General features: G+C 43.1%; 1 protein-coding gene across 4 annotated transcripts; it reads right to left on the reverse strand.

Annotated features, from left to right (window-relative positions):
* Positions 1-705: 705 nt before the first annotated feature.
* C4H12orf75 (chromosome 4 C12orf75 homolog) lies at positions 706-46,366 on the reverse strand. 4 transcript variants are annotated; one of them, XM_056574492.1, is made up of 6 exons: positions 46,239-46,366; positions 12,672-12,696; positions 10,500-10,535; positions 7,445-7,515; positions 4,212-4,314; positions 706-1,969 (listed from the first exon to the last, which is right to left on the reverse strand). In XM_056574492.1, exons 1-5 carry the CDS (start codon positions 46,264-46,266, stop codon positions 4,244-4,246), a joined length of 231 nt encoding a protein of 76 aa, XP_056430467.1. In that variant the 5' UTR covers positions 46,267-46,366; the 3' UTR covers positions 706-1,969; positions 4,212-4,243. The 4 variants fall into 4 exon arrangements, 3 of the variants coding, with proteins under 3 accessions (XP_056430467.1, XP_056430466.1, XP_056430464.1); XR_008892728.1 differs by having other exon boundaries at positions 712-1,969; positions 4,212-4,349; positions 46,239-46,358; XM_056574491.1 differs by lacking the exon at positions 706-1,969 and adding an exon at positions 3,410-3,499.
* Between the last annotated feature and the right edge of the window lie 25,723 nt (positions 46,367-72,089).

A 72,089-nucleotide genomic window follows, 5' to 3' on the forward strand; every position in this document is an offset into this window, starting at 1 on the left:
GCTGGGAGTTGTAGTTTTGCAACAACTGGAGGAACCCTGGTTGGGGAAACACTGCCTTCTTGGTGATACAAATAACGTGATTATTTTTTTTTCCTGTAAAACGGCTAACAAATTCCTTTTATTCTGTGATATCTGGCATAAAGTTGTTAGCAGCAGATCCTTTTAAGTCCTGTAAGTTGCAAGGTAAGACTTTCAGCACATCCCACTGGTACCTGGGCATTTTTTGCAGTGGGCAGGATCATTGTCCTGCTATAATTATAGTTTTTTATTTTAAGGTAAAGCGGGTATAATACAGATGTCATCATTTAAGGTGAAAAGAAATCCATGAAAAAGTCATAAATTCCTTATAGCTAATAAGTGGATTTGGTCTCCTCTTTAAAGGGGTACTCCGTCCCTAGCTTCTTATCCCCTATGCAAATGAGATGGGATAAGATGTCAGATTGGGGGGGGGGTCCCCCGGGATCTCGGCTGCAGCACCCCCCTATAATTACTGCACAGAGTAAATACAGAGGCCGTAGCATAGTGAGGTTATGGCTCCGCCCTCTCGTGATGTCACGGCCCGCCCCGCAATGCAAGTCTATGGGAAAGGGTGTGACTGCCACCACGCCCCCTCCCATAGACTTGTATTGAGGGGCAGGCTGTGACATCACGAGGGGGCGGAGCAATGACGTCACGATGCTCCGGCCTCTGGAGTGAGTTTGCTCTGTGCAGTAATGATAGCGGGGTGCTGAAGCGGAGATCCCGGGGGTCCCCAGCGGTGGGACCCCCTCGATCTGACATCGAGAATAGGGGATAAGATGCTAGGGGCAGAGTACCCCTTTAATGGAGAGTGGCCAGACCCTTCCTGATCTTTTATAACATGGCCGACTGACACAAAATAGAAGTCTTGTGAGGAGAGAAATCATATTCCAAGGGAGTTGAAGGCCTGTTGGTTCATACACCATAAGAGGGATTTATCAAAACCTGTACAGAGAAAAAGTGGAGCGGATGCCCCTAGCAACCTTTCAGAGGATTTTTTCTTTGCTTCTTTCATTTATAAAAAAATTAAAAAAATCTGGTTGGTTGCTATGGGCAACTGCCTCGTATTTCCTCTGCAGAGGTTTTGATACCTCCCCTATGTTTTAAGCATTGTTTTTCCGGCAGAGAGCCAGTTAGCTCACACAAATGACAAAAATACAGAAAAATCTTTTTATTAATTCAGAATGTATAAAATTCACAGTTTTGCTATTAGTGTAAAATCTACATAGAGCATGGCTGCATTCATATCATCCAACCATATTAGTTACAGCAAGCCTTTCCTTAGAAACAGCTCCTTATCGTCATGTTCAATGCAATTGGGTCACACGTTAGAACCGAGATGTGAAATCCTATACCAGCGGTCTCCAAACTGTGGCCCTCCAGATGTGGCAAAACTACAATTCCCAGCATGCCCGGACAGAAACAGGTCCTTATCGTCATGTTCAATGCAATTGGGTCACACGTTAGAGCCGAGATGTGAAATCCTATACCAGCGGTCTTCAAACTGTGGCCCTCCAGATGTGGCAAAACTACAATTCCCAGCATGCCTGGACAGCCGAACAGAAACAGGTCCTTATCGTCATGTTTAATGCAATTGGGTTACATGTTAGAACCGAGATGTGAAATCCTATACCAGTGGTCTTCAAACTGACCCTCCAGATGTGGCAAAACTACAATTCCCAGCATGCCCGGACAGGCGTTGGCTGTCCGGGCATGCTGGGAGTTGTAGTTTTGCCACATCTGGAGGGCCACAGTTTGAAGACCGCTATCCTATACTATGTTTTGTCTTCCTAAGGCAGCTGTAATGTTTGTTACAATATATAAGTGCAGTAGAAGTTATGTAGGTCACAGCCTGAATGTATCTGTAACCTCGGCGAAAACCATCATCTGCATGGATTGTTTTTATGCTCTGGATGTAAACAAGATCTTCTTTCAAGGACAGGAACCAGACCTTGAAAATTGGAAGAAATTGAAATAAAAGGTATGTAAGACGTTTGCCAAACTTTCACCATACTGAGATTATTTGTATGAAACTGGATAAGGTTGAGTTCACATCTCGTTTTTGCCATGCAGTGACATATATATGTCAACGTTAAAGGGGTATTCCGGTGTGAGGTGGTTTTTTGCATCCCCGTAGATCCATGCGTCCGCTCCTCCCCCAGCTCTCTGAACATTCCCGAAGCTAGAACTGGGGGAGGGCAGAGCAAGGGAAGGGAGGAGGTTCACGCCCCCTCCCTCATCTCCCTGAGCTCGGCTGGACGCAGATCTCTACGACACGCCCCCTCCCTGAGGACATAGATCTCCACGGCAGGTCCCCTCCCTCATCTCCCCTCCCTGAGGACGTAAATCTCCACGGCAGGTCCCCTCCCTCATCTCCCCTCCCTGAGGACGTAAATCTCCACAGCAGGTCCCCTCCCTCATCTCCCCTCCCTGAGGACGTAAATCTCCACAGCAGGTCCCCTCCCTCATCTCCCCTCCCTGAGGACGTAAATCTCCACGGCAGGTCCCTCCCTAATCTCCACGGCAGGTCCCTCCCTCATCTCCCCGAGCTGAGGACGTAGAGCAGTGTTCCCAATGAGCTCTATGTGTAAAGGGGGACATACTGCACGGGCTAAAGGGGGACATACTGTATGGGCTAAAGGGGGACATTTAGCCTGTACAGTATGTCCCCCTTTAGCCCGTACAGTATGTCCCCCTTTAACCTGTACAGGATGTCCCCCTTTACACATAGAGCTCATTGGGAGCACTGCTCTATGTCCTCAGCTCGGGGAGATGAGGGAGGGGACCTGCCGTGGCGATCTATATCCTCAGGGAGGGGGCGTGCCGTAGAGATCTGCGTCCTCCGAGCTCAGGGAGGGGACCTGCCGTGGCGATCTATATCCTATGGGAGGGGGCATGCCGTAGAGATCTGCGTCCTCCGAGCTCAGGGAGGGGAGATAAGGGAGGGGGCGTGAACCTCTATTCTGTGCCAGGCACTGCCTCGGAGACTGGGACGTGGCGTCACTGCCACGCCCCCAGTGACGTCACGCCATGCCCCCTCCATTCATGTCACGACCCTTCCCCTAGACATGAATGGAGGGGCGTGACGTCACATCCCCGTCTCGTAGGCAGCGCCCGGAACAGAATGCCAGGGCCTACACCGAGATCGCAGGGGTCCCTAGCGGCAGGACACCTACCATCATACAATTTATCCCCTATCCTTTCCCTATCCTTTGGATAGGGGATAAGATGTATAAAGCCGAAATACCCCTTTAACTGCTAAAAATAGAAAGAAATGTATGTTAGTTTTTAGCAGACGCCTATGATTTTCAATGTATATACATCACATTCATCTAATCCATTTTATTTATTTTTTTAAGAAAAAAATATGGATCATTTTTGTTGTCACACAGCTTTCAATAAAGTTGTTGAAGGAAGTTGGGCAGTGTTCAAAGTTCCTCCCCTTGATTTTTAGCATTTTCTGAAACTTGTTGGGAGCTCCCTGTCAATGAAGGAAGTGGCTACATGATCAGAGAAATTTTCTATATATAGTCATAAAAACGTATATTCATGTATGCATTATTCATAGACTTTCATGTAACAAAAAAAAGGATGTGTTGACTTTATGTTGAGAAAAAGTACCCAAAAGTGTGGTAGATCATGCTTTTGTATCTTTTGAAAAACGTTCGACAAGTTAACACCCCCCCCCCCCCTCCTTTTTTGTTTTGTAAAAAAAAAAAAAAACTTAGCCTTACTCTCTAAGAGACACAGTATATTCCTTAGTTACAGGCACCTATCATCACTACAGTATTTTCACAAGCCTACCGTTTTTACATAGCCCAATTCATTTATAAATCTAAAGTGGAACTATTACCTAGCTTAGTCTGTATTCACATGTTAAAGCTAATTAGCAGTGCCTCAACTAATTATTGCAAGCGTTTTTGCCGGAAAAGAACAAAATTGCAGTAAAGGTGATCACATGCGGTAAAAGAGAAAAAAACTATGCAGCAATTAGATTCAGTACCACTAATTAACTGTTACGTGTGAACACAGCCTACAAAACACATAAATCCTCATAATTCCACTATTGCATTCTTCCAGACTACCTTAGTACAATAAAATTACATAATACATCAGTGGACCAGCAGCTGAGATGTGACCAACAGTGTCCACGAGAGGTCACATCAGAACTCTGGACTCACAGTTACCCGTACTTAGTGTTAAGAGTTCTTAGGAAAGCAATGTGCTAGCAGACATTCTCCGGTAGAGGTAGAGGTGATCCAGGCCTTGCATTCAGTGCTTTCGATTGGCTTGGAGCTGCAATCATTTAGAGACATTTGTTACATACGTTCCTGTGTGTATGAACGAGAGAGAAAATGAATTCATTGATGTCACATTTGTTTTATAACCATGCTTATCCTTTCATAATATTGACCCTACAGGAGGTCTGGATCATTTGAACTTCCCAGCAATAAGAGTAAATTATAAGGGGAGGGGGGGGGGGAAACATAGAAAGTGCTCTAAAATATAACTTTTAATAGTTTACTTATAAAATGCACCAAATTTTGTGACCCATAAAATAGGATTAAATGTGAATTGCATCAATATATGTATAGTCCTAAGCCCAACGCGTTTCCACTGCATTCAGCAGTTACCTCAGGGGACAACTAATATAGGCACAATGGCTCAAATGGTTAGAGTTTACACCAAATGAGTAAAATTTTTACACAAAATGATCAGCCATAGATGCAGCTGTTAATACACATTTGTTGCTATGGCAACCATCATAATGCTCAATTTTATGTTTTAGATAATCTTAATAAACAAATGTTGCTGTGGCAACAATCTTCCTATCACCGGACCAAGAAATCTCTCATGGACACCTCAAGGTCCATGGGATACGTTTATGTTGTCCGGTCTCCAGATGGAGTCGAGCGCACACCCACAATGGTGGGGAGCCTATTCTGCGGCTACGAGCGTTCTGCCAGAGTGCTCGAAGCCTGAGAATAGGCTCCCCACCATTGTGGGTGTGCGCTCGACTCCATCTGGATACCGGACAACGTAAACGTATCCCATGGACCTTGAGGTGTCCATGAGAGATTTCTTGGTCCGGTGATAGGAAGATGGTTGCCACAGCAACATTTGTTAAGATTTTATAACCATGCCTAAAGATTTAGTTAAACAGATCAGTGTTAAATACCATCCGGATGTAATGGCATCTTTCAAGGGTTTAAAAAAAAGAAAAAAAGAAAAGAACTAATAAAATGAGGATTTTCTATTACACTAATGTTAGGGCTTCAACTGCTGAAATTAACCTGGAACAGTAGCCTAAATTAAATTTTCATCAAAAATAAAATATTGTTTGTCCAATATATTGATTCTGCTGAGCCGGCCTGCTCTACTTTCTCTGATACCGGCTGTAATACTAAAATAAATCTTTCCCTTAGATATAGGAAAAACAGACGGCTTGAAGAGGGAAGGGTGGGCTTTTAAAGTAATTACTCTACAGGGTTTGATGAAATATATCGGGCCGGCCTGGACTTATGGTGGTTTAACTGTAATTATATTTGGCATGAGCTTGACCCCTGACAGACATGCAGTGTCATAATATTCTCTCTAGACGCACTTATAAAAATAGCCAAAATTTTACATAGAGTGACTCCTAAAGCTGGCCATAAACTGAACTATGCTTAAAATGTACTTATTATCTTTGTATATGCAATCCTACAGGTGTATATTTTTTTCTTTTTTATTCAACTGGTTTTTTAAGAATTTTTTTTTGAAACAGATATTTGACAGTAAAGAAAATATAAGGTGTACAATTTTCAATAGTCACCTAAGCATATATATTGTGAATGTAAAGAAACTATAATTATTTAATTATACGATGTCCTGTCACTGTATAACGCCCGTAATGAATTAAGGGCATATACGGGTGCTAACGGGCAGTTACAAAACCCCATAGGCTGCAATGCAATTTAGTCACAGCCGTCAGGAGTTTTGCAACTGCCGGGTTTTGCAGCTGTAGTGACGGAACATGCGACGGAAGTTTGTAAACGGAGAAATTCATAGTGTGAAAGGAGCCTGAGCAGCACAATTTACAACCAACAAACAAAAAAAAGTGAAATGTAACATTGAATGTGATTTAATTTTTGGAAAAATAAATCCACAGTTGCTCTTTAACGTTTATAATTTACAAGGATTAAGGGAATAAATGTGAGATGGGGGAAATCCAACTGCTAGAACCTCCCACGATCTAAAGAATGAGAACACAAGTTTTTGTTATAAATGGAGCTGCAAGTTGCACAAAATGCGTTGCTGCTCCATTCATTCTCAATGGAAGCTGCTGAAGAGAGCCAAGCACTGTACTTTGGCAGCTCCATAGACAATGGGTAGAGAGATGGTGCACATGCTTGATACACCACTCCATTCATAACAAAGACCAGCGGCTCCTTTCTGAAGATCAAGGGGGGGTCCACGTGGGTCCTGTGAATAGGGGATAAGTATTTTAAACTCAAGATATCCTATTGAGTAGAAACAGTACTCACTGAAACCCCTTAACTGCTGTTCCACTGGTGCCAAGATCCCCACTTCCTGGTCCCAGTCTTAAAATGCCCGCTAGGCCATCACTGGCGAAAACAATGACCCACCTCTGGCATTGAGTAACTGAGCAGGCGCTTCTTGTGCATTGTTCAGGAGACCAGTGGGTAACTTGGCACTGTAGGAATGCCAGTACCACTTTTTCTTTTTCTTATTTTGGGCCACCAGACAACTCCTTTAACTGTGATTGTATGTAGGGATGCAATGAGGATTAAGAGTAGATACAACCCCTGAAAAGATGGGGAAATATATCAAAACTTGTGCAAAGGAACTATAGTAACTATCCAGATTTCAGCTTCTATTTAAAAAGGAAAAAAAAAAAACTAAAAAATGAAACTGAAATATCACTGGTTGGTAATGGATAACAGCTCCACTAAACCTCATCTATCTTTTATATGGGTTAGATCTACCATACACTATATTATGAGATTAATCAGCATTTCATAAAAAAAATAAAACAAGAAATACTCAAAAATTACACTTCACTTATATAGTTTAATATATTCAACTATTGCGAAGACCGAAGCAAATGTTTGGTCATCATCTACTGAATACCATACGGTAGCAATATTCCAGCTAAAGGTCACTTATTTCATTACACGAGTGCGTCTTGTAATACTCTATAGTTACATTTCATTGACAGTTGTTCCTGTACAGAATTACTTGAAGGAAGCTTGACAGGATAATCTATACGCTGATATACAGATTACAGCCCCTCGACAATTGTGGTGTTATCATGCATGGGACAATAACATTAAAAGGAGAATTCAATAGGGCACGGGAAGGGGTTTAACATTTGAGTGGTTATAATTTTTTTTTGTATTTAGTTAAAAAAATTAATAAATACCTTCTGCTTCTCTTGAATCTCTACATGTAGATGTGTCTGTTGGGAGACCAACATATACTCCTCCATAATTCCTCAAAGAAAATACATTAAAAACACTGAATAAATAGAACAAACATTATATATTTATTTTAAGAAAGGGGCAGAGTGGGTAAAAAAATGGATAGAAATGAGGTGGGTTACGGCTATGGCCAATGTTTGGCTGAGTGGGCATTTCCTGTGTTTCAAGATGAAAGAAGGTAGTGAAGATCAGGGTAGAACAGCAATTATACATCCCAATGTTTTCAATTGTTCACACTATGTTTTTACAGTAGGCATTTTAAATCCAAGTGGAAAGGCCTAACTGTATAACATGAATTCTGTGTGGAAAACATGTCAGGAAGGCAAAACATGGTACAGCCACACTGTCTTTCCTTGCGTTTGAGGTAGTGTTGAGTGGCATAGGCCATATTCGAATTCGTGAATATATGGACGAATATTCGTCATATTCGCGAATATTCGCATATTCGTAATTTTCTCGTTTTATTTTCGCATATGCGAATATTCGCGTGTGCGAAAATTAGTATATGCGAAAATTCGCATACAAAAAAATTAGCATAAGCGAAAATTCACATATGCGAAAATTAGCATATGCAAATTTTGCATATGCGAAAATTCGCACACCGGTCTCACACAGTAGTATTAGAGCCTTCTTACACCACATAAGCTGGAAGCAGAAAGGGATGATCACTGTGATGTGTACTGTGAAAAAAATAAAAATAAAAAAAAAATAAAAAAAACGAATATTCGTAATTACGAATATATAGCGCTATATTCGCGAATATTCGCGAATTCGCGAATATGCGATATTCGCGAATAAAATTCGAATTGCGAATATTCGCAAGCAACACTAGTTTGAGGTAAATGAGTTGCATACAGTTGCACTACAGTTGCACTATAGGAATAAATATTAGGGGAATGTATACAATCTTATAGGGGGACATTTATCATTGTTGCTTAGGTAAGCGAGTTCTGTAGTCTTTTTTTTTTTTTTTTGGTTTTGCTTATGTGTGACATTTATCAAACTATCACATAAGCAAAAAAAACTATAAATCGCTTTTGAATACCATTTTTTTAGCACACATAAACAAAAACCAATAAATGACTTCAGAACATCACTTTGTAGGTTTGAAAAAAAATGTAAGATTGTAAGATATATATATATGTGTGTATATATATATATATATATATATATATATATATATATGTTTAATTTTTTTCCCCACTTTTTTCCCCCTAAATGTACTAACCCATTTTTTTGTTATTTTTTTTTTACTTCTCATTTCAGATCCAAGCATCCTGTGGACTACTTTAGATTCGGAGAAATATGACCAGTGTTATTTTGGTTTAATGTTAATAAAATGGTTAACGAGGGCTTGTGTGTGGGAGTGTTTTTTTTTTTGAATAATTTTTTTTTTAAACGTGTTTTTATTTTTTTATTTACTTTACAAGCTTAGTAGTGGAAGCCATCTTATAGATGGAATTAATTACTAAGAGGGGGCTTAGCCACAAAAACAGCTAGCACTAACCCCCAATTATTACCCCGGTACCCACCACCACAGGGGTGCCGGGAAGAGCCGGTACCAACAAGCCCGGAGCATCAAAAATGGCGCTCCTAGACAGCAACAGGCTGGCGTTATTTAGGTTGGGAGGGCCAGTAACAATTGTCCTCGCCCACCCTGGTAATGTCAGACTGTTGCTGCTTGGTTGGTATCTGGCTGAGAATTAAAATATAGGGAACCCCACATTTTTTTGCATAAATAATTAAATATTAAAAAAAACGCATAGGGTTCCCCCTATTTTCATTCTCAGCCAGATACCAACCAAGCAGCAACAGCCTGACATTACCAGGGTGGGCAAGGACTATTGTTACTGGCCCTCCCTAGCCTAAATAATGCCAGCTTGTTAGCGCCTAGGCCAAGGAGCTGCCCCACAAGCCCTCGATAACCATTTTATTAACATTAAATAAAAAATAAAAACGCTGGTCAGCGACGTAGTCCACAGGATACACTGATCTGAAATGAGAAAAAAAAAAAGAAAAATAGGTTAATACATTCATTGTCACCCACCCGCACATCTACCGTGCAGCACGACTACAACTCCCAGCCTGCCCTTACAGTAAGGACATGCTGGGAGTTGTAGTCATGGGGTGCAGGAGATGTGTGGGCGAGTGAAAAGCTTGTCACCTACTCCCCCACACTGCACGACTACAAAACTCTCAGCATGCCCTTAGAGTAAGGACATTCTGGGAGTTGTAGTTGTGCGGTGCAGGCGAGTGATAAGCTTGTCTCCTGCCCCCGCCTACAACTCCCAGAATGCCCTTACAGTAAGGACATGCTTGGAGTTGTATTTGTGCGGCAGGGGCAGGTGACAAGCTTGTCACATCCCCCTCCCCTCCCCCCGCCTACAACTCCCAGCATGCCCTTACAGTAAGGACATGCTGGGAGTTGTAGTTGTGTGGAAGGGGCAGGTGACTGCTTTACATTTACCCCCCCCCCCCCCCCCCACCCCACCCAGCCGCACATCTACCGCCTATGTACAAGACCAACTCCCAGCATCCCCTCACTGTATGGGCATGCTGGGTGTTGTAGTCTTGCAACAGGTAGCAGAGAGATGGGAGATGTGCAGTGTGGGCGAGTGGGAGTCAAGGCGGGAGGGATGTAAAGCAGTTTTCCCATCATTGTAAGGGTAGCGGGGATAATATAGGACGGAGACATTATAGGGGTGTAATATCATATTTCCCACTGGAGCCATGATCACGGCTGCCAGCGGGAAATATAAAAAATTGCTCAAGGATAAATCCCTGACCACTGCAAAGTGAAAAATTAAATTCATTTTCGTAAGCTCTTTTGTAGCTTTTTGCTTACAGCCAAAAATCGCACAAAAATTAGCTTAGGCGCTTATGTGACTTTTTGTGCCACTTTTGTAAGCAAAAAAAAAGAGCTCTAAATCCCTTAAATGTCCCCCATAATGAACAAAACTAGAACTGGAAATCGAGATGAAATTCTAGACTAAATACCTGTGTTTGTCATCTTGTGACGTGGAATCATCTGACCTGTAAATCAGAAGGAGACAGTAAGGCTGTATTCACACTGGGATTCTGTCACACAATCTTTAGGAAAATGGATCTGGTAAAATGATGTCATAAGTACATGTGAAGATTGCACTGGTAAAATCTCATCTCTGACCATCTCTGGTTTTATAAGAGGAAAGATCACTGAAACATCTTTGGTGCAGCACATAGAAAATAATTGTTGGAAGAACTTCCAGTCAGCGGGTCTACAGGTTTCTGAGGAAAAGGATTATCTCGAACCCATCAAACCTGTCAGTCTTGGCTCCCTGTTTGAAAAATGATTCAATACTGTTTGTAGGACCGAATGTAGAGATGAGCGAACTTACTGTAAATTCGATTCGTCACGAACTTCTCGGCTCGGCAGTTGATGGCTTATCCTGCATAAATGAGTTCAGCTTTCAGGTGCTCCCGTGGGCTGGAAAAGGTGGATACAGTCCTAGGAGACTCTTTCCTAGGAATGTATCCACCTTTTCCAGCCCACCGGAGCACCTGAAGGCTGAACTAATCTACGCAGGATAAGTCATCAACTGCCGAGCCGAGAAGTTCGTGACGAATCGAATTTACTGCAAGTTCGCTCATCTCTAGCCAGGATGACACCAGTGTTAGCTTTTCTGATGTTCTGCTCACTGAAGTAGAGTAAAAAAGAATCTCATATCTGTTTCATGCCAGACACCAATAGTATCAATAGATCCGTTGACTTTAATGGAGTCCGTTGTGTTTCTGTTATGGTGTCCAGCGTTTTACTGGAAGTATAGCAGCATGCTGTGCTATTTTGTCTGGTATCTTTAACACAAACGGCAACAGAGGCATCAACATTTGTGTAAACCTAGTTGTTTGCATAAAGGTGTCTAAAAGGCATAAACAATGTCACCCAAGGCATTTTTGGCAGAATTTTGTAGCAAACTAAGCCAGAATTTTGGTGTATCTGGAATAGTCAATCTGCTCTCATACACATTTAACTTAGTATGAAATACAGTGGTCCCTCAAGTTACAATATTAATTGGTTCCAGGACGACCATTGTATGTTGAAACTATTGTATGTTGAGACCAGAACTCTATGGAAACCTGGTAATTGGTTCTAAAGCCCCAAAATGTCATCCAAAAATAGGAAAAAGTGAGAATTAAACAAAAATAAGTAGATAACTAATATTGATAAAGCAAGTCCTTACATATAAAAGTAAGAAAGATCTGCTGGGAGCTGTAAATCACTGTCTATGTCAGTGTTTTCCAAGCAGGGAGCCTCCAGCTGTTGCAAAACTACAACTCCCAGCATGCCCGGACAGCCAAAGGCTGTCCGGGCATGCTGGGAGTTGTAGTTTTGCAACAGCTGGGGGCACCCTGCTTGGGAAACACTGGTCTATGTAGAGGACAGGAGCTTCTTCGGGGACCTGTACAGTACATGCAATGTCCTAAAAAAGTAACATGGAGCCGCCCTCACCTGGTGTCCAAAGAAGCAGGTAACCCTCGTACAGGTAAAGAGTACAGAACATGTAATACCTCCCTGTACTGTAGGGGGCACTACCAGACATCAGTCAGTGCATACACTTCAGTAATACAGGTGCTTTACCTGTAAATTGCCCATTCTGATTGATCAGTTCTTTCGGCCATTGACAAGTTTCACAGATCTGGACTGTCTTTGTCCAGATTGTCATTGTATGTTGAGTCTGGTTTAACTTACAATGGTCCAGAAAAGACCATTGTATGTTGAAACTATTGTATGTTGAGGCCATTGTAAGTTGAGGGATCACTGTAGTCTTGATTAAAGCTCTGATCCCAACATATCAGAGACTTTTTAGCCAACACAAAATGTGTTGGTTTTTGGGCCATAATGGGGCCATATTTGGGCTGTTTCACTTCTCAATAATCTGCGTGTGCACATAGCCATATAGTTAGTTAGTGTTTTTTTTCCTATAGATGTTTATGAAAAGTCTTATCCAATTAAACATCAGTATAGATTGTTCAAAATGTATGTACAGCAACACGCTGGGTAAAATCCTCCTTCTAATGAAAGGTATATAGAAAGCATACATAATGCATATAGAAGTAATGAATCCATCCAGTGTAGTACAGTAAGACATATGAAGCCCAACCAGTGCCCTTTGTACATAAGATACTCACGTGTCTTTTTCAGGACCTTTGCAACCTAGAACGTAAAAAGAATACAGGTTAGTTTAGTAACTTAGTCATTTAGTGTAATTAAATAGTAATAATAGTTTAACGTTGAAGAAAAAAAAGAAAGATAGCACTCACCCAGTAAAATGAAAAGATCCTCTTTATTGAAACTTCATTAAAACGTGCCGGGGCTCTGGTAGGGAGATGCGGTCAGCATCCGCAGACTGACCGGCTGAAGCAACGTTCCTTTTGCGGTTCTGAACGCTGAGGCTTGAAAAAGCAGGCAGAACCATGAAAGGAACAGTGCCTCGCATAATCCGGTCCGTCAGCGGATGCTGACCGCATCTCCCTACCAGAGCCCCGGCACGTTTTAATGAAGTTTCAATAAGGAGGACCTTTTAATTTTTCTGGGTGCTATATGAGTGCTATCTTTCTTTTTTCTTCAAAGTTATGCTGTTGACGTCAGTCTGGTTTATAGATACGCACCCCCAGTGGTCACAAATAAAAACGGATCTGCGCTTCTAACCTCAGTTTGTAACCCCGTAGTTTTTGCAATGGTGCCTGCCATATCTTTTTCAGCCTAAGCTTTGTAATAATAGAGTTGTTTATGCTGCGGTTTGTACTTTACAAGCAACACAACTATTGAAAATCCATAAAAGACATTCCTGAGTTATGAGGATCTTTGCTCCCAAATACAATAGGTACAGAAAGGTCACACAGCAATACACACAATATGTAAAAACTATTTCCATGAAGCTAAACACATGCAATTGTCCAAAATGTCTTCCCTTTTCTAGAACTAAAGACCTTGGGCCATCCCCTGACAAAGGCCCACACAAGTACCGTATTTTTCGCCGTATAAGACGCACTTTTTCTTCCCCAAAACTGTGGGGGAAAAGTTGGTGCGTCTTATAAGGCGAATACACACCTATCGCGGCGGTCCCTGCGGCCATCAACGGCCGGGACCCGCAGCTAATACAAGACATCACCGATTGCGGTGATGCCCTGTATTAACTCTTCAGACGGGGCAATCAAAGCTGACAGCCGCGTCTGAAGCGAAAATAACACTAACCCGGCTGTTCAGTTGGGCTGTTCGGGACCACCGCGGTGAAATCGCGGCGTCCCGAACAGCTTACAGGACACCGGGAGGGACCTTACCTGCCTCCTCGGTGTCTGCTCCATGCCGGGTTCCCCTGCATGGCCGGCGCTCTCCTTCGTCATCATCACGCACGCCGTCCCGTCATCCAATAGGAGAGGTGTGCGTAGCGGCGTCATGGCTGCGACGGAGAGCGAGGATACCGGGCAGCAGAGACGTTCCGGAGCGACGGGGACACCCCGGGGATGCGGCGACATCCAGGGCAGCAGTGAAGAGCTACCTCCTATACCAGTGGTCTTCAACCTGCGGACCTCCAGATGTTGCAAAACTACAACTCCCAGCATGCCCGGACAGCCAACGGCATGCTGGGAGTTGTAGTTTTGCAACATCTGAAGGTCCGCAGGTTGAAGATCACTGTCCTATATTTTACATTGTATTTGGTTTGGAATCTTTATTTTCTAGATTTTTATCCTATAAAATGAGGTGCGTCTTATATGCCGGAGCGTCTTATATGACGAAAAATACGGTATCCCTCTTCCATAAAATGTTAAACAGTCAGTGGAGTTTTACAGGTATTCACCAAATACAGATTCCTCCATCAGATATCAGATCATCTGTCTTGGTATAGAGAATGGAGGCTACTGAAATAACAGATGCTAGTCATGTCCACGACCACCAGTGAATCTGATGACACCAGAGAATCTAATATATATCACAATTTTAGGGACAAGCCCCTCAGGACTGCCCTAAACTACAGTCTACTGCCTACAGTCTTGTTAAAACTTAGCTTTTATTTATTCTTTGTATAAACGAGGAACTTAAAGTGCTTGTGGTATGTAAAGTGAAGAAATAAGGGGGGGTTTGGATTAAAAATCCGGCCAGCCCAAGTGCGTGCACTTAAGTGCAGATTTGCTTGTCATTTAGACCAAATAAGCAGTTTATCAATGTACCGCTACCGACAGCGCCACCGCGCCTCTCAATCGCAGCGGAACACTGGAACACTGCTGAAAAGTACCGATATTTATAGTGCCGCTGGGAATACCGATATTAAAATAATGCCTCCTAAACTAACGTTTCGCCCGTGGACCGGGCTTTCTCAAAGTAGTGAGGTCCGGCGTACCATGCCTGTCCAGCATATTTATACACTTACCAATTAAGTCCTACAGGTGTCACTTCCTCCGCGCGTTCTCCCGTCTCTTGCCGCATCACTTCCGATGCGACATAGTGCGTCCTAATGTTTACATTTTTTGAATCTAAGACTTCTGATGTAAGAAATGTATTGCAACAAGAAACGTTTTAAAGATGCATATACTTGGCCAAATACATTATTACCGGCAAGGTCAATCACTAGACAATAATGTTTCCCTTTGCAATAGATAACATGAGATACTGTATAATGTATCAACAAATCATTAACCGAGCAGAGGTGCAAGGCGGATACTGAAAAACAATAGCCCGGTAAGAACAAGCCAAAATCAATGGAAGAGTTCAATGTTACTCAGGTAGTCAATCGTGCATTTTCCTAGATCCATACTGCAAACCAGTAACAGAAAAACCTCTTCCGGTAGAAGATGGAAATGATTTTCCGTCACACAAATTTCAACAGTGAATCTGCCATGTGTATATTTATGATCAGGTCAAGTGAGGTTGAAGAGGATGTAGAATACTGGAACAATTATGATAAAGATGTCATCCGCATGTGTGTGGTAGTTTTATAGTTCCTTCATAATTCTTAGGAACTTGTATCAAGCTGTTCTGAACCACTTGACTTGAAGGGTCCATAATAGTTCACAAACACTTTTAGTAACTCAATAGCATTTGTAACTCAATAGCAAGTTAATATAAAATAAGGTACAAACTTGCTAAACTTACTATTTTGGTATTTTGCCATCTTCATTTTCTCCCTCCAACAAGTGCCGAATGGGAGCAATTATGGACGGGTTTCAGAGAAGACCCATGTTATGGCACTATAGAGGCTGTGGAAAACTTTAATTTTTTAATCAACTGGTGCCAGAAAGTTAAACAGATTTGTAAATTACTTCTATTAAAAAAATCTTAATCCTTCCAGTACTTTTTAGGGGCTGTATACTACAGATGAAATGCTTTACTTTTTAGATTTCTCTGATGTCATGACCACAGTGCTCTCTGCTGACCTCTGCTGTCCATTTTAGGAACTGTCCAGAGCAGGAGAAAATACCCATAGCAAACATATGCTGCTCTGGACAGTTCCTAAAATGGACAGCAGAGAGCACCATGGTCATGACATCAGAGAAATCCAAAAAGATAAACATTTCCTCTGTAGTATAAAGCCCCTACAGGGGAATCTGTTTAACTTTCTGGCACCAGTTGATTTAAAAAAAAAAAAAAAAAAGTTTTCCATGGGAGTTCCCCTTTAATCTTACCCAAATGCCCATCACTGCTCCTGCTTCTGGTGTTATGCCACAGCTAGATGGAAAATGTCACATAAGAGCCAGTAGATTATTATCCATGGCCTATTTTTCACTTAATGGTCACTGTCACCAATAAAGTCCAGACACCTCAAAAATTTTGATTGCATCTGGTCTCAGTCCTGAGACCTGCAGAGATCATGAGTTATATACCAGTGAAGTGAATGGCATTGTGCTCCACATCTGATAAGTCACTTACTTCTACAAGGGGAGTATTGCTCCAACTCCCCCCAATCCATGTTGTCTTTACAATTGGCAGAAATCTCCAGCATTTGATGACAAGGTGAACCCTCGATTTCGTTCACTAAACGCTGGTGATATCTGGCAATTGTAAAGCTAACATGGGGACTTGGAGACTTACTCCCCTTGTAAAAGTGACTTCTGAGATAAGTTCTGCTACATTGCTATACTGCATAGGAATATTGGAGGGAATTTACAACTGGATTTGGACATCTTTTTGTATTGTGAGAAGATGCATATTTTTATATTTTTTTTGCTTTTTAACATCCATCCTTTCACAGTTTGTGTCTATACTGTGTTGGCATTCTCCAGTTTTTGTAATGTAGATGTGTAATGTAATTAAAGTAGTTCTTAACCCCTTAAGGCTCAGGGTTTTTGCCATTTCATTTGTTCCTCTTCACCTTTTAAAAATCATAACCCTTTCAATTTTGCACCTACAGACTCATATGACGCCTTTTTTTTTTTGCGCCACCAATTCTACTTTGTAATGACATAAGTCATTCTACACAAAAATCTACGGCGAAACAAGAAAAAAACATTGTGCGACAAAATTGAAAAAAAAAATACGCCATTTTGTAAATTTTGGGGGCTTCTGTTTTCAAACAGTGCATTTTTTTGTAAAAATGAAACCTTAGCTTTATTCTGTAGGTCCAGACGGTTAAAATGATACCCTACTTATGTAGGTTTGATTTTGTCGCACTTCTGGAAAAAATCATAGCAACATGCACGAAAATGAATACATTTAAAAATGTCCTCTTCTGACCCCTATAACTTTCTTATTTTTCCGCATACAGGGATGTATTATTTTTTGTGCCGTGATCTGAAGTTTTTATCGGTACCATTTTTGTTTTGATCGCTTTTTATAAAAATGTTTATAGTATAAAAGTGACCAAAAATACGCTATTTTGGACTTTGGAATTTTTTATTTACATGTACACCATTAACCGCGCAGTTTAATTAACTATATATTTTTATAGTTCGGACATTTACACATGCGGAAATACCACATATGTTTATATTTATTCTTATTTACATAGGTTTTTTTTATGGGAAAAGGGGGGTGATTCAAACTTTTATTAGGGAAGGAGTTAAATCATATTTATTAACAATTTTTTTACACTTTTTTTTTTTGCAATGTTGTAGCCCCCACTGATTCAATACACTGATCAATGCTATGCCATAGCACTGCATTGATCAGTGTTATTGGCGCTCCATTGCTCCTGCACGGAGCAGTGAATCAACGATCGGACAACGAGGAGGCAGGTAGGAATCCTCCATTTTACTTTCACTTTAGACACGGCGATCAACTTTGATTGCTGCGTCTGAAGGGTTAATACCTGGCATCACTGCGATTGGTGATGTCTGGTATTAGCCGCGGGTCCAGGCCATTGTTAGCCGCCGGGACCGACCCGATATGAAGCGCATTATATTGTGGCATCCGACGCAGGACGTAAATATATATGTCCTGCGTCGTTAAGGGGTTAAAAGAGACTTTGAATTTTCCTAATCTTTAAGGGTGCGTTCACAGGCTTTTTGTTTTTGCGGGTTTTCCGCTGCATATTTGAAAGGGGGCAGCCTCTGCTCGGCTGTCCGCAGCAGATTTTCCACGGAGGAATTTACGCTGCGGAAAATCCGCCGCAAGCCCCGTTGAAGTCAGTAGGGACTGCGGCGGATTTTCCACAGCGTAAATTCTGATGCGGAAAATCGGTTTCGGACAGCCGAGAAGAGCCTGTCCACTTTCAAATATGCAGCGGAAAACCCGCAAAAACTAAAAGCGTGTGAACGCACCCTTAAGGGGTATTCCAGGAAAAAACTTTTTTTTTTATATCAACTGGCTCCAGAAAGTTAAACAGATTTGTAAATTACTTCTGTTAAAAAAAATCAGTTATCAGCTGCTAAAGTTGAGTTGTTCTTTTTTGTCTAACAGTGCTCTTGGCTGACATCTCTGCTTGTCTCAGGTACTGTCCAGAGTAGAAGCAAATCCCCATAGCAAACCTCTAATGCTTTGATCAGTTCCTGAGAAAAGCAGAGGTGTCAGCAGAGAGCACTGTTGTCAAACAGAAAAGAACAACCCAACTTCAGCAGCTGATAACTACTGGAAGGATTAAGATTTTTTTAACAGAAGTAATTTACAAATATGTTTAACTTTCTCGAGCCAGTTGATATAAAAAATTATAGGCAGTTAAGGGGTTTGCCATGCACTTTACTGGCTTATAACTCAATCGCAGTGGATCTGAGGACAGAGACTTGATGCGATCTAGGTACACTTTAAACTGGAGACACACATTAAAGGGGTATTCCAGGATTTTTGACGGTTTTCTCACAATTCTTATGTGATTTTCACCCCAATATTTATTTTTAACAGCATACAAAATGACTGCTGTCTCGGATTTTTCCCAGCTTGCAATGCGGTCGAGACCTGACTCACCAGCCAGCTAATGACAGGGAGCCTCTCTGCTTCAATGGGTGGAGAGATCAATCTGCAGCTAATGTAACAGCTGTAGGCACCCTGATTGAAAACCACAGGTCTGCAGCTCATATGTTTCAATGGGTGGGGTGGCTGATGTGTGGGAGGGAGGAAAATGGTATCATGGAATTTGTAGGCAAACAAGAAAACTGAAAACAGGAAATACAAGTTCACAGAAAGCGAGCCACATTGTTATGGTAATCTCACAGCATAGCCATTTAGCCCAAGACAAGCGCAGATCCTTCCTAAGCATGTCCATTACTGTCTGCCAGGTACGTACTACAATCACCTTATGGTAGATAACCCCTTTAAATATCCATCTAGTTTGGCAATGCAGAGCCACCAGTTGATGGGGTGCTCTGGTGGAATACAAATTCCAAATTTTAAAACAACTGGTGCCAAAAAGTTATACAGATTTGTAAATGACTTCTATTTAAAAATCTTAATCCTTCCAGTACTTATCAGCTTCTGTATACTACAGAGGAAGTTGTATTTCTTTCTGGAGTTCTATTCAGTCTGACCACTATGCTCTTTGCTGACACCTCTGTCCATGTCAGGAACTGTTCAGAGTACAAGCAAATCCCTTATAGCAAACCTCTCCAGCTCTGGACAGTTCCTGAAACTGACACAGATAATTAAATGTGTACCTCTTTAATGTGTATGGTGGCCTCTCAATTATTTACAGTGGCAGATGTCAGGGCAGAGAAGGACTGGCCATGTTTAATTTTAACAGCCGATCCTTTTCTTCTCAAGGAGATAAGCTGTTGTCAGTAGAGTCTGGGGGAATCCTTCTTTCCATTCCCAGTGAAAATAAACGAAGGTCTGGCTGAGCCAAATTTTCAGGTGTATAGTTGGGGGTAGACAGAAATGTCAAGAAAACAAAAAATAAAGGAGAACTCTGGCAAAAATTAACTTATCCACAGGATAGAAGATAAGTAGCCGATCGCAGGGGGTCCGACAACTAGGACCCCCTGTGATCTCTGGGAGGGGACCCCGGCTCTCTCACTGAGGATCGCGTGTCATGTACCGGTAGACGGCATGCGCTCCATTCATTTCTGTGGGAGCGCCTATGATGCCAAGTGCTGGACTCGTGTCTATTCTGCACTCCCATAAGAATGAATGGAGCATGTGCTGCAGCTCACACTCCTCACTGAGCGCCTGGTCCTATTCGGGTGATCCCATCTTAAAGGAGATCTCTGAGGGCTGGGACCCCCGCCGTCAGCTACTTAATTTTTGCCGGAGATCTCCTTTAAGCCAACAGCTCTCTTATGTGTGTCCAGCCTCATTAGCACATTCTTGTCCACCAGCTAAAGCATCGCTGAATGGAATCATTTAAATACCACCTAAACCTCCATGTTAATAGTTTCCAGAAAGTAAAAGATTTTTTTTTACTATACTATGTAAAAAGCTAAACCCCACACACATACTAAAAGGGGAATTTATTATAACTTGTACGCCAGAAAATTGGTGTACAAAAGTCACATATTCAGTCCAAAGTTTGAGCAAATATTTGACGTTTTTTTTTTTTTGGCTGGTTTATGTCCTTCTTTCTAGTTTTCTTTTAAGTGGGAAGGGCCGCACATTTACTATCATTTACCCCAGAAACTGGCATATATTATAGACGACATCTATGCCAGCTAAAAGCTGCCACGAATTTTACTGTGAGGCAAATGGACAGTCATCAATGTGCCAAAAGTTATTAAGATGGCAGCACCTTTTAAAGGGGAACTCCACTGAAAAACATCTTATTCCCTCTCCAAAGGATAGGGGATAAGATGCCTGAGCACGGGGGTCCCGCCCCTGGGGACCCCCATGATCTCTGGCGCGGCACCCCAGTCATCTGTGCACGGAATGAACTCCACTCCATGCCGGATGACTGGCGACTAAAGCCGTCACGCCCCCTCCCATAGACACGAATGGAGGGGGCTGTGTGTGACGTCACGAATGCGTAAGCTCCAACCTTTCGTGTTCCGGACGCCGATGCTGCCGGCCTGGAGATTGCAGGGGTTCCCAGTGGCAGGACCCCTGTGATCAGACATCTTATATCCTATAGTACCTCTTTAACCCCTTTAGGAGGCACTTAACGCACCAGGACGTACATTTACGTCCTGTACATAACCGCAGGCATCGGAGCGATGCCCGTGTCATGCGCAGCTGATCCCGGCTGCTGATCGCAGCCGGGATTACATACTTGTGCGCTGCTGCGGGGATCCGATCATTCAGAACGCCGCACGGAGGTCCCCTCACTTGCCTCTGTCTGGCTCCCGGCGTCTTCTGCTCTGGTCTGAGATCGAGCAGACCAGAGCAGAAGATGACCGATAACACTGATCTGTTCTATGTCCTATACATAGAACAGATCAGTATTAGCAATCATGGTATTGCTATGAATAGTCCCCTATGGGGACTATTCAAGTGTAAAAAAAAAAAAAATTTGTAAAATTTAAAATTAAAAGTAAAAAGAAAGTGAAAAATCCCCTCCCCCAATAAAAAAGTAAAACGTCCGATTTTTCCTATTTAAACCGCCCAAAGAGCGTAAAAAATAAATGTAATAGACATATTTGGTATCGCCGCGTGCGTAAATGTCCGAACTATTAAAATAAAATGTTAATGATCCGTACGGTGAGCGGCGTGAACGTAAAAAAAAAAAGTCCAAAATTGCTACTTTTTTAATACATTTTATTTAAAAAAAATGTATTAAGTTTTTTATATGCAAATGTGGTATAAAAAAAGTACAGATCATGGCGCAAAAAATGAGCCCTCATACCGCCGCTTATACGGAAAAATGAAAAAGTTATAGGTAATCAAAATAAAGGGATTATAAACGTACTAATTAGGTTAAAAAGTTTGTGATTTTTTTAAGCACAACAATAATATTAAAGTATGTAATAATGGGTATCATTTTTATCGTATTGACCCTCAGAATAAAGAACACACATCATTTTTAACGTTAATTGTACGGCGTGAAAACAAAACCTTCCAAAATTAGCAAAATTGCGTTTTTCTTTTTAATTTCCCCACAAAAATAGTGTTTTTGGTTGCGCCATACATTTTATGATATAATGAGTTATGTCATTACAAAGGACAACTGGTCATGCAAAAAACAAGCCCTCATACTAGTCTGGCGATGAAAATATAAAAGAGTTATGATTTTTAGAAGGCGAGGAGGAAAAAACGAAAACGTAAAAATTAAATTGTCTGAGTCCTTAAGGCCAAAATGGGCTGAGTCCTTAAGGGGTTAATAAAATTAGCATCTTGCGCTAGAGCATTCTCCCATATGGGGGTATTCTCATTACAGGATAGGAGATATCAAATTGACCTGGGGTGTCTGACCACACAATTTATTGCAAGAACAAGTGTACCCCCTTTCTCGTGATAACCTTAAGAAGGGAATACCCTTTGAATCAAATAGTAAAGTAAAGAATGTATAAGGTGTACTCAGGATATCTTCCATAGCAGCTCCTTTATTTTAAATGAAAAAAGTGCACAGAGAGATCTGATCCAATAGAGTATTGATTGCTATACAAAGGTCAGCATACGGCACAGTGTAGAATAGGAGAAAACAAGGTATATACAATGGATATTTAGTTAGTGGCACCACTGTAGAATCGATACAGTATACATGTTTATAAGAATATCATTGAATTTATTTATTAGGTCCAAAGTGTAGTCATGTGATGTGAAAAACATGTCCTTTCATGGCACATGGCTTTAGATTTTTAGAGGAAATTATAAACTAGTAGTAATAATAAAAAAAATAAAAAAATAAAACAATGCACACCTATTATTAGAGGATGTGTTTTAAGTAAACATTACCTTTGCAATTTTTTACTGCACAATGGTCAGCGCTGTTAGAACAAGCTGTTTAAGTTTAATGGACATACTGTTTGCAGAGTCATCCTCTTATAACAACATTTGCAACCATGACCTATATTCTGCAGGGACAAAAGTGCACTTTAACTACGTAAAACAGCTTTTACAAACAGGAACGTACTAAATGCTAACCTCTAATTTGCAGACTACATTAGAAATCCTGCCGGGCCATCAGTACTTTTTTTGTTCCATAATTGACAACCTCAATAAGAATAAGCACATTCCCTCGTACTATATATTTAGTATGAAGAAAATATTTTCACTCCCACTTTTGTGTGCGGGGTTACATATTTAGACTTTTATATTCTTAATTCTATAAATAATAGACATTTGCTCTTATCAACATTAAAGGATAAGTCACGTGCATAAAACTTATCCCCTATCCGAAGGATAACTTTTAGATCGCGGGGAGTCCGAGCGCTGGGGCCCCCCCTGCGATCTCCTGTACGGTGCCCCTGTGCTGTAGCACAGGAGCACATCACGACCCTCGCCTGAAGCGGAGGCTGACATGCCCCCTCCATATAGTTCTATGGTATAGTTCTATGGGAGAGCCGTTGAGCAACCTTCAAAATTATACGGCAAAACAAAAAAAAATTGTAGGACCAATTTTCTTTTTAAACGCCATTTTGTAAATTTTAGGGGCTTCCGTTTCTACTCTGAGCACTTCTCGGTAAAAATAACACCTTATCTTTCTTCTGTGGGTCCATACAATTGAAATGATACAAACTTCTATACAGTGGGGCAAAAATAGTATTTAGCCAGCCACCAATTGTGCAAGTTCTCCCACTTAAAAAGATGAGAGGCCTGTAATTTTCTTCATAGGTATACCTCAACTATGAGAGACGTAATGCAAAAAAAAATCCATAAAATCCCATTGTCTGATTGTTAAAGAATTTATTTGCAAATTATGGTGGAAAATAAGTATTTGGTCACCTACAAATAAGCAAGATTTCTGGCTCTCAGAGACCTGTAACTGTACGAGTCTACTCTGTTCTCCACTCGTTACCTGTATTAATGGAACCTGTTTGAACTTGTTATCAGTAGAAAAGATACCTGTCCACAACCTCAAACAGTCACACTCCAAACTCCACTATGGCCAAGACCAAAGAGCTGTCAAAGGACACCAGAAACAAAATTGTAGACCTGCAACAGGCTGGGAAGACTGACTCTGCAATAGACAAGCAGCTTAGTGTGAAGAAATCAACTGAGAGAGCAATTATTAGAAAATGGAAGACATACAAGACCGCTGATAATCTCCCTTGATCTGGGGATCCACACAAGATCTCATCCTGTGGTGTCAAAATGATCACAAGAACATTGAGCAAAAATCCCAGAACCACACGGGGGGGGGGGGGGTCGGGGTGCTAGTGAATGACCTGCAGAGAGCTGGGACCAAAGTAACAAAGGCTACCATCAGTAACACACTACATCGCCAGAGACTGAAATCATGTAGTGACAGACGTGTTTCCCTGCTTTAGCCAGTACATGTCCAGGCCCATCTGAAGTTTGCTAGAGAGCATTTGGATGATCCAGAAGAGTATTGGGAGAATGTCATATGGTCAGATGAAACCAAAGTAGAACTTTTTGGTAAAAACTCAACTCGTTGTGTTTGGAGGAGAAAGAATGCTGAGTTTTATCCAAAGAACACCATACCTACTGTGAAGCATGGGGTTGGAAACATCATGCTTTGGGGCTGTTTTTCTGCTAAGTGACCAGGACGACTAATCCTTATAAAGGAAAGAATGAATGAGGCCATGTATCGTGAGATTTTGAATGAAAACCTCCTTCCTGGGTCTTTCAGCATGACAATGATCCCAGACACACCGCTCGGGCAATGAAGGAGTGGCTTTGTAAGAAGCATTTCAATGTCCTGGAGTGGCTTAGCCAGTCTTCAGATCTCAACCCCATAGAAAACCTTTGGAGGGAGTTGAAAGCCCATGTTGCCCAGCAACAGCCCCAAAACATCACTGCTCTAGAGGAGATCTGCATGGAGGAATGGGCCAAAATACCAGCAACAGTGTGTGAAAACCTTGTGAAGACTTACAGAAAACATTTGACCTCTGTCATTGCCAACAAAGGGTATATAACAAAGTATTGAGATGAACTTTTGATATTGACCAGATACTTATTGTTACGCCGAGCGCTCCGGGTCCCCGCTCCTCCCCGGAGCGCTCGCTACACTTCCCTCACTGCAGCGCCCCGGTCGGTTCCACGGACCCGGGGCGCTGCGTTACCACCTCCGGCCGGGATGCGATTCGCGATGCGGGTAGCGCCCGCTCGCGATGCGCACCCCGGCTCCCGTACCTTACTCGCTCCCCGTCAGTTCTGTCCCGGCGCGCGCGGCCCCGCTCCCTAGGGCGCGCGCGCGCCGGGTCTTTGCGATTTAAAGGGCCACTGCACCGCTGATTGGTGCAGTGGTTCCAATTAGTGTTTACACCTGTGCACTTCCCTATATCACCTCACTTCCCCTTCACTCCCTCGCCGGATCTTGTTGCCCTAGTGCCAGTGAAAGCGTTCCTTGTGTGTTCCTTGCCTGTGATTCCAGACCTTCTGCCGTTGCCCCTGACTACGATCCTTGCTGCCTGCCCCGACCTTCTGCTACGTCCGACCTTGCTTCTGTCTACTCCCTTGTACCGCGCCTATCTTCAGCAGCCAGAGAGGTTGAGCCGTTGCTAGGGGATACGACCTGGTCACTACCGCCGCAGCAAGACCATCCCGCTTTGCGGCGGGCTCTGGTGAAAACCAGTAGTGACTTAGAACCGATCCTCTAGCACGGTCCACGCCAATCCCTCTCTGGCACAGAGGATCCACCACCTGCCAGCCGGCATCGTGACAGTAGATCCGGCCATGGATCCCGCTGAAGTTCCTCTGCCAGTTGTCGCTGATCTCACCACGGTGGTCGCCCAGCAGTCACAACAGATTGCGCAACAAGGCCAACAGCTGTCTCAACTGACTGTTATGCTACAACAGTTACTACCACAGCTCCAGCAATCATCTCCTCCGCCAGCTCCTGTACCTCCTCCGCAGCGAGTGGCCGCTTCTGGAATACGACTATCCTTGCCGGATAAATTTGATGGGGACTCTAAGTTTTGCCGTGGCTTTCTTTCCCAATGTTCATTACACTTGGAGATGATGTCGGACCAGTTCCCCACTGAAAGGTCTAAGGTGGCTTTCGTAGTCAGCCTGCTGTCTGGAAAAGCCCTGGCTTGGGCCACACCGCTCTGGGACCGCAATGACCCCGTCACTGCCTCTGTACACTCCTTCTTCTCGGAAATTCGAAGTGTCTTTGAGGAACCTGCCCGAGCCTCTTCTGCTGAGACTGCCCTGTTGAACCTGGTCCAGGGTAATTCTTCCGTTGGCGAGTATGCCGTACAGTTCCGTACCCTTGCTTCAGAATTATCCTGGAATAATGAGGCACTCTGCGCGACCTTTAAAAAAGGCCTATCCAGCAACATTAAAGATGTTCTGGCCGCACGAGAAATCCCTGCTAACCTACATGAACTCATCCATCTTGCCACTCGCATTGACATGCGTTTTTCCGAACGGCGTCAGGAGCTCCGCCAGGATATGGACTCTGTTCGCACGAGGCGTTTCTTCTCCCCGGCTCCTCTCTCCTCTGGTCCCCTGCAATCTGTTCCTGTGCCTCCCGCCGTGGAGGCTATGCAGGTCGACCGGTCTCGCCTGACACCCCAAGAGAGGACACGACGCCGCATGGAGAATCTCTGCCTGTACTGTGCTAGTACCGAACACTTCCTGAAGGATTGTCCTATCCGTCCTCCCCGCCTGGAAAGACGTCCGCTGACTCCGCACAAAGGTGAGACAGTCCTTGATGTCTACTCTGCTTCTCCACGTCTTACTGTGCCTGTGCGGATGTCTGCCTCTGCCTTCTCCTTCTCTGCTGTGGCCTTCTTGGACTCTGGATCTGCAGGAAATTTTATCTTAGCCTCTCTCGTCAACAGGTTCAACATCCCGGTGACCAGTCTCGCCAGACCCCTCTACATCAATTGTGTAAACAATGAAAGATTGGACTGTACTATACGTTTCCGCACGGAGCCCCTTCTAATGTGCATCGGATCTCATCACGAGAGGATTGAACTGTTGGTCCTCCCCAATTGCACTTCTGAAATCCTTCTTGGACTTCCCTGGCTTCAACTCCATTCCCCAATCCTGGATTGGTCCACTGGGGAGATCAAGAGTTGGGGGCCCTCTTGTTCCAAGGACTGCTTAAAACCGGTTCCCAGTAAACCTTGCCGTGTCCCTGTGCTTCCTCATGTAACCGGTCTCCCTAAGGCCTATATGGACTTTGCGGACGTTTTTTGCAAAAAACAAGCTGAGACTCTACCTCCTCACAGGCCTTATGATTGTCCCATTGACCTCCTCCCGGGCACTACTCCACCCCGGGGCAGAATCTATCCTCTGTCCGTCCCAGAGACTCTTGCCATGTCTGAATACGTCCAAGAAAATTTAAAAAAGGGCTTTATCCGTAAATCCTCCTCTCCTGCCGGAGCCGGATTTTTCTTTGTGTCCAAAAAAGATGGCTCTCTACGTCCTTGCATTGACTACCGCGGTCTTAATAAAATCACGGTTAAGAACCGCTACCCCCTACCCCTCATCTCTGAACTCTTTGATCGTCTCCAAGGTGCCCATATTTTTACCAAACTGGACTTAAGAGGTGCTTATAATCTCATCCGCATCAGAGAGGGGGATGAATGGAAAACGGCATTTAACACCAGAGATGGACACTTTGAGTATCTGGTCATGCCCTTTGGTCTATGCAACGCCCCTGCCGTCTTCCAAGACTTTGTTAATGAAATTTTTCGTGATCTCCTATACTCCTGTGTTGTTGTATATCTGGACGATATCCTGATTTTTTCTGCCAATCTTGAAGAACACCGCCAGCATGTCCGTATGGTTCTTCAGAGACTTCGTGATAATCAACTCTATGCCAAAATAGAGAAATGTCTGTTTGAATGCCAATCTCTTCCTTTTCTAGGATACTTGGTCTCTGGCCAGGGACTACAAATGGACCCAGATAAACTCTCTGCCGTCTTAGATTGGCCACGCCCCTCCGGACTCCGTGCCATCCAACGTTTTTTGGGGTTCGCCAATTATTACAGGCAATTTATTCCACATTTTTCTACCATTGTGGCTCCTATTGTGGCTTTAACAAAAAAAAATGCCGATCCCAAGTCTTGGCCTCCTCAAGCGGAAGACGCCTTTAAACGACTCAAGTCTGCCTTTTCTTCGGCTCCCGTGCTCTCCAGACCTGACCCATCTAAACCCTTCCTATTGGAGGTTGATGCCTCCTCAGTGGGAGCTGGAGCTGTCCTTCTACAAAAAAACTCTTCCGGGCATGCTGTTACTTGTGGTTTTTTTTCCAGGACCTTCTCTCCGGCGGAGAGGAACTACTCCATCGGGGATCGAGAGCTTCTAGCCATTAAATTAGCACTTGAGGAATGGAGGCATCTGCTGGAGGGATCAAGATTTCCAGTTATTATTTACACCGATCACAAGAACCTCTCCTACCTCCAGTCTGCCCAACGGCTGAATCCTCGTCAGGCCAGGTGGTCTCTGTTCTTTGCCCGATTTAATTTTGAAATTCACTTTCGGCCTGCTGATAAGAACATTAGGGCCGATGCTCTCTCTCGTTCCTCAGATGCCTCTGAAATTGAACTCTCTCCTCAACACATCATTCCTCCTGACTGCCTGATTTCCACTTCTCCAGCCTCCATCAGGCAAACTCCTCCTGGAAAGACCTTTGTTTCTCCACGCCAACGCCTTGGGATCCTCAAATGGGGTCACTCCTCCCATCTCGCAGGTCATGCGGGCATCAAGAAATCTGTGCAACTCATCTCTCGCTTCTATTGGTGGCCGACTCTAGAGACTGATGTGGTGGACTTTGTGCGAGCCTGCACTATCTGTGCCCGGGATAAGACTCCTCGCCAGAAGCCCGCTGGTTTTCTTCATCCTCTACCTGTCCCCGAACAACCTTGGTCTCTGATTGGTATGGATTTTATTACTGACTTACCCCCATCCCATGGCAACACTGTTATTTGGGTGGTCGTTGATCGATTCTCCAAAATGGCACATTTCATCCCTCTTCCTGGTCTTCCTTCAGCGCCTCAGTTGGCTAAACAATTTTTTGTACACATTTTTCGTCTTCACGGGTTGCCTACACAGATCGTCTCGGATAGAGGCGTCCAATTTGTGTCTAAATTCTGGAGGGCTCTCTGTAAACAACTCAAGATTAAATTAAATTTTTCTTCTGCATACCATCCTCAATCCAATGGACAAGTAGAGAGAATTAACCAGATCTTGGGTGACTATTTACGACATTTTGTTTCCTCCCGCCAGGATGACTGGGCAGATCTTCTACCTTGGGCCGAGTTCTCGTATAATTTCAGAATCTCTGAATCTTCCTCCAAATCTCCGTTTTTCGTGGTGTACGGCCGTCACCCTCTTCCCCCCCTCCCTACCCCCTTGCCCTCTGGTCTGCCCGCTGTGGATGAAATTTCTCGTGATCTTTCCACCATATGGAAAGAGACCCAAAATTCTCTCTTACAGGCTTCTTCTCGCATGAAGAGATTCGCAGATAAGAAAAGAAGAGCTCCTCCCATTTTTTCCCCTGGAGACAAGGTATGGCTCTCCGCTAAATATGTCCGTTTCCGTGTCCCGAGCTATAAGTTGGGACCACGCTATCTTGGTCCTTTTAAAGTTTTGTGTCAAATTAATCCTGTCTCTTACAAACTTCTTCTTCCTCCTTCTCTTCGTATCCCTAATGCCTTTCACGTCTCTCTTCTTAAACCTCTCATCCTCAACCGTTTTTCTCCTAAATCTGTTCCTCCCACTCCTGTTTCCGGCTCCTCGGACATCTTCTCTGTCAAAGAGATTTTGGCCTCTAAAAAGGTCAGGGGAAGAACTTTTTTTTTAGTGGATTGGGAGGGTTGTGGTCCAGAAGAGAGGTCCTGGGAACCTGAGGACAATATCCTGGACAAAAGTCTGATCCTCAGGTTCTCAGGCCCCAAGAAGAGGGGGAGACCCAAGGGGGGGGGTACTGTTACGCCGAGCGCTCCGGGTCCCCGCTCCTCCCCGGAGCGCTCGCTACACTTCCCTCACTGCAGCGCCCCGGTCGGTTCCACGGACCCGGGGCGCTGCGTTACCACCTCCGGCCGGGATGCGATTCGCGATGCGGGTAGCGCCCGCTCGCGATGCGCACCCCGGCTCCCGTACCTTACTCGCTCCCCGTCAGTTCTGTCCCGGCGCGCGCGGCCCCGCTCCCTAGGGCGCGCGCGCGCCGGGTCTTTGCGATTTAAAGGGCCACTGCACCGCTGATTGGTGCAGTGGTTCCAATTAGTGTTTACACCTGTGCACTTCCCTATATCACCTCACTTCCCCTTCACTCCCTCGCCGGATCTTGTTGCCCTAGTGCCAGTGAAAGCGTTCCTTGTGTGTTCCTTGCCTGTGATTCCAGACCTTCTGCCGTTGCCCCTGACTACGATCCTTGCTGCCTGCCCCGACCTTCTGCTACGTCCGACCTTGCTTCTGTCTACTCCCTTGTACCGCGCCTATCTTCAGCAGCCAGAGAGGTTGAGCCGTTGCTAGGGGATACGACCTGGTCACTACCGCCGCAGCAAGACCATCCCGCTTTGCGGCGGGCTCTGGTGAAAACCAGTAGTGACTTAGAACCGATCCTCTAGCACGGTCCACGCCAATCCCTCTCTGGCACAGAGGATCCACCACCTGCCAGCCGGCATCGTGACACTTATTTTCCACCATAATTTGCAAAGAAATTCTTTAAAAATCAGACAATGTGATTTTATGGATTTTTTTTTCTCATTATGTCTCTCATAGTTGAGGTATACCTATGATGAAAATTACAGGCCTCTCATATATTTTTAAGTGGGAGAACTTGCACAATTAGTGGCTGACAAAATACTTTTTTGCCCCACTGTAGGTTGATTTTGTTTTCCTTCTATTAAAAAATTATAACTTTTTGCACGAAAATTAGTACATTTAAAATTGTCCTCTTCTGACCTCTATAACTTTTCCGCATATGGGGCTATATGAGGGCTCATTTTTTGCGCTGTGCTCTGTATTTTTTTATTGGTACCATTTTTGTTTTGACTTTTTGATCGGTTTTTATAAATTTTTTAGGGTATACAAAATGATCAAAAATACACAATTTTTGGGTATTTTTTGTTTACATATACGCCATTGACCATGCAATTTAATTAATATTATATTTTTTATGGTTCGGACATTTATGCATGAGGTGATACCACATATGTATGTTTAATATTGTTTATATTTGTTTTTTAAAGGGAAAAAAGGGAGTGATTAAAACTTTTATTAGGGAAGGGGTTAATTGTTCATTCACATTTATTAACTTTTTATTTTACTTTTTTTTACACTATTTTTTAAGTCCTCATAGGGGACTATTACATGCAATCCTTGGATTGCATACACTGTTCAATGCTATGCCATAGCATAGCATTTATTAGTGTTATCAGTGCTCGATTGCTCTAGGCTGCTGAGACGTCCTGGAGTATCAGAGCACAGACGGCGAGGAGGCAGGTAAGGGTCCTCCCACCATCCTCGGTGGTCCCGATCAGCTCCGCTGAGCTGCCTGGATTAATTGGCGTCTAGGGAGACAATGCCAGGCATCACCGCAATTGGTGATGTCTGGCATTAGACACTGGTCCTGGAGGCTGATAGCTGTTGGGACCACCCTGCTATGACGCGGGCTCAGCTCCTCAGCCCTCGTCATAGAAGTGGAGCGGGCGCAGGGCATACAGGTACACCCTGCATACTTAAATGGGCACTCTCATTAAAAAAAATTTGGTAAATCTTATGGTAAACAAAAAATCATGTACTGTGTTTTAAAAAAAAAAATGGTTTTCTATGTTTTATTTGTGTTCAAAAAAAGCTGCCACTAGGTGTCTCCCTACTTGCCCAGAGCACATTTCTCCCCATCTTTTGAACAGACTTTGGACTCCTGCTGGCCTGGCAGAAGTCCAAAAAAAGGAAATGCTGAGGGTGGGGGGGGGAGGGGTGTAGCCTTATCCAATCATAGCTCGAATCACACACTGAACTGCTCTGGGCTGTGTGTAGCAGAGTAAGGGAGGAAGTTCTCCCCTGTATGGCTTCAGATGATGTGACGCCTGCTGGGGAACGCCTCTTCCCAGTCTGTGAATCTGGCTGAGACTGAGCAGAAAAAACAGAGCAATATCAAAGGTAGAAAACTAAAAAATAAAACCAATAAAGGCAAAGGGGTGGTTTATCATGATGGGGGCAGTGAACTGGGAGGATTATAAAATTTAACAAGATCATGAGAGGTACTCTTTAAAAGGTTAAAAGTGTACTGTCATATCACAGAAAAAAGCAATGCTTCTATATGTTACTCACTAGGTCATGAAGATGCGTTACATGTCTTTTTTATGAGTAACAAGAAGAGGGCAAAAAGCAGGGGCCTCCAGCTGCTCCAAAACAAATGTGCGATTAAAACTTCACCTTTATTCCATGCAAATTAAAAGCAATAGGATAGCCAACGCAAATGATAAAACAAATGAAACGCCAACGCATTTCAAGCCAGACATGGCTCTTAGTCGTGGCAACATGTTCACGGGCATATGTCCTTTATATAGTGACAACCCTAAGTGAACCCACTAGTCACAGGAGTGGGCATAAGCAACATGAGAATGACGTATACAAGCTTCATACTAGCCACATAAAACCACAAACTGCCGAATGGATCAAACCAGGTAAGTCAACAAGGAAACAAATGCACACACATTACTGAATGCAAGGAAAACCCGGTCTAAGTCGTGGCCAGGCATATAGACATCAGGTCTGCAAATAATCATGCGTGTGAACACGTTCCTAGTATCAACTGAATGAAACCAAGAATCCATGTGTAAAATGAGTTACATTAGTACATGTACTGTGAATGACATGCATACATTACTCGATTATTAAACTATGGAACACCATTAGGTAAAGGAGCTCATATTGTGGATTATAAGTATAACTATGCATAAATATCATATAAGATTTTGAGACTCAGAAAACAAAAATGGTCAGGTAATGTATAACTGCTAAATGCAGAGTGCGACTCCACCATGTAGTACAGAATATAACGTTATTTAATCATGCCCCTCTCGTCACATGGATTCGGATGAGAAAAAATGTTATATTACAATTATAGTGGACGTAGAACAGGGCGTGATGATCACAGACCACAAAAAATAAAAACAAATCCACACAACAGCATGAGAAGCACAAATGTAGTAAACTAAAAACCACCTTTACAGTTACATGTAAAGGTATGATGTTCAATCAGTATATGTACATCAAATCATATCTAACATTCATGCCACGGGGGCTGCGAGAATCGAGAGTCAAAATCCAAAATGCCCCTGGACTTGAGTTTTTGGGTGGTCTAACTTGTTCAATCCCTATGACTTCAAAGCCAGTGGTGTCGCCTAGGTGGTGGTCTCTGAGGGGTTTGGATAAACCTGATGTGGGTCGGTTGCTACCCAATGTTAGTCATGCAACGAAAATGTTCCGCAATGCAAATTTTTTATTTTCTTGTAGCACTCCCAATGTATTGAATTTGGCATTTGGTACAGGTTACCATGTAAACTTACATGGGTGGTATTGCAGTTAATCAGCGTTTTAATGGTATATTTTGGTTTCGTTACTGTGGATGCACATTCTTTTGTATTGATCATGAGTGTACAACAGATACATCTGGTGGCACCAAAGTGATAACACCCTCTAGTAGACAGACAACTGGCATTGGAATTAGCAGTCATAAAATAGCTGGGAGACAAATAGTCTCTCAGAGATTTCCCTTTTTTCGCTACAAATCTAGCGCCTTTGTGTAATAGATCTGCCAAATTAGAATCCTGATGTAGAATGCGTAAATGTTTGTGCATTACTGAGCAGATGTTATTGAAATCAACACTATATGGTGTGGAAAAAGTGGGGATGCATGGTGATTTTTCACTTGGAGAGGTAGATGTAGGCTCTTTCAAGTTAACGTGTCTGTCCTTAGAATCAGCTATGCACAAGGCTCTATTTAGCATAGAGGTGTAACCACTTTTCTCAAACGATTGTTAATGGCCTTTCATGTCTCTTGATATGCGGTTGATGTGGATGATGCCCTTCTGGCATGTATAAATTCTCCTATAGGGAGATTGTGAATTGTGTGACGTGGATGGTTACTTCTTGTATGTAAAATGTTGTTTCCGGCAGTAGGTTCAAGGAAGAGTAAACCACGACTAAGAGCCATATCTGGCTCGAAACACGTCAGCGTTTCCTTTGTTTTATCATTTATGTTGGATATCCTATTGCTTTTAATATGCATGGAATAAAGGTGAAGTTTTTATCGCACATTTATTTTGGAGCAGCTGGAGGCCCCTGCTTTTTGCCCTCTTCTTGTTACAGGTCTAGGATACGGCCCGCTGTTTGCCTGCCCTGCTCTCCGAAAATTGAATCCTCTTTCAGTCACGTTGCACATTAGAGTGGTGAGCTGAATTTATGCATTCTTTTTCATGAGTCTAGCTTCAGAGTTTGGCTCACAAATCCCTCCATTCTGCTGCTTACTCATTTTGACATCCACTGCTCAGGAAGGGACATATCCAAGGCAAGCACTGAGCCAGCCCTCACTCACCATGCATTCACTTCCCTAAGGCTGTTGTGTGTGCTGGGTCTCTTTATATAACCTCCTCCTCTCAGTATTTAGACAGGAGCCTGATAGACAGGACAGGAGTGAACACAATGCTAGTCCCACCCTCACTTCCTAGACTTTGTTCCAGGCTGTGCTTCAGTTCTGGATGGTATAGGGACCCCTAGTGGTCTTTTATACATGCCACTATTTCTATAAAAAGGATATAACTTTTTAATGTAGTTTATTAGAACAGTTAATGCATTGCCACGATGTACAACATATATAAAGTTTTTGATTCTGACAGTGCCTATGTCAAAGCCATTTTTATAGTGAAAAGAAATCTCTCCCAGGAGAATGATTCTTATAATGTTGTGGGAAAAGGCAGCTGGAGACTAAGCACAGAAAACTCCAACATCCTAGCTGGCATGCTGGTAAATCTTGTGTGTGAGATTAGGGCTGGGCGGTATACCGGTTCATATCGGATACCGTTTCTTTTCCCCCCCACGGTATGGATTTTTGCCCATACCGCTATACCGGTCGGGCCCCTCCCCCACCCTCCGAATTAATTATAGAGCTCAGCCAGCGGAGCCCTCACCTTTACCGGACCATGAGCAGGGGGTCCGTAGCAAGTAACAAGCGTGTGCCTGGCTTCCAGTCATGCCCGTACACTCTGGAAACTATATCTATGGTTCTATATCTATGGAGTATTGACAGTCCTCCAGAACCATAGAGACAGTTTCCAGAGTGTGCAGCCTTGACAGGAAGCCGGGCACACGCATGTTACTAGGTGCGTGATGAGCGGAGAACCTGTAACCGGCGCCCCTCTCTGTGTAACGCGCTCCCTCCCCGTGTAACACGCTCCTTCCCCGGCGGTATACTAGAATTCTCCCTCCCTCCATGAAAAGCAGCTGCCGGCCGACATCAGCCGGTGAGACCCGTGAGGAGGCGGGGTGAGTGCGGGAGAGTCGGGGATGACATGTGTAGCTAACAAGCGGGGGGGGGGGGGGGGCCTTTGGGGGGTGTAGGAGAGCGGTAATACCGTGATACCGCCATAATTCAAAAAAATACCGTGATATTAATTTTAGGTAATACCGCCCAGCACTATGTGAGATACCTATAGCCTACTCCATCCCGTATTCTCCTTACAACATTGCTTTTACTGCAATGATAAACTTCAAAATAGAAAGAAAAAATAAATAAATAATAAAATAAACTGTTAGGGTGCATCCACATCACAATTCTGCTATTCAGTTCCCATCTTGCTATACAGTTTTTGTAAAGGAAAACCGTATACAACCACATAGAAAACCATATGTGGTGACCCACTGTGATGGCGGGGCCACAGGGTGTAGAGGTGTAGGTGGATGGGGCAAGATGGTATTAACCCCAGGGGCAAGGTGTTATTAACCCTTAATGTCAGAGTAGTTTCTGGGTACTAGAACCACACAAACGGTATCTCCGCTATTCCAATGGCTAGACAGTGAAAGGAGAGTCAACAACCAAGTTATGGTTTAACAGAGGCTCTACTGAGTTAAGACAGGTGTAATTATCTTCACAGCTAAGCCAAAATCCCAGGGAGTCGACCAGTAAAATGGAAAGGGCCCTGCAGCTTGCTAGGACTTGTAGTTATTGTAATAGACTTTAGTTCAGCCAGGCAGACTAGAATAGACTTGATCAGTGTCTTGACTTTAGTAGAGACAGCAGACATTGATGAGATGACTTACTGACAATGTGGCTGGTGTGCAGGCTTTGTGGCCTCCAAGTGTACTGGACACAGGATCTGTGAAGTCCGTGCTTTGCTGTCCTCAGCAGAAAGAGAGAGAATTATAATGGCCGCCTCCTTATATAGAGGGGGGCTGTGCCAAAGCCAATTGGTCGAGCTGCGGGTCATGTTTTAACCTGGTGCCCTCTGGGTAGCATGTGACAACATAAACATAACATCTCACAGGTCCTTTATACTAACTATACATTAATACACTGACTACAATTCTATTACAATAAATGACTGTATAGTAACAGCAGGGGAGACACTGCAGGAGAGCCCCCAGGTCACTGAGGGACTCAACCTGACAGGGCCTAAGTGTAGTGCAGGACCATGTCCTGTACTGGGACATCACACATATACATAGACATCCCATGCAAAAACGTATGCAGTAAAAAATGTATCCGGTTTTGTGCATTTTTTTTACTATACACAGAACTGCAGTCTACTACGGTTTTGTATCTAGTTTTAAAACCGTATACCAACCATAAATTATTATTTTTTTCACATTGAAGTCAATGAAAAACAGATTGAACTACGGTGACATGTGGTTTTTGGGATACATTTTTTTTCTTGCACATGGCAAACCACACCTAGTTTCCTTGCAAATCCAATAAAACAATTTGAACTGTATTGCAAGAAAGGGCATTGCAAGATATTGTAAGAAAGTGTTAATCAAAAAAACTTTTTTTTTTTTTTTGCTAAAATTGATGCAACCGGATAAAATCTAAATTCAAAACGCATACGGTTTAAAACTGTATGCAGTTTATATTTATAGCACATGTTTGCATACAGTTTTGTCAGTTTTTAAGGCATATGTTATGCAAAAAAACAAAAAACTAATGCAAAACAGTATGGCAAAATAGTGATGTGAATGTAGCCCTTACATAGTAGTTGAAAAAGGACAAGATTACATCAAGTTTCACCTATGACCCTGCTATATTGATCCAGAGGAAGGCAAAAAAACCTTATGATACAGAAGCAATTGCCCCATACTAGAGGAAAAATGTATTAGTATGAATCCCTGGATCTATATCCCAGCACTCACTGTTGCCTGCCAGTAATATAGGGGAGATTTATTAAGACCTGTGTAGAGGAAGAGTTGTGCAGTTGCACACAGCAACCAATCAGATTTACTTTTTAAGGCCCCTATAAAAAAAATTAAAGAAGCAATTTGGTTGCTATGGGCAACTGCACAACTCTTCCTCTACACAGGTTTTGATAAATCTCTCCCCTGAAGAAACTGGTGAGAGGCAAAGTGGTTAGCTCCATCTTCTAGTACCGCTTGCACCTTAAGGGTACGTTTACACTACGGAATTCCGCGGTGTGAACTTAACATTAGTGTGAACGGGTCTCCGCGAGACCCATTCACCCTGCGGAATTTCAGCGCCAGACAATACTGCCATGGAAATTGTTCCGGGCAAAGAAAGAACATGTTCATTCTTTGCGCGGATTCCGCGAGCACTGCATAGCCATCAATGGTGACGGCTCAGTGCCCCACGGCCCTAGCACCGAAGTATTTTTGTCGGCGGCCGCCAGACGGAATCTCCGCTCGCTGAATTCAGTGGGCGGAGATTCCGCAGTGTGAACGCACCCTAAAATCTGCAAGGAGTCCAATGAGTGTTTAAGGACAAAGGGGGGGGGGGGAAGTTGCCCAGTTGCCAATAGCAACCAATCAGCTTGCTTCTTTCATTTTTGACAAGGCCTCTGCAAAATGTAAGAAGCAATCTGATTGGTTGGTATGGGCCACACAGATTTGGATAAATCTCCCTCAACGTGTGTGGTACGTTTTTTTCAGATTGCTACAGGGAGGGTTTTAGGACATCATCATTTTTTTCTTGTAAAATTGTGTTTTTTTACTTGACATTTTGGAACACAATTATTAAAGACCACTGTTTTGCACATTGGTCTTTAGCGATCAGTGCTGGAGGAAGTTATGACATATTTATTACTTTTAAGAAATTTGTACCATCTGTGGCTGATCCGGTGCCTCACACTGAAATGTATGGCACCTAGGAGCTGGAGTAGTTTTCACTTACAAGTTACGCCATGTTTTGTGGTATAAATTATAGTGAACCTGTCGAGCCACAGGGAACCACGCTTCCTTCGCTAAATCATGGCCACCTTTTTATCCAAAAGTGGTAAGCTCAGGGCAAATATCAAATACTTAGTTTTCCTCACATATTTTTTAAGTGCTGCGCCAGTTTCTTCTATTACACAGACTGTGATCGGGTCGAGGTGCTGGCACCATACATCTCTGGCTAAGTAGTGCTGCATTGATTTTGATTAAATATATATATATATATATATATATATATTTATATATGTATATATAAAGCAGTGTAGTTGCTGTATATAAAGGTCATATGGAATAACCATGATGGATAATTCAATAATCCAATACAGAGTTTCCCAGCCTGTGTGCTTCCAGCTGTTGCAAAACTACAAATCCCAGCATGCCCGGACAGCGAAAGGCTGTCCGGGCATGCTGGGAGTTGTAGTTTTGCAACAGCTGGAGGCACGGAAACACTGATCCAATGTATATATCATATCACATGTAAATTAAGAGGAAAGATAGGGATTGGGTCATCTGCATCTATTATCATAGATATTGTAGAGGTACAGAAAGACAGCAATATTATAAGGCATGCCATAATAGGATATTATCCTGCCTGGTCTCTATGAGGTTACGCAAAACATTATAAATATAAAACACTATTTCCTGACAATCCGATCCCATTTTCTGTGATTACTATGCTACAGAATACACCTCTCTAGTCTAACATACGCTGCCGTAATACTCCAAAGTCTATAGTGATGCAAGTCTTTGTTTTATATACCAGTGGCTTTCAGAACAAGCAGTTCTGCACTTCCTATAGATGTCCTGGTATGAACCTTCAATGCACGGGTACTGGTTATTGCTGGAGTGAAAAGGGCATTGTTCATCTGTCATTACATCTATTAACTAGCATTGATCTTGGTGCTGAACAGGAAGAATACTGATTTAAGCTGAACTTTATTAGTAGCATATGTGCAGTTCAGAGAGCTTACTTTAAAAGCCTGCCAAGAGTGTTTCCTAAAATAGTTTACAAGCACAAGTATACCGAAATACCGGCATTGACTTGAAGCAATGATGGGTCAACGCAATCGGCCATCGCGGGATGATGACCTAACACGAATCCTGCAACATTTCTTCAATCTGGGATCAATAAGACGTCATATATAATTTACCGGTAAAAGGGTTATTGCTGTACAGACTTAATTCCGGTCTTACAGTACTAAGGCTGCATTCACACCACGTTTTTGCAATACAGTTCCCGTATACGTTTCCTATGTGAAAACCGTACGGAACCATATTGAAAACCGTATGCATTGACTCTCCATTGAAAACCGTATGGCAAAAGATGCATCAGGTTGTGTCCGTTTTGCACCCTGTACGGTTTTGTCGGTGTTTTTTCCTGTACCCAAAACCGTAGTCTACCACGGTTTTTGATTTGGGTGAAAAACTGTATTAAACCATATACGTTTTTTTTTAAACATGGGAGTCAATAGGAACTGGAGGCACCCTGTTTGGGAAACACTGGACTAGTGTGTCATCATTATACAGCGTTAATAGGATCTCACTTCGTCCGCATATATGTAGAATTCTGTGCTTGAGTACTAAGGCCCCTTTCACACTATAAAAAATACTTCCGTTATGAACGCCCGTTATAAAAAGCCTGGAAATCGGCAGTGATACGGCCGGTATAAAATCACCAACGCCCGTTAGAAAATCCCATTATAGTCTATGGGATTTTTCTAATAGCTGTTTTAACCCATTATCGCCGTTATTAATAACGGCCGTTATTTTGTGACGGGCGAATGAACCGGAGAAATAGTGCATGCACTAATTCTCCCGTTACTATTAATAACGGGCGATAATGGGTTAAAACGGCTATAAGAGAAATAGCATAGACTATAATGGGATTTTCTAACGGTCGTTAGTGATTTTGTACCGGCTGTATAACTGCCGATTTCCAGGCTTTTTATAACGGGCGTTCATAACGGAAGTATTTTTATAGTGTGAAAGGGGCCTATCTCTGTTCTCATTTGCCATATTTACATATAAATAAAAGCTCTATAGCTACACTTTATGGCACACAGATTGAAGAGGATCTCAGGACCTCATATGTTCTCTTTAGGGGCCTATTCACGCGTACAGTATTCTGCGCAGATTTGATGCACAGGATTTTCTGCTGCAGATTTCAATGTAAACTGAATGACTGAACACTGCTTGAAATCCTGAGCATCAAATCTGCGCAGAATGCTTTACATGTGAATAGACCCTCAATAAGTACTCAGGAATAGTTTTATTTTTTTACAAATTGACCATTCAGGAATAAATAAAAAAAAGCATTAGCCTACCTCCCACCAATTCCCCGGTGCCTTTGTTGTTCGCTACCCTGGTTCACTCCTCTTCCCTCGGCCAGTGATTGACTGAGCGGCAATCTGATATATTGAGCCCCGGCACTAGGAAGAAGACCGGGGTCTCCTCAGCCAGTGAGTGACTGAGCAGTATTCTGATGTATTGAGCCCTGGCACTAGGAAGAAGACTGGGGTCGCCTCAGCCAGTGAGTGACTGAGCAGCAATCTGACATATTGAGCCCCGGCACTAGGAAGAAGACCGGGGTCTCCTCAGCCAGTGAGTGACTGAGCAGTATTCTGATGTATTGAGCCCTGGCACTTGGAAGAAGACTGGGGTCTCCTCAGCCAGTGAGTGACTGAGCAGCAATCTGACGTATTGAGCCCCGGCACTAGGAAGAAGACTGGGGTCGCCTCAGCCAGTGAGTGACTGAGCGGCAATCTGACATATTGAGCCCCGGCACTAGGAAGAAGACTGGGGTCGCCTCAGCCAGTGAGTGACTGAGCGGCAATCTGATGTATTGAGCCCCAGCACTAGGAAGAAGACTGGGGTCTCCTCAGCCAGTGAGTGACTGAGCAGTATTCTGATGCATTGAGCCCTGGCACTAGGAAGAAAACTGGGGTCTCCTCAGCCAGTGAGTGACTGAGCAGCAATCTGACGTATTGAGCCCGGCACTAGGAAGAAGACTGGGATCGCCTCAGCCAGTGAGTGACTGAGCGGCAATCTGATATATTGAACCCCGGCACCAGGAAGAAGACTGGGGTCTCCTCAGCCAGTGAGTGACTGAGCAGCAATCTGATGTATTGAGCCCCGGCACTAGGAAGAAGACTGGGGTCGGCTCAGCCAGTGAGTGACTGAGCGGCAATCTGATGTATTGAGCCCCAGCACTAGGAAGAAGACTGGGATCTCCTCAGCCAGTGAGTGACTGAGCAGTATTCTGATGTATTGAGCCCTGGCACTAGGAAGAAAACTGGGGTCTCCTCAGCCAGTGAGTGACTGAGCAGCAATCTGACGTATTGAGCCCCGGCACTAGGAAGAAGACTGGGGTCGCCTCAGCCAGTGAGTGACTGAGCGGCAATCTGATGTATTGAGCCCCGGCACTAGGAAGAAGACTGGGGTCTCCTCAGCCAGTGAGTGACTGAGCAGTATTCTGATGTATTGAGCCCTGGCACTAGGAAGAAGACTGGGGTCGCCTCAGCCAGTGAGTGACTGAGCAGCAATCTGACATATTGAGCCCCGGCACTAGGAAGAAGACCGGGGTCTCCTCAGCCAGTGAGTGACTGAGCAGTATTCTGATGTATTGAGCCCTGGCACTTGGAAGAAGACTGGGGTCTCCTCAGCCAGTGAGTGACTGAGCAGCAATCTGACGTATTGAGCCCCGGCACTAGGAAGAAGACTGGGGTCGCCTCAGCCAGTGAGTGACTGAGCGGCAATCTGACATATTGAGCCCCGGCACTAGGAAGAAGACTGGGGTCGCCTCAGCCAGTGAGTGACTGAGCGGCAATCTGATGTATTGAGCCCCGGCACTAGGAAGAAGACTGGGGTCGCCTCAGCCAGTGAGTGACTGAGCGGCAATCTGATGTATTGAGCCCCGGCACTAGGAAGAAGACTGGGGTCGCCTCAGCCAGTGAGTGACTGAGCAGTATTCTGATGTATTGAGCCCTGGCACTAGGAAGAAGACTGGGGTCTCCTCAGCAAGTGAGTGACTGAGCGGCAATCTGACATATTGAGCCCCGGCACTAGGAAGAAGACTGGGGTCTCCTCAGCCAGTGAGTGACTGAGCGGCAATCTGATGTATTGAGCCCCGGCACTAGGAAGAAGACTGGGGTCTCCTCAGCCAGTGAGTGACTGAGCAGTATTCTGATGTATTGAGCGCTGGCACTAGGAAGAAGACTGGGGTCGCCTCAGCCAGTGAGTGACTGAGCGGCAATCTGATGTATTGAGCCCCGGCACTAGGAAGAAGACTGGGGTCGCCTCAGCCAGTGAGTGACTGAGCAGTATTCTGATGTATTGAGCCCTGGCACTAGGAAGAAGACTGGGGTCTCCTCAGCCAGTGAGTGACTGAGCGGCAATCTGACATATTGAGCCCCGGCACTAGGAAGAAGACTGGGGTTGCCTCAGCCAGTGAGTGACTGAGCGGCAATCTGATGTATTGAGCCCCGGCACTAGGAAGAAGACTGGGGTTGCCTCAGCCAGTGAATGACTGAGCGGCAATCTGATATATTGAGCCCCGGCACTAGGAAGAAGACTCGGGTCTCCTCAGCCAGTGAGTGACTGAGCGGCAATCTGATGTATTGAGCCCCGGCACTTATAAGAACACCAGGGCCAGGGCTTAAAGGGGAATTCCGGTAAAATCAAATTTTTTTTTTCAACTGGCTCCAGAAATTTTGATTTGTAAATTACTTCTATAAAAAAAATCTTAATCCTACCAGTACCTATCAGCTGCTGAAGTCGAGTTATTCTTTTCTGTCTGACAACAGTGCTCTCTGCTGACACCTTTGTCTGTGTCAGGACTGTCCAGAGTAGGAGCAAATCCCCATAGCACACCTCTCCTGCTCTGGACAGTTCCTAAGACAGAGGTGTCAGCAGAGAGCACTGTGGTCAGACAGAAAAAAAACAACTCAACTTCAGCATCTGATAAGTACTGGTAGGATTAAGATTTTTCAATAGAAGTAATTTACAAATCTGTTGAACTTTCTGGAGCCAGTTGATATGAAAAAAAAAAACTGTTTTTCACTGGAATACCCCTTTAATGGGTTACTCCTCTACTCAACGTCCGGAACATTGAGCTCAGAACGCTGTGCGCGGTCTTCCGTGTTCACACCCGCCCCTTTGTGACGTCACACCCCGTCACACCCCATCATGTGACGTCACATCCCGCCTCCTCAATGCAAGTCTATGGGAGGGGGGCGTGACGGCCGTCACGCCCCCTTCCCATAGACTTTCATTGAGGAAGCAGGCGTGAACACGGAAGACCGCGCACAGCGTTCGGAACTCAATGTTCCGGATGCTGGGTAGTGGAGTAACCCTTTAATAAGTCAGATGGATGCCTAGCTATTACTGGCCAATGCGGGACAAGACTGTGGCCAGCGATTGCTGAGCTACAGTGTGACGTGTTGACCACAGAAGGAAGATCAAATTAGGGACCGCAGTGGGGAATCGGGGGAGCAGTGGGAGGTAAGTAGATGGTTTTTTTTTTGTTCTTTTTATAACTGACACAATGGTAAATTTGATGTGAACTAAAAAAATGAAAAAAAACCCTATCCAGGAGTACTCCTTTAATGTAAAAATCCCCCATGGTGTGACACAAAAGTCCCACCTCTTGCCTACTGCTAATGCTGATATATAATTACCAGATTTCCTTGTGCCCCGTGTGGAGGCACTTATGGGGGAGCATGGTCACCTACCTTTCATTGTTAGATTGGCTCTCCTGGTGATAAGAAATTAGTGATTTCCCATCACAAAGTAACTGGAGCTCTCCTGTGAAATCATTGCCCCCTCCATGCCGATTTATTCAAATAAACTTTTATGCTATTCCCTAACAAACTCCGTAAAGTACCTTAAAACTGAAGGAATAAAAATCTAGCATTTCCCCATCTGCCCTTTCACCCTCTGAGCCCTGTGGTGCTCCACACATTCTGAAGCAGAGAAGTGCTCGTGCATGTTCACACAGCTAAAATCCTGTTCAGCTGTTTTGGTTGCAGAATCAGCAGTTTTCCAGTAAAAAAGAAAAAAAAACATCTATTGCGTTCAATAGGAAATTTCACAATGAACAAATTTCACAAAAGTCACTTTTCTGCGTGTTTTATGCATGGATTCTTCCACTAACGTTAATGAGGGTTTTAGGCTAGATACACACAGTATATTTTCAGACATATATATACATCCTTTTTTTACCTATTGTGTGAACAAACACTTTTCCATAGACTGCACAAGGTATAAAATAAGGACACAATTATTCCACAATTTTTTGTTGATTTTGTAAGATGTCTCCGCCCACTAGACACCTTATCCCCTATCCAAAGCATAGGGCAGTGTTTCCCAACCCAGTCCTCAAGGCACACCAACATTCCGGGTTTTTTCAGTTACTCCATTGGAATAGAACAGGGAAAATTAAAATCCTGGACTGTTGGTGTGCCTTGAGGACTGGGTTGGGAAACACTGACATAGGGGATAAGATGTCTGATCGCGGGGGTTCCACCGCTGGGGACCCCCACGATCTCGGCTGCAGCACCCCAGACATCCGATGCACGAAGTAAACTTCTTTCTGTGCCCAATGACTGACGATGCAAGGCGGAGGCTCGTGACGTCACGGTCACACCTTGCTCGTGAAGTCACAGCCATGCCCCCTCAATGCAAGTCTATGGGAGGGGGCATGATGGCCGTCATGCCCCCTCCCATAGACTTGCATTGAGGGGGCATGGCCATGACATCACGAGCGGGGCGTGACCATGATGTAATGAGCCTCCAGCGCTGCACCCGAAGCTCTAAACTAATGCCTGGTGCAGCAGGGGGACCCCCGCGATCAGACATAATAAGATGTCTAGGGGCGGAGTACCCTTTAATGATTGACATACAGGCATAGTGGTGGTAGTCGTGCCCTGTATGGCAATACAATAAATAAATAAAGGCTGGGGTTGGGGGGTGGGGTGAAGGCTTAGCTCAGCCTCTTTGACACTTAAATCTGATCTCCAGCTGACAGAATCCCTAAAAGATCCTCATGTGAATGTGCAACTAAATCTACCGGGATTTCAGACACAGATTATGTGAACAATCCCCTCCTGTTCTTGTGTCCACCACCTCCCTCCACTCCCTACCATTGCAGCAATGCATCTCCATCTTCAGGAGGCAAAGTGCATCCCTCATTCCTAAAGCCATAACACAGCAGTCAACAGAACAGAAATACAGTCATAGCAGGTCTCTCCCATTAGGATTCCAAACCAGGACTAAGTTTAGGGTACATTCACACCGGCAGATTACCTGGGTAATTTCTGCAGTGTATTTGCTGTGGAAAATCTGCAGCAGATTTTCCCACCATTAACTTCAATGGGTCAGCCGAAAATCCACAATAGAGGCAGATTTGCATTTTTCCTTCAGGCCCATTGAAGTCAATGGTAGCAAAATCCGCTGCGGATTTTCCACAGCAAATACGCTGCGGAATTTATGCAGGTAATCCACCCGTGTGAATATCAAATGGAGAAATGAAATGAAGCATGACTCAGTGCCAACTAAAATCAATGGGCATCCATGTTAAGGTCTGCAACCCACTGTTGTCTCTTTAGGTGCCACCCTATTATCTGTATAGATCCTAATAGGTCAAATAAAAGGAGCTGTCAAAGAAAACAACAGCAGAAAGTGGTAATAGAGACCACACATAACATTCACCATCAAAATATAAGGGTCTACAATGTACAATGGGACATCACCAGCATACAATGTGTAGTAAGGATTCCTGGTCCCAGGGCTCAGAGCTGGTCTCACTTATATAGGTATCTCCTGGATCGGCACCCTGTCCAGCTATACCCATTGCCTATTGTTGGCACACTGCAGAGGGATGAACTCCGGGCACTGTACCGGCTGCACTATTGTCCGCACACTGCCCGCACATGCTTCCTTACCTCCCGCAGATGAGTGACTGCAGCCCATGCTGCCCGGTACGATGAGCGGCACACTGTCAGCCTGCTGTCAGGACTGGGCACCAGGGAGCGGGGCTGGCGGCTTTTACTAGCGGGGCGGGGATTGCCTGAACACCCAGTGGACGGGTAGTGAGAAGGATAGGAGGGGCAGGGATTGGGACTCGGCTGCTGCCCACTAAACTGGCATCGCAGTGCCATCCAACCACAGCCCGGGCTCTCAGCCCTACTTTGTTGCCATTGGTCCAACCCTGAAGGGTGGCAGTCTTAAAAGAAGCCATGAATCCTACATGTTGCCAATGCACAGCAGAAGTTGTGTGTGCACTGAAATGCATGAGGTAAAGGGAGTATTACAAAATGTGAATATACCCTCTATCCACAGGATAGGCGCAGTGTCTGGCGGAACACGCTGTTGCCAATGCTTTTTTTTTGTAATAAAGTTTAGCGTCCTGACGCTGTACCGAGCGGTTGTCGGGTGGGCAGCGTCCTAGTCAGTGGAGCATGGACCGCCCACAAAGAGGAACGCGTCCCGCCGGAGAGGAGCCTCCGTTCACCTGACAGAAGGAGGGCGGGAAGAGTCACGGGGCAATGTGCTTTCTACTGTCGGCCGCTCTCTGCCATGGCAAACATGTTCAGCAGCGTATTCCCTGCTCCCCGTGTGCTGCAGCAAGTCCCATCACTAACAGCAGTGTTTTCCAACCAGTGTGCCTCCAGCTGTTGCAAAACTACAACTTCCACCATGCCCGGATGTTTTGCAACAGCTGGAGGCACCCTGGTTGGAAAACACTGACTAAGGGTGTACATATATTGTGTGCCCCCATTTATTACCTGTACTGCCTGCCTGCCTACCCACCTACCAAACGTATTACATGCCTACCTAGGAAACATACTACCTGCCTACCTAGGAAACTTATAACCTTCCTAACTACCTACATAGCAAATGTACTACGTGCCTAACTACCTACCTAGGAAACGTAGTGTGGTAAACTTGGGGGATAAAGCCTTGTGGGGTGTAGGGTAGTTAGGGTGTTGCTGTTCAGAATAATAAAGGGCACTGTTAACCCTTGTCACTCGTGACGCCAGGGTGAGGGTTAGAATACTGTAACTTGATAGGCCTATTGCCACCCTTCCCAAGAGCAATAGGTGATGCAGAAATAAAGGATTGTCCACAACCACTGTTAACTGAAAACTTGCTGGAACTTTTACTGAAGAATTTCTGTACATGCAGCAATAGTAACAGTCCAGATAACAGAGTCTCTACATATACATGCGATTGACAGTTGGTTGGGATCAGATAAGCTCAATTTAGCTTCTTAGAGATTTTGTAGCATAGATCCACTGGATTTAAGGGTGTGTTTAGGTCCAGTGATCTTGCGGTGAGTAGCGGGGAATTGCTTAGTATATCCGCTATGTTAGAGTCCGAGGCCGCAAGGCTTTGGCCTAGTAAATCGTCTTGTAAGCTGCAGAGGTCTTACCTCTTCCAGAATCAGCAACCTAAGAGAGGGATCAATATGGCGCAGCTCCCTTATATGGGCAGGGGCTGGCCGTTTTGGATTGGTCCATAACAACTGTCACTCACCGTTACATTGCATTGTGGGTGAACACGTCATGGGAACCTCCAAAGGTCCTGTAGCAAAACCATAGAGTTCTAACCTAATCAAGTGACCCGCAGGTCCTGCTGCGCTGAATGGGTAGGTAATTAAATATATACATATTTATACTTATATTTATAAGAACTTCTATACAGTCATAGACTAACTGAGGGGTGACAAGGGGATAACTATAGGAGAGGGACCCCGACGTTCCTAGGGACTCTGACTATGGGGACCTCTACAAAGGTAACGTATGAAATACGGTACCGGGACACCACAGTAGTACCTGCCTACCTAGAAAACTTACTACCTACCTAGGAAACGTTCCCAACTACCTACCTAAGAAACGTACTACCTGCCTACCTAGCAAACTTACTACCTACCTAGGAAACGTACTACCTGCCTAACTACCTACCTAGAAAATGTACTACCTGCCTACATAGGAAACATACTACCTGCTACGCCAAAATGACAAAAAAAGGTGTTTAACTGTTTTTACTTGGAAAATTATGTACAATGGCCATATTAAAACAATTTTAGGAGTTATATCTGAAGGATTAATGGCAGGGATCAGCGTGATTGCTGATGTCCGCCATACCCGGCAGATCTGCAGCCGGGACCTGCCATGCATAATGCGAGCACAGCTACTGTGCCCGGTTCATGTACAGGACGTAAATGTACATCCTGGTGCATTAATTACAAGCGCATCAGGACATACATTGGTGTCCATTGTCTTTAACCCCTTACGGAGGCAGGGCGTACAGGTAGGCTCTTGTGTCCTGGTACTTCAGGACTCAAGGCGACAGTATGACCCCTCCCCATACAGCTCTGTGGGAAAGGCAGGGAGGCACAAACGTTGCATCCTCGCCTCTCCCATAGAGATACATGGAGGAAGCTTGTCGGCTGCAACGGCATGTTGCGGCCAACATGCCTCCTGCACAGCAGAGATCACTTATCCCCAGATAACAGATTTGTAAATGACTGCTATTTAAAAATCGTAATCGTTCCAGTACTTATCAGCTGCTGTTATGATCCACACGAAGTTCTTTTCTTTTTGAATTTGCTTTCTTCCTGACCACAGTGCTCTCTGCTGACACCTCTGTTCATTTTCCCTTCACCAAGGGAAAAAAGTCCAGATTTAATCCCCCGATACCCCCGGGAGGTCAACTGGACTTGTTTCAGAATTCTGTATTACTAGATGTCAGATCTATATTGTACAGAGAGATCCCTGTCAATCTGTCAACTGCAGAACAAGCAGCACTCAACGTTCTAAAAAAAAGAGAGAGGACCTAGTTATAATTAGGGCCGATAAAGGAGGGAGTGTCGTATTAATGTATAAGACCATGTATACACTAGAAGCCGAAAGGCAATTGAGTGATAGGTCTACTTACACCCCCCTAAAAACGGACCCAATCCCTAAGATTCTAAAAGGTCTAACTACACTCCTACACAAATTCGTAGAGCAAGGGATGCTGTCAAAAAAGAACGCAGAATGTCTAATACCAGATACACCTAAACCGGCAACATGGTACCATCTTCCAAAAGTACATAAAGAGCAGACCCCACCCCCGGGACGTCCGATAGTCTCGGGAGTGGGGTCAGTAACGGAATATCTCTCCCACTATCTAGAATGGTTACTATCTCCACTACTTCCATCTATACCAACTTACGTTAAGGACACTCTCCACCTTTTACAAAATATTCAAACTATGACTTGGGAACCAGGATGGAGCTTATGCTCCATCGATGTTGTTAGCTTATATACCCGCATCCCGTCGGATGCGGGTATGGGAGCTATAAAAGATTTTCTAAAATGGTCGAATAAATCTACTGAATTCATTCTGTTCATAGAGGAAGCCCTTTCCTTCCTGCTATCAGATAGCACATTTAAGTTTGCTGATCAGTGGTACAGGCAGGACACCAGGACCCCAATGGGCACCCCGGTGTCCTGCACGTATGCAAACATATTCTTGGCCGTTTTGGAAAGCCAGATCGTCTACTCGTCCAAAAACCCATATATCGCATGCATCAAATTATACATGCGATACGTGGACGATATTCTTATAGCATGGTCAGGATCAGAGGCACAATTTTATGATTTTGTCACATACCTAAATACAACTAATTCTGTAAATATGTCCTTCACCTCGCAATACTGAGGAACATCATTGGAGTTCCTAGACCTAAAACTAAAGGTTGCGGGTGAGAGGCTCACTAGCGAAGGCTATAGAAAACCTATTTCAAGGAACACCCTCCTTCACTATAACAGTTCTCACCCAGATTCTGTGAAGGGGGGTGTCCCTTACGGACAATTTGTGAGACTACGGAGAAATAATGAGTCGGATGAGATATATGGGGAACAAGCAGATGACCTAGAAAAGCGCTTATTGGAGCGGTCATACCCGAGGATCTTAATAAAAGAAGGTCGCCAACGAGCAGATAAGTGTAACAGAGAAACCCTTTTGATAAATAAAAAAGAGAAAAAGTCAGAACCCGTCAAAAAACGTTTTGCATTTACCTTTCAAAATTCACCACTAAATCAAGTTGTAGAACAAGCAGTCAGACAAAATTGGCATATTATAGAGGGAGATCCAGATTTCAAAGAAATAGCTAGTCGTAGACCACTGATTTCATATAGAAAGAATAAATCGCTAGGCGATATACTACAAAAGAGTAGAACGACACTTCCTAAGAAAGAGACATAGTGGTTAGAACAATTGACACCTAAGGGGAACTACGCTTGTAGAACATGCAATTTTTGTAAATTTAATGCTGAGTTGAAAACAATGCGCATGGGACCTGTAACACTCACGGTTACTGATCTAATAACCTGCCGAACAAAATATGTTGTTTATGTTATATTTTGCCCCTGTGGCTACCACTATATAGGGAAAACGATTCGTCAGCTCTGTGCTAGAATACGAGAACACATGTATTCGCTTCGCACACTCAAAGGAGCTCCTCGTTTAATATCCCACATAGTGGAAGTCCACGGAGGGAAATCGGATGTATTATCTTTTTCTGGCGTGGAGAGGGTTAAACCCAGACCTGGGATCGATACAGACCGCCTACTGTTGCAGCGAGAAACATATTGGATAATTCATACCGCAGCGACAGGCCCTATAGGCCTGAATGATAAGATAGATTATGCACCTTGTATTTAATGTACCCTGATTTTAATGCACTTCTTTCCTCATCCCTTTCATTGATACTAATATACGCTGGATTCTTATGACCTAGACATAGTAAAGGCGTTATAGGGCTAGATTCAAAGCCAACGCCTTGAAGTCTTACGTCAAGACAGATGGGAGGTTCTAAGTGATTAGACCTGAATACTCACCTGTATAAGAAGCAGCATAGTGTTCCTAGCAGTCATGGCCAGAAGAAGCTCGAATATCGAGTGAAACAGATTCTGTCGCCTGACAGTGAATACCCCCCTCCATGTGATCCTCTCTCCCCCTCTGCACGATGTTTTATATGCGAGTATTTAATAAAGAAGCTACCCTGAAAAAAGAAGCCTTGGTGAGTCTGCCGACTTTTTTCACCTTCTCCTTGCATCTTATACTTGACTCGTCTTACAAGTCAGAGCACTACCTTAGCTTCGGGGACTAGGGTGGTCAGCAGCTGTGCCGGACATTGAAATCTCAGTTTTTTGCCTAATTTACAAACCTGTTTAACTTTCTGGCACCAGTTGATTTAAAAAAAAAATGTTTTCCAGTGGAGGAAACCCTTTAAGAGGTTACCTGTTTATTGCCCTAGTGTCTGTATCTGTAGTGTACACATTCCTATACACACATGGACATGTGTGCAGACTTAATTGCACCCTTGTCGGTACACTCCTATACACATGGGGTATGTGCAGATTGCAGAGCATTGCACCCTAGTGTCTAGTACAGACTACTGTACTACTGACACTAGGGTGCAATGCTCTGCACATACCCTCATGTGTATAGCAGTGAGTGTAGTGCACACGCACTGCTATACATATAGGGGGGAATGTGCAGAGATTGCATTCTAGTGTCTGTAGAAGACACTAGGGTGCAATGCTCTGCACATACCGCCATGTGTATATCAATGTGCAAAGGTCTGGGTCACTGTGGAAATGCAGCACTAACAGTGGCAGCATGAACCCTGAGCAGGACACATTTTACAACGGGCAACTGGCCTACCTGCGGCAAGTGAGGTTAGAGCATAGTATGGGTGAGGTCCTCCAGGGCAGGCTGAGGCTCCATAAAATGGAGGCACAACGTAGCGCATCGACAGGCGGTGAGGGGGAAGGAGAACAGAGCAGCAGCGTGTGATTGGTGAGCGGAGGGTGGGCCTGTACAGGATTGTCACTAAGGGACATAACTTTCAGAGGCAGCGACGGTGGGGTGTTTGCGGGGTATGACCAGCCGCTCCCACTAGGAGCAGTGAAATGACTGCCCGTGACTGCACGTTCCGTTGCAACGAATTGGTGCTCAATTATTTGATAACGGGATTCGTCAACAACGAATCCCGTTGTCAAATATTATCGATAATACAGATTAATTGTTGCAGCCTTACTACCTGCCTATTTAACTTACTACCTACCTTCCTGGGAAAATATTCCTACAATGGGGTCCTACCTACTTAAGTACCCACCTGGGACAAACTTCCTACCTACCTACATGGGCCAAGCTACCTACAGGAGGGTCCTACCTACGGGGGTAAGCTGCTTACAGGAAGGTCCTACATACAGGGGGGCACCTACCTAATAGGAAAAAACTACCTACTGGACAAACTAACTACTCCCCAACCGACCTACCCCTTCCCACCAACCCACTTACCTACCCACTTTACTGTGCTTAACGACAGAATTATTACTGTTTGGGACCCTATAGGTGAGAAAAAGGGGACGATAATTCTGGAAAAGTGCGGAGCCCAATATATGTTTGTTTTGCAGGTTCTGCAGTGAAGAGTTGTGACTGGAAGAAACCCTCATGATGACTCGGGCCAGATGGAGAAGAAAAGGAAAAGTGAACAACTCCGATCAAAGAAGACGTCATCTGTGAGTCCTGCATATAGCAGCACTGTAATCTACATATGCAACAGATATATAGGTGTGGTATCCCGGTACAGGACCATGTCCTGTCCCTGTCTTAAAGAGGCACTGTCATTGTTAAAAACTTTTCATATATTGCAGGACTCATTATAATATGACATTTCACAATTTACACCTGTTAAAAAAATTTTTAATTTTCACCTGAAATTCAAGCTCAAAATAGCCGCCACTAGGGGTCGCCTGTCTTTTAGCCAGACAGACTAGTCTACATTTTACAGCATACTGGATACCGGCCGTAAAGCATACCGGTATCCAGTATAGGAGATTTCTATTGAGTGTATGCAAAACTACAGATAAAGGATGTGTGGACATGCTGGGAGCTGTAGTTTTACAACAGCTGCAGGCAACACTGCTCTAACACAGTTATTTATAAACATTGCAGCTTCACTTGTTACTAAACTACAACTCCCAGCATGCTGAAATAGTCAAAGCTTTCTCGGGCTCCTGAATGACAAAGAAGTTTATCAGACATTCAGGAGTCTGTGAAAGATGAATGACACACATAGCAACAGCTATGCTGATTAGCATCCAGCTTTACTGGGAGAAGATAAAACAGATAGAACATGTATTCATAAAAATGCTGTACTTTTATCTAAAAAATCCTTGCACTACTTTTATAAAGATCTATTCTTATATTTATACATTTTATCCTGTTATGAATTCACCATAATGTCTTCTGATTACTGCAGGCAAGCTCCAAGTATCTTCCACTGACACAGCATAAAACCAGAGAGGAAAGGGTTACAGAGTAGAGAGTACTGATTGGCTGACTGCCCAGGCTTGCTCCTGTGAGGGAGACAGACTGACACGCCCCCTCCAGCCTGCACAATGAAAAAGTAACTCACCAGCAGATAAATGCTTATATCTCTGGATATATAGGTCCAAGACACATAAAAATGCACATGATCAGGATTGGGTCCTGAGTAACATATCACTTTTTTTTCTTTTTTTTGCACTATGACAGGTACGCTTTAAGTCCCCTCAGTTAGAGTCCCTCCATTCCAGTGGGCTCTTCTGCAGGGTTTACCCTTTACTCGCCTCGCATAATGCATTAAAGATATAACGTATATTGGTCAATATGTATACAATTATGTACAAAGTTGTATAGTATGATGTATAGGACCTTCCTGGGTCATGTGATACTGTCATGTGATATACCCAAAGTTCTCTAGGTTCTGGACCTCCAGGCTTGACAACCAATGGGATTAGTCCAGCCCCCTAGTATATAAGGGGCTGCAGTTACTAAATTCGCTCTCTTGTTCCTGCTCTTATCTACCGGATCCAAAGCAAGCACAATCAGCATATCTCAATTCATCTTACCTAGGCCAAAGCCTAAAGAACCAGCAGCCACTAAAACCGTGAGTTACCAAGCTCTATCTACAAATTCCTAGTGACTACTGTTCAACTCAAATCCTATAATTAGTAGGACAGTGGCCTGCTTAAAGCTCAAGACTATTAGTCCCAGAAAAGCCTGTGAGGAACCTGCATGCCGGTTACCTCAGGAGAAACTGTATATTTGTAAAGACTGTTTGCTCAAGAAGTTAAGTAAAAGTTCCAGTTATCTCATAAATCCTGCTGTGGACATTTCATTTATTCCCTTCTATACTATGCAAACCGCACCCTGGCGTTACGACAAACCAAGGGTTAATACCACCAGACCCTGTAACATCATTGCTTCACTCAGACACCACATAGGTATTGTGCCTTACTTCTTTTTTTTATTATTTTTTGTCTTACGCAAAAATTATTTGGTAGGGGTGCCCCATGGAAAAAAATATTTACGAAGAGTCCCCGTAGCTGAAAAAGGTTGTGAACCACTGATATAGTGCAACATGCTGGGAGTTGTAGTTTTGGTTTGGGGCAGCTGCAGAACCATAGGCTATATCAGGGCATGCTGGGAGTTGCACTAACCTGCGTCACTCGTCAGTCGCAGCACCCACTGCCGCGGCATCGGCTGCCTGATCAGCAGCTCAGGCTACTCCGCTGCCACTTTACAACAGTGACCAGCGGTGCCTGCTGTCTTCAGGACAGGGGGCAGTGGCACACAATTTGGATGTGGCGTCTTATATTAAAAATACCGGCCATAGCATTGCCAGTATTTTTAACCCCTTAAGGACTCAGCCCATTTTGGCCTTAAGGACTCAGACAATTTAATTTTTACGTTTTCATTTTTTCCTCCTCGCCTTCTAAAAATCATAACTCTTTTATATTTTCATCCACAGACTAGTATGAGGGCTTGTTTTTTGCGCGACCAGTTGTCCTTTGTAATGACATCACTCATTATATCATAAAATGTATGGCGCAACCAAAAAACACTATTTTTGTGGGGAAATTAAAACGAAAAACGCAATTTTGCTCATTTTGAAAGGTTTCGTTTTCACGCCGTACAATTTATGGTAAAAATGACATGTGTTTTTTATTCTGAGGGTCAATACGATTAAAATGATACCCATAATTATTTACTTTTATATTATTGTTGCGCTTAAAAAAAATCACAAACTTTTAACCAAATTAGTACGTTTATAATCCCTTTATTTTGATGACCTCTAACTTTTTTATTTTTCCGTATAAGCGGCGGTATGGGGGCTCATTTTTTGCGCCATGATCTGTACTTTTTTTTGATACCACATTTGCATATGAAAAACTTTTAATTAATTTTTTATAATTTTTTTTTTAATAAAATGCATTACAAAAGTAGGAATTTTGGACTTTTTTTTTTTTTTCGTTCACGCCGTTCACCGTACGGGATCAGTAACATTTTATTTTAATAGTTCGGACATTTACGCACGCGGCGATACCAAATATGTCTATAAAAAATGTTTTTTACGCTTTTTGGGGGTAAAATAGGAAAAAACGGACGTTTTACTTTTTTATTGGGGGAGGGGATTTTTCACTTTTTTTTTACTTTTACTTTTACATTTTTTTACATTTTTTTTTACACTTGAATAGTCCCCATAGGGGACTATTCATAGCAATACCATGATTGCTAATACTGATCTGTTCTATGTATAGGACATAGAACAGATCAGTATTATTGGTCATCTCCTGCTCTGGTCTGCTCAATCACAGACCAGAGCAGGAGACGCCGGGAGCCGCACGGAGGAAGGAGAGGGGGCCTCCGTGCGGCATTATGAATGATCGGATCCCCGCAGCAGCGCTGCGGGCGATCCGATCATTCATTCAAATCGCGAACTGCCGCAGATGCCGGGATCTGTATTGATCCCGGCACCTGAGGGGTTAATGGCGGACGCCCGCGAGATCGCGGGCGTCGGCCATTGCCGGCGGGTCCCTGGCTGCGATCAGCAGCCAGGATCAGCCGCGCATGACACGGGCATCGCTCCGATGCCCGCGGTTATGCATAGGACGTAAATGTACGTCCTGGTGCGTTAAGTACCACCTCACCAGGACGTACATTTACGTCCTGCGTCCTTAAGGGGTTAATATACCGGTAGACCTAGGGGCCCCCTTCTAGACAATGTTCTCCCGCACCCCGGGGGCCCCTGCTATGTCACTGCAGGGGGGCCCATAAATTTATTGTTACCCCACTGGATAGGTGATGTCTTATTGGTGGGGGTCTGACTATTGGAATACCAACTGATCACCTGAATGGAGCAGCAGTTGCGTGTGGCCACTGCCATTCTGTACAAACTCTATGGGGCTGCTGAGGATAGATAAACGCAGTGCCACATCCACAGGACATACCATGATTCCCCTTTTCCACCCCTTTTCATACTTTTGTATTCTATGCATGAAATGAATGGGGTTCCACATGTCTTTAAACTTTGGCGCATCAGAAATGCACCAAATTGCACCAAAGTTTTTCACCTGAAACTGAAAACTCACTGCCTGAAAAGACACCTAAAATATGAAGAGAAACTTCAAAAATGACTCATGATTCATGTCCACATTTTTCCAACAGATTGGTTGAAAAAATTGCTTAACTTTGGATTGATCACAACATTAATGTATAGCGTGAAATCGATTTACTCTTTTTTCACCAAAATATAAACAAAAAACACAATAGTACGTGAGCCCCGAGGTGTCACAATGATATGGAACATGAAAGATTTTCATCAGCTGCATAGACAATGAATGGAGGGGTAGAGTGCACATCTGACCACTGCTCCATTCAACAGGGTCCATCTCACTACGGACATGCAGCCAGGAGGTGGGTGGGGCCCCTAGCATTCACATGATTATCACAATGTGGATTGGTCATAAATGTTTTTCACGGGATAACAAAGCACTTCACAGACAACTGAGCAATGCTATAAAGTATGAACAAAATGACTGTTCCTTGTCGCTAATACATCAACATACAACATTTTTAGAGGTGGTCTTTGGCTACCAATCCATCATCAAATTAGCAGTTGGATTTCAAAAAGCCCCTATATTCTGTTTATGCACAGAGGCTATCTGTTATTGTTGATGTCTACCCCTGAGCTACTGGAGTAGGACAAGATTAAGTCCAGTAGGGAGGTGGGAAATCCTTCTGTCCAGTAAGGTTAGGTTCATATCTGCACCTGATCTCTGTTTGGGGGCTCGATTGCAGAATCTGTTTTTATTAGCAGGATCTAACTGGACAAATAAACTCCTTAAACGTCCGTTAGGCTCTTTTTTTTCTGTGTCTTTAACGGACGTTATTGGGACGGAGCACAACGGGCAATAACGGGTCCAGATGGATCCCATTTACTATAACGGGGCCCATCGGGCACGCTTATTTTGTAGCGGGAGAAAAAGATGGTGCACGCTCCCGACTCCCCCAACTTCCATCACACTGTCGTGTCCTAATGGTAGTGTGAAAGAAGCCTTACAGGTGGTTTTTCTAGAAGGTTGGCTGGTGTCACAATTGTCTGTCAGGTAAACTGTTGTGACATGACATCACAATTGATTCTATATGAAAAGCTGCTGTGACATCAGAAGTGGGTTTTAGTCAAGTAAATTGCTGAGACGTCACAACTGAAAGAAGCAGAACACTGTCGGGCAGTACCCTTTGGAGGTACAGTTAGCTGCATTATTGTTTAGCCAATAGCAGACATTCCAACATATACCTCGAGAGCAAAACATTGTTCACGTGTCATCTAGATGAGTGAAAATATAGTGTTGCTGCCTAGATGACCATATATATTTTAATATGTTTATTTTTGCCATATATTCATAGAAATTTACACAGTGACATGTTTAACCCCTTAACGACGCAGGGCGTAAATGTACGTCCTGGTGTGGTGGTACTTAATGCACCGGGATGGGCATTTACATCCTGTACATGACTGCGAGCACCAGAGTGCTCTGCAGGTCATGCACTGCAGGTCCCGGCTGCTATCAGCAACCAGGGACCCACCAGTAATGGCGGACATGAGCGATCACGCTGATATCCGCCATTAACCCCTCAGATGCTATGATCAATACAGATCATGGCATCTGCGGCAGTGCGGTCGATAAAATGGATGATCCCCTTACCTGCTTCTGGCCATCTCCAGGGCTCTTCTGCTCTGGTCTGAGATCGAGCAGACCAAAGCAGAAGATAACTGATAACACTGATCAGTGCTATGCTCTATGCATAGCACTGAACAGTATTAGTAATCAAGTGATTGCTATAAATAGTCCCCAAAAATTGCGTTTTTCTTTTCAATTTCCAAACACAAATAGTATTTTTTTTGTTGCGCCATACATATTATGGTAAAATGAAGGATGTCATTACAAAGGACAACTGGTCGCGCAAAAATCAAGCCCTCATACTCGTCTTCGGATAAAAATATAAAAGAGTTATGATTTTTAGAAGGCGAGGAGGAAAAAACTAAAACAGATTTGTAAATTACTTCTATTTAAATATCTTAATCCTTCCAATACTTATCAGTCTGCTGTATACTACAGAGGAAGTTCTTTTTTTTTAAATTTCTTTTTCTTTTCAGTTTGACCACAGTGCTCTCTGCTGACACCTGTTGTCCATGTCAGGAACTGTCCAGAGCAGAAGAGGTTTGCTATGGGGATTTGCTTCTGCTCTGGACAGTTCCAGACATGGACAGAGGTGTCAGCAGAGAGCACTGTGATCAGACAAAATAAATTAAAAAAGAAAAGAACTTCCTGTGGAGCATACAGCAGCTGATAAGTACTGGAAGGATTAAGATTTTTTAATAGAAGTCATTTAGAAATTTGCTTAACTTTCTGGAACCAGTTGATTTAAAAAAAAAATGTTTTCCACCGGCCAAATGGGCTGAGTCATTAAGGGGTTAACATGGGTTAAAAATGTGCTGAGTTACTGAAGTCTGGCAATGATTGTTACATTTTATGGTAGTACTATAAGACAGGACAACAAATAAAGCAGTGTATGTAAGTGAGCCCCGCAGCAATTTATTTTATCTAGGCTTTGAGGTTGGAGAGATGCATTCTCTCTTCCGAACATGAAAATCATTCTCATAACATTGCACTAATTTCAACAACTCAGACAACTGTGCATCACAGAAGGTTGAAGACTAAGACATATTTCCTTTTAGTATATTGTATCTGTACAAAGTATGCTTCACATTACATATATCTATCCAAAAACGAAATATCTCATATATTGTATTTAGAAGTTAAAGTGTATCTGTTACCAAATAAAACCTTTGACATGTCCTAGAGACATGTCACAACTTTGATCGGCTTAGTGTTCAGAACTAGTGGAGACAGAATCACTTCTCTCCCTGCTCTCTGTCTATGGGGCCAAGATGGCTATAGGCTTGCATTATTTCACCATTTCGGTCATGTGGTTTAAAGCCAGCGGAGAAAGCACTTAGGCCCACATTTATCATTGTAGATGCAAGTGAAGCATTTTTTTACACCTTTTTTTTTGTGTGCTGGTAATGTGTAGGAGCACCAAATTTATTAAAAGGTAAAAGAGCTTTGATAAATTTTGTGCAGGTCACATTTTCTGAAATTTCTGTCTACACATACACTAAAAAGCTACACCATGTCTGGGCTGGTGTAGTTTTAGAGACTTTTCAGTGGCTTTGCGCCTTTTTTGCTCCTTTTTACAAAAAGGCGCAATGATAAATCCCTTCCATATCATGTCTATTGCCAAAATCAGTGGATTGCAACTCAAAATCAGTGGATTGCAACTCAAAATCAGTAGATTGCAACTCAAAATCAGCAGAAATGTGTAAACGAAAAGGGGCAAAAAAGGCGCAAAAAACCCTGCTTGCGCCTTTTTTGCCCCTTTTTTAGACACAAAAAACTGTCTAAAGACAATGATAAATGTGGGCCTTAGTGTGCACTTCTTCTGGCTCTATCTAGCAATTAGTCAGGGTCTGAATGCTCAGACTCTGACTGACCAAAACTTTTAATTTGTCTCAAAAGTTGTGATAATGCTCATTTTGGCTGGCCATACACATAGGTAGCTGTTGGCCCTTTCTCCCGTTCCCCCCATACACATATATGTTCAGCTCTGCCAAGCCCCGTTCCCCCCATACACATGTATGTTCAGCTCTGCCAAGCCCCGTTCCCCCCATACACATGTATGTTCAGCTCTGCCAAGCCCCGTTCCTCCCATACACATGTATGTTCAGCTCTGCCAAGCCCCGTTCCCCCCCATACACATGTATGTTCAGGCGCAAGCCTAGATGTTTTTTGAATAAAGAAGGAGAAGAAAATGCTATCAGACTCCTCTGGAGGCAATGGCCTATGTCCCTGAGAACAAAAGGCCTAAACTGTGAAAATTCAACAGGCTGGACCCCTATCTCCATGACACCTGCTGGGAGGAGTCGAGAGGAGGCCACCATACACGTTAGATGGTTGGCTGTTCTCACCGAAATTATTGGGTTTAGTCTAAATGTTTATAGTGTGTATGGCTAGCTATAGAGTAGAAACCAAGGTTTGTTATATATGTTTGCTACACAAGGAAAAAGGCCAAATGAATTGTTATTTTAGAATTAGCCAGAGCATTGCTTAATTCAAGGGTCTTCAATAAAGGGGAGTCTCCGGGTCCCGGGGCAGCAAAACATCCCAGAACATGACTTTGCAACCACAAGGTTTGACTGTTAAAAATATTGCTCCTATTGTAACCAGGTAGAACGGGTTAAAACCCTGGCTATTACGACATGAATTCCATATTCTCTTGGTCTCTGTCTTGTTAAGTCATACTCACTGTACTCTGATCGAGAGCCCTTTGGATGTTCCTTGTGATATTTTAGGAATTCCTAAATGGGTTTTGTCTGCACACTCCAAGACTTCTCCTTTGGAGTTAAAGGGGAACTCCGGTGGAAACAAATGTTTTCAAATCAACTGGTGCCTGAAAGTTAAATAGATTTGTAAATTACTTCTATAAAAAAAATCTTAATCCTTCCAGTACTTATTATCTGCTGTATAAAACAGAGACATTTGTGAATTTATTTTCTGTCTGACAAAAGTGCTCTCTGCTGACACCTTTGTCCATGTCAGGAACTGTCCAGATTAGAATCATATCCCCATAGAAAACCTCTCCTACTCTGGAAAGTTCCTGACACGGACATAGGTGTCAGTAGAGAGCACTGTTGTCAAACAGAAAAGAACTTCACACATTTCTCTGTAGTATATCTGTAGCATACAGCAGCTGATAAGTACTAGAAGGGTTAAGATTTTTAAAAAGAAGTGATTTACAAATCTGTTTAACTTTCTTGCACCATTTGATTTGAAAACTTTTTTTTACCAGAGTTCCCCTTTAATAGTTTAGCAGACAACAGTTTTTTTTATATATATGCACCAACAATTTTGCACCTTTCTTATATTCCTTTATTACTGTCTGAACTGTAGAATGGTATACTCCTTTGAGTGGTTCTGTGTAAAAAAAACAAGGTTTAGGTATTCATGGGCACTGATCACGTGAGCACTCAGGTGATCAACGACCATGAATATTTAAATTCGCCTGGTGGGCCTGCCTCCTGTGCGCAATTCACTAAAGAAAGAAGCGGACCTTCAGAGGGACACCGCTCCTGGCTGCAGGTAAGTATCTTAGTCAGAGTCCCCACATCGGTCTCCTGTTCCCCCGCACTATAACCAGTGTATTGGGTTTAGTGTGGGTGAACAAGATTACCATTTTCCTTTAAAGGGGTTTTCTGTGCAGAAATATTTTTTTACATACCCATGGGTGCTCTAAAAACATAAAAATAAGCCATACTCACACAGGCTTTATTCTACTGGGTTTTTGAGCCAAAGTCAAAAGTGGATCCAGTAGAAAGGAGTAGTATAATTCCTTCTTTCATATTTCCCCATTGCTTTTGAATACACTTTTGGCTTTGGCTCAAAAATTGCAGCGGTAGTTTCCCCAAAAATGCCAGAAAAAACATGTATGTAAACCAAGCCTTAGAATGGCAGTGATGGGGTATTAAGGCAGGTAAGTATAGCTCTTTTTGTTTTTTTAAAGCACCTGGGGGCATCTAAAAAAATATACATTTCAGAAACCCTTTTTAATTGTATAACACGACTGCCTGTCTTTAGGTTAATTTGTTATATTGATAATTACACACACCACACAATGAAAAAACAGTGTTAGAGCTGATCCTACACGGAGAGTGACCAACTTAATGAGATGCTGCTGTTTACGTGCTAAAGAGTTTATGTGCTAAAGAGCTTGATGATTTTTTTTTTATCCTCCCAGTTCACTTTCCCCATTATGATAGACCACCGCCTGCCTTTATTTTTATTATTTGTTAGTTTTACGCCCTGAAATTATTCAGTATCTTTTGCTTAGTCTGAGCTCCACAGACTGGGAAAGGGCGTTCCCCTACAGGCGTGGCATCATCCGAAGCCCTGCTGTGGAGAACTCCTTCCCTCACTCTGCTACATACAGCCCAGAGAAGTTGAGTGTGAGATGGGCTGTGATTGGCTGAGACTGCACACACCCCCCTCAGCTGAAAGATTAAATTGTGCTGAGCTGAGGTCCCATCTGCATTCCCTGACTTTTCTCTCTGCCAGGCTGCTTCAGGAAACAATTTGCAAGCAGGACTGCAGGCAGGACCAGAAGGAGGACCCTTGAAGGCCAACCTTTTAGGGGTTAATTTAACATATAAAGTTACAAAATGTTATTAAGAAGTATATTAGGAAAGTAATTCAAATATGCTATAACTATAAGGCTAAGTTTCTACTTTGTTTTTTGTGCTGCGTTCTTTGGGTTGAAAAAAACGCCTGAAAAAACGCCTTAAAAAATGTCCTGCGTCTGGCGTTTTTTCATTTGTGTGGAAATTGCACCTTGGCAGTTTTTTTTGGTATCCAAAATTTGTTGGGTACCAAAAAAAAAAGAAAAAAGGATGCAGCAGTGATGGAAAATGTTTTATTAAATGATATGTACGGTATATATTTTATCACAAAATTTTTGTTATTTTTTAATAAAGTGTGTGTGTTTCACTTTTTTTTCTCTATTTTTTACATTTTTTAGGTAGTACTACTACTCCCAGCATGGAACAGACTGTTCCATGATGGGAGTAGTAGTACCTCTACTATAGACATATCACCCCGGGTGTCAGTCCTGACACCCGATGCGATTGTCCATAATATAGCAGAGATGCGGCTCTATACAGCGCTCGTATCTCTGCACTATACTCCGGCCAGTGATGTGCATAGAACATCATTCATATTTTCCGCCCAGAGCTGTGATTGATCGGATGGTTTCAGCCAATCACAGCTCTGAGGAAATATGAATGAGTGAGTGGCCGGAGTACAGAGCAGAGATGCAAGCGCTGTATACAGCCGCTCTGCATCTCTGATATAGACAGGACGATCACAGCGGATGTCAGTAGTGATACCCGCTGTGATCTTTCCTTAACTGCAGGTACTACTACTCCCAACATGGAGTACACTCTGCTCCATTCTGAGAGTTGTAGTACCTGCATTAATAGACAGATCGCAGCTAGTGTAACTTCTGACACCCGCTGCGATCTGTCTATTAATGCAGTTACTACAGCTCCCAGCATGGAGCAGAGTGTACTCCATGTTGGGAGTAGTAGTACCTGCAGTTAAGGAAAGATCACAGCGGATGTCACAACTTACACCCGCTATGATCCTCCTGTATAATGTATAGATGCGGCCGCTCCTCTATGTTCCCCTGCACTGCTATCCCCTATTCATATTTCCTGCAAAGAGTTGTGATTGGCTGGAACCATCTGGCCAATCACAGCTCTCTGCGGGAAATATGAATAGGTGTATATATACGGCAGTGCAGGGGACCATAGAAGAGTGGCCGGCCACAGCCATACATTGTACAGGAGGATTGCAACGGGCGATTTGTCTATTAGTACAGGTACTACTACTTCCATCATGGAACAGTGTGTTCCATGCTGGGAGTAGTAGTACTACATAAAATTAATTTAAAAATAAAGAAAAAAAGTGAAAAACACACAGACACTAAATTTGTATTATTGTCGGCTACATTTTTTAGGCCCCCACCCGCCCACATAAATGTATCCCTGTTTAAAAAGTAATGCAAATTTTGTTATAAAAAGATACATTTCGTTAGATACAATTTTTTCCTTCACTACTGTATCTTTTTTTTTTTTAATGGTACCCTACGAAATTTTATTAAAAAAAGGTATCTCCATCACTTTTTTGGATCGCTAAAGTCCAAAAAAGAATGAAAACCGCATGCAAAAACGCCAAAGATAAAACCCACATATCTTTTTCTTGGCGTTTTTTCACTCCCATGGACTTCTATGGGAGAAAAACGCCACGATTTTGACTAAAAAACGCCAGTGGCTCAACATGCTGCGATTACCGAGGATCTGAAAAACGCCAAAATAGAGTGAAAAAATGCCAAAAGGATTAAAAAAAAGCCAAAGTGAAAAACACCAAGTGGAATAAGAATTTTGCGATTTCTCATTGATTTACAGCCAACATCTGGCTAACTTAGCCTAACATTAATTTTTACTACAAATGACAGGTACCATTGAAGGTGAAAGTGGGTAGTCATTAAATGTAAACTATTACTAGTGAATATACACCTTCACTAAAGAAATCAGTTAATGTGTTCTATACTGTCAGTTCACATTCACAAGTGAAAGTCACATTCACATACGGCAGCTTACCAAAACCTGCACTTGCAGGTTCCTGTGAGGCACTGGTGCGATCACGGGACTTCTCCGTGCTGAGTCCCCTTTTTGGTCTATGAGGATCCCAGAAACACTATAGAGTATCATAGGGGTGTTCTCAAGTGCCTGAGCTGAACTCATTAGGCGGCTGGGCGGGTCAGCTGTGTATACATTCACTGCTTGTCCTGCAGTGTGTAGTGTTTGGTCCTGTGCTGTACTCACTATTCTGCTGGTGGGGTCAGTGTGTACATACATTACATTACTATCCTGTACTGTTCCCCAGTTATATCCTGTGTCATACCTCAGAGCTGCACTCACTATTCTGCTAGGTGAGGGCCTGGTTTTACATGTTCGTTACTTACTTGATTATGCTACATTTTATTCCAGAGCGGTATTCATTGTTCTGCTAAAAGAGTCACTATGCACATACATTTTTTTATCCCGTACTTTTTATTTACAGTGCTCTGAGATATGGTCATTCTGCTGGTGGGGTCACTATGTATCTATTGCATTATTTGGTGCTGATCCTGAGTAACTTACTGTATTCTGCTTCAGTGTGGCACCCTAGATTCTGCTATTGGGGTCATTGCATGCATATATCACTTACGTATCCCAAACGAATTAGTGTTAGGCAGTACAATACTTTGATAGTAAGTTGCGAGGGTCACCAAAGCAAACATTACATCATGTGATCTGTACTGTCAAGTAGTCTACATGACACGTAAGTAACAGTTCCACTGCCCCGCTGAGGGAGCAGCTATATACTCAAGCTGCATCACATCCTGCACTGATATGAGCATTCTAAATGATACCTTAGAGCAGTATTTATTGGCTTCTGGTGGAGGCACGTCACACATTTATTACGTTTTTTTCACACAGTCAGTTGGGTTCAGTGTTAGGAGCCAATGTGATCCCCACTGGTATTGCTTTATCACATTGTGTCAGCAAAATTATTGTTAAGTACTCTGCTTAAATTGATGTATTTATTTTTCAGGATTCGCTCCTGCTCTGGACAGTTCCTGACATGGACAGAGTTGTCAGCAGAGAGCACTGTGTGTGATCAGACAGGTAATTGGTATTGGAAGGGTTAATATTTTTTAAAAACAAGTAATTTACAAATCTGTTTAACTTTCTGGCACCAGTTGATTTAAATAAAATAGTTTTCCACTGGAGTACCACTTTAATGACCAAACAATTAAAACGTCATCAACGTACCTTCCATACCATGAGAGGCTGTCCTTAAATGGATTGCTGTCAGAATAAAATAAAGCGCAATGCCTTTGAATATGGCATCAAGAATCCGTATATTAAAAATGTTAATACTACCACTTTTGGTCTATATTATGATGAATCTCATTGAGGAAGAAAATCTTTTCTAAATTATGCATGTGTAATGACCTTATCTGGAGGGGAAAGCCACACCATACTAAGTTGGAGGCTTTGATAAAAATGAGAGCCTGGGTGTAATGTATTTCTTGGCAGGGCAAGTAGTGTATATTGTCAAAACCCAAAAATATAATACATTGGAATGGTGGGCTGTGCTTTCCGGTATGAGGGCTGTCATATCACTATCACTTCCATCTTACCTTGAAATGGGTTTGTAGGGTATCAAGAAAAAAGAGTCTCCATTGTTACATCTTTGGTTTAGGACTTGGGAAGTGGCTAAAAAAATGCTTGGGTTAAAAACCAGTAACCACTTTACTAAAATATGGGGAAATCAGAAATTTATGGAGTTTGATAAAACACATATAGATACATTTTGGGAGTCAAGGGATATCACTAAAATAATGCACTTATTTGAACATGATGGTTCCCTGAAGTCAATGATAGATTTGGGTCTGGGTGATAAGGATTCTTATAGGTATTTTCAATTAAGGCACCGCTGTCCCTTCTACAATAAAAAAGGAAATTTTGGAGTGGTATATTCACCCGCTAAATGCGGATAATATTAAAAGGGCTGATAAAGAGGTATTGGGGAAAATGTTCAAACTTCTAATGTATCACAATAGTAGCACGGGTGATATTCATTGGGAAGAGATTGATAAGAATACTGCTAAGTGTAGGTGTGCCAAGGTTTAGGAATATTATTTCACAGTTTTTTATAGTTAACCGATTACATTTCTCCATGATACACTTGTGTAAGATGGGCCATAAGAAGTCTGATAAATGTCCAAAATGTGAAAGCTAGGCTGGAGACCTGACTATATTGTTGTGGAGGTGTTGGCAGTTTTGATCTAAACCTGAAGCCTAATATACAAATTCGCCTATTAGGGGATTACTCAGGATACTCAACATACTAATGATATTATATACAGCTAAAAAGATGGGCAAAAGGGAAGCTGTTATGAATAAAAATGGTCTATATGGCCGTGATTTAACGAAATTATGAATTTGATATTAACTCAATTAGAGTATGGTTGTGGCGGTGAGCGCGAGAGAGGTGGGGAGGAGGTTTGGGGGTTTAATGGATTTAATTGCATTCTCATGTTACTTTGGGACAAGTAATATATATATATATATATATAAATATTTATATTTTTTTTTTTTTATAGAAAATCATCAGAGCTTCTATTGAAAGCTATCTATTAATACCCTCTGGGTATTGTAGGTTGGTTGGGAAAGGAAACTGTACGTTAATAATTTAATTATTTTCTTCTTTTTATTTTTATTTTATTTAACTTTTTTACTTGTGTCATAAGAGCCTCCTACAGCTTAACGAAAATAAATGAAAATAACTTAACGTTACCAATTATAGTCTGAAGAGAATTATCTTGAATTTGAATTAAAGGGGTATTCCAGGATTTATTTTTATTTGACTATGCTACAGGGGCTGTAAAGTTAGTGTGGTTCATAATATAGTGTCTGTACCTGTGTGTGACAGTGGTCTCACAATTCTTATGTGATTTTAGCCCCAATGTTTATTTTTAATAGCATACAAAATTTCTCAGGTCTCAGGATTTCCCAGGTTGCAGTGCATCGAGACATGACCTCACTAGTCAGGTGTGCAAAGGGAGCCTGTCCGCGTCAATGTGTGGAGCGACCGCTGGGGGGGAGAGAGATCAATTTGCAACAGCTGCAGGCACCCTGATTAGAAAACACTGATCTTTTGAATGGATGCAGCTCATTTCTGCTGCAGTGGGTGGGGTGGCTGATGTGTGGGAGGGAGGAATGTAACTTCACACTTACAAGCATGGAACTATGGGATGTGTAGTTTAAGAGTCCAAACTCCAACAGGAAATAACCAGTTCACAAAAAGATAGCCTGGCAGGTGTGTACTAAAATCACCTTATGGTGGATAACCCCTTTAATAATGGCCGTCCGCATACATTTTTGGATGATTAACTGATTTGGTACTCTGGGCAGTCCATTATAGATGGGCTGAGGGAAGAGTTGCTGAATTGTTGGTTGGTGTGTGCTGCAGCCTCTAAACTCTCTTTAATAAATAAAAAAAAATAATGGAAACAATGGGGGGAATTTATCAATGTGTTTCTAGCTGTTTTTGTGTGTATATTTGTGCCTCTGCTATTTTTTGTGAAATTTGGGTTTACACTTTTTTTTTGTGTGTACAGATCACCTGTTAAAGGGGTTATCCAGGAAAAAACTGTTTTTTTTATATATCAACTGGCTCCAGAAAGTTAAACAGATTTGTAAATTACTTCTATTAAAAAATCTTAATCCTTTCAGTACTTATGAGCTTCTGAAGTTAAGGTTGTTCTTTTCTTTCTAAGTGCTCTCTGATGACGTGTCTCGAGAACCGCCCAGTTTAGAAGAGGTTTGTTATGTGCATTTGCTTCTAAACTGAGCGGTTCCCGAGACACGTGTCATCAGAGAGCACTTAGACAGAAAAGAACAACCTTAACTTCAGAAGCTCATAAGTACTGAAAGGATTAGGATTTTTAATAGAAGTAACTTACAAATCTGTTTAACTTTCTGGAGCTAGTTGATATGTAAAAAAAAGTTTTTTCCCTGGATAACCCCTTTAACGACGCAGGACGTATATTTACGTCCTGCGCCGGCTCTCGCGATATGAAGCGGGACCACGCCGCGATTCCGCATCATATCGCGTCGGTCCCGGCACTCATCAACGGCCGGGACCCGCCACCCGTCACTTTTTATACCATTAAAAAATGAATAAAAAGTGATCAAAAAGTCAGATCAAAACAAAAATCATACCGATAAAAACTTCAGATCACGGCGCAAAAAATGAGTCCTCATACCGCCCTGTACGTGGAGAAATAATAAAGTTATAGGGGTCAGAAAATTACATTTTTAAACGTAGAAATTTTCCTGCATGTAGTTATGATTTTTTCCAGAAGTACTACAAAATCAAACCTATATAAGTAGGGTATCATTTTAACCGTATGGACCTACAGAATAATGATAAGGTTTAATTTTTACCGAAATATGCACTGCGTAGAAACGGAAGCCCCCAAAAGTTACAAAATGGCGTTTTTTCTTCGATTTTGTCGCACGATGATTTTTTTTCTGTTTCGCCGTGAATTTTTGGGTAAAATGACTAATGTCACTGCAAAGTAGAATTGGTGATGCAAAAAATAAGCCATAATATGGATTTTTAGGTGGAAAATTGAAAGGGTTATGATTTTTAAAAGGTAAGGAGGAAAAAAACGAAAGTGCAAAAACTGAAAAACCCTGAGTCCTTAAGGGGTTAAGGTTACTCTAAGGCAATGGTAATGAATTTATCAATTGCGACTTTTTAAAAAAAAAGTCTTAAAAACCACCAAAAGATATTTTTTTTTAAATGAACTGGTGCCAGAAAGTTAAACAGATTTGTGAATTACTTCTATTCAAAAATCTTAATACTTTCAGTACTTATGAGCAGCTGTATGCTACAGAGGAAATTCTATTCTTTTTGTCTTGTCCACAGTGCTCTCTGCTGACACCTCTGTCAGTGTTAGGAACTGTCCAGAGCAGCATAGGTTTGCTATGGGGATTTTCTCCTGCTCTGGTGGTTCCTGATACGGGCATCAGGTGTCAGTAGAAAGCACTGTGGACAAGGCAAAAAAGAAATTCAAAAAGAAAAGAATTTCCTCTGTAGTATACAGCTGCTAAAAAGTACTTAAAGGGTAAAGATTTTTTAATAGAAGTAATTTACAAATCTGTTTAACTTTCTGGCACCATTGATTAAAAAAAAAAAATGTTTTCCCCCGGAGTACCCCTTTAAGGGTATTGTATAACAGGCTGAAACAGATATGAAACCTAATATAAAGAAACGGGTAAACCCATAAAGTTTTGAATAGAGAACTTGCATAACATTAAAAATGTTATTGTTTTATGCTTTTTTTTTATTTATTAACTTTCTTCTTTTCCAGTTTTTCCTCTCTCTACTTTTTTTTCTGGGAATAGATACTTAGATGAAGTAGGATGGGCCTGGCTGCTGGGTGCACCCCCAAACTTTATTAACCCTAGGGGAGCTTTTAATGACATGACTTAGTAATATAAGATATGGTTTATTTATTTTAAATATAATATAAAAAGTGTATGAAGAGTGGAATGTGTAAACCTTACAAAGGTTTAGATATTTTATAATAATAAAAAATAAATTAAAAAAGTTAGAATCACCCCCCTTTTCCACTTAAAAAAAAATTAAATTATGTAAAAAAATAAAACCATAAACATATTTAGTATCATTGTGTGCGTAAATGTCCAAACTATTTAAATATATCATTAATTATTCCGCACAGCCAATGGTGTACCTAAAAAAAATAGGTACACTTTTGGTCACTTTATATACCAGAAAAAAAAATTATAAAAAGTGATCAGAAAGTCCCTTCAAAACAAAAATGGTACCTGTAAAAAAAAATACAGATCACGGCGCTAAAAAAAAAAAAAAAAAAATAGCTTTCATACAGCCTAGTATATAGTTACTGTCACGATTCGGCTGGCAGGAGGTGGATCCTCTGTGCCAGAGAGGGATTGGCGTGGACCGTGCTGGTGGACCGGTTCTAAGTTGCTACTGGTATTCACCAGAGCCCGCCGCAAAGCGGGATGGTCTTGCAGCGGCGGTAGCAACCAGGTCGTATCCACCAGCAACGGCTCAACCTCTCTGACTGCTGAAGATAGGCGCGGTACAAGGGAGTAGACAAGAGCAAGGTCGGACGTAGCAGAAGGTCAGGGCAGGCAGCAAGGATCGTAGTCAGGGGCAACGGCAGGAGGTCTGGAACACAGGCTAGGAACACACAAGGGAACGCTTTCACTGGCACAATGGCAACAAGATCCGGCGAGGGAGTGCAGGGGAAGTGAGGTATAAATAGGGAGTGCACAGGTGAGAATACTGATTAGGCCTGCTGCGCCAATCAGTGGCGCAGCGGCCCTTTAAATGGCAGAGACCCGGCGCGCGCGCGCCCTAAGGAGCGGGGCCGCGCGCGGCGGGACAACACAGACGGGGAACGGGTCAGGTACGGGAGCCGAGATGCGCATCGCGAGCGGGCGCGTCCCGCATCGCGAATCGCATCCCGGCTGGGAGTAATATCGCAGCGCACCCGGTCAGCAGGTCTGACCGGGGCGCTGCGAATGAGAGAACGCTGCGAGCGCTCCGGGGAGGAGCGGGGACCCGGAGCGCTCGGCGTAACAGTTACATAGTTACATAGTTCGTACGGTTGAAAAAAGACATACGTCCATCAAGGGAATTGAAGGGTAGGGGTGTGGCGCGATATTGGGGAAGGGATGGGATTTTATATTTCTTCATAAGCATCAATGTTATTTTGTTCCAGGAATGTATCTAACCCTGTTTTAAAGCTGTTGATTTTTCCTGCTGTGACCAGTTCCTGAGGTAGACCGTTCCATAAGTTCTTTTGGTAAAGAAGGCGTGTCGCCCCTTGAGACTAAACATTTTCTTCTCCAGATGGAGGGAGTGCCCCCTCGTCCTTTGGGGGGGGTTTAACCTGGAACAGTTTTTCTCCATATTTTTTGTATGGGCCATTAATATACTTATATACGTTTATCATATCCCCCCTTAATCGTCTCTTCTCAAGACTAAACAATTGTAACTCCTTTAATCGCTCCTCATAGCTAAGATGTTCCATGCCCCATATTAGTTTAGTCGCGCGTCTCTGCACCCTTTCCAGCTCCACAGTGTCCCTTTTATGAACAGGCAACCAAAACTGAACAG

Source organism: Hyla sarda, chromosome 4 (genome assembly GCF_029499605.1).
Source record: "Hyla sarda isolate aHylSar1 chromosome 4, aHylSar1.hap1, whole genome shotgun sequence".
Lineage (NCBI taxonomy): Eukaryota > Metazoa > Chordata > Amphibia > Anura > Hylidae > Hyla > Hyla sarda.

What these genes read in the sequence shown, in the direction of transcription:
- C4H12orf75 (XM_056574492.1), bottom strand. Translation starts at nt 46,266, where the DNA reads ATGGGCTGCAGTCACTCATCTGCGGGAG. An exon ending in AAAGGTCCTGAAAAAGACAC is followed by an intron (nt 10,536 to 12,671) that starts GTGAGTATCTTA and finishes TCTGATTTACAG; the next exon opens with GTCAGATGATTCCACGTCAC. An exon ending in AGATTCAAGAGAAGCAGAAG is followed by an intron (nt 4,315 to 7,444) that starts GTATTTATTAAT and finishes AAATGATTGCAG; the next exon opens with CTCCAAGCCAATCGAAAGCA.